We start from the raw sequence: 72089 nt of genomic DNA, 5'->3' as shown, positions 1-72089 counted from the left end.
GGTGGAGAAGGACCTGTGCAGCTTTGAGCAGACTGGGTTCTATCCTGTAAACATGATTTCTACGCAACGTTTTAGAAACGAAATATCTGCAAGTCTGACTGAATTAACACAAATACAGCTATGTGAAGAAAGAGGGACATGTTTTTGAGAGGAATTAGAGGTTAGTTTAAATTTTCAAGAGGCATAACAGTAAATAAACCCCTCCCAAATGAGTGCCTGCTCATGGGCCGATAAGATCGGCCTGAGCACTTTCACTTTTAACACAGGGCCGATTAGATCGGCCCGTGGCACTTCTTAGGTAAAAGGTTACAAAAAATTAGCTTCAACTTTTGCACCTGCTGCTGTAACCCTGTAAGTGCTTGGATGAAAATTCGTCCCCGCTGATTCGCGGATTTTACCGCGATTTCGAGAGATTCGCGGATCGCAAAATGGCGGAAAATCCGCAAATTCCGTGAGCGGAACGAATTTTCAGCCCATGCTTAGTAGTCATTAGATTAGTGCTCCCGCGTAGTCGTAGGTAGTAGCACGCCGCATCCCGTAGAGGGGTGCGAAGACCCCAATGATGAAGCATGACATCAAGGGCCCTTTTGGTGTGTGAGGAGTATTTTAAAAACACTATGTGCTCCCCACCATTGTATGGAACACTTGACTCTTACAGGTGGATTCTTGTTGTTTATACATATCGAGTCAGGGAGAACTAATCTATGCTTTCATTCTCTCTCTCCCCCTTTTTGTTATTTGTATCATAGATGCAACATTCACTCCCCCTGATTCACCCCAAAGGTAGCTGGTAACATTACCATGGGGGCATGTGTACAGGCAGCCAGCACTCCAACTCCCACGAGGCCCCCTTGTGCCACAGCTCAGCAAGATGGAGCACTCCACCCCACCCAGAAGCATGTGGCAGCCATTGTATATCACTAACCATACAGACAGGTAGGTAGCCATCTTAACATTGAGGGGGGTTTGCTCACATTAAACGTACAGGTAGGTAGCCATCTTAACAGGTTGGGTTGTGGAGCATGCAGCATGCAACTACAATCTGACACACCTTTTGGGGAGAGTACATCAGTGCACCTCTGGTTTGTCCAGGCCGCGAAATCGTGACTTAAGTAGACCAAAAGCACGCTCCACTACATGACATGTCCTCCCATGGGCATCATTGTAGCAGACTTTACCCGGGGTCCTGGGATTCCTCAGTGGGCTCAGCAACCCAGGCCAGTTGGGATGTGCAGAGTCACCTAGGTGTGAGATACACAGAACAAATCTGTAACATAACTGTGGCAGAGGACAGCATGTCACACGTACAGCACACAACTTGACTGCATACTCACCCACAATCCACACACGCTCTGGATGCAGATTTGCCATCAGCTGTGGTACGATACTGTTACGCAGGATGCTGGAGTCAAGGGCTGATCCAGGATATTTGGCTCCGACTTGGGAGATTATCATATTCGCTTGGCATACCACTTGCACATTAATGGAATGGAAATGCTTACTGTTCCTGTAAATGTGCACATGTGCCTGTGGTGGAACCAGGCCAACATGTGTGCAATCAATGGCACCAACAACATTAGGGATGTGGGCAAGGTCATAAAAATCACCCTTCTCAGCTGTCAATTCATGTCTCCTGGGGAAATGGATGTAGATGTCCTAGTAGGTCATAATAGCATACAGGACATTACGTAGCACCATGCTGAACATTGGTTGAGACATCCCACCTGCGCTGGAAACCATGGAATGAACCAGTTGCAAAGAAATGCAGGGCCGCCATCACCTTCCACGTTGGTGTCAAAGCAGTTGGATAGGTCCTGTGAGGCCTCAGATGTGGCTCCAGCTGACAACATAGGGCTTGAAGGTTAGGTCGATCCAAACAAAATGTACATATGATGTCCTCATCCTCCATACCCGCAAGCAATGTGAATGGATGATGCACATTTGGTCACCTCCTAGGTGAGATGAAAGGGGACACAAGTCAATTCAACCACCCTATGAGATGTATCCAACATCTTACATTTTGACTGACTCAGCACCACCAATGACTGGCATCAAATTGCAGCTTACAGCACAACTTACATGAAGGGACGCCTTGAGCTTAACTAGTCGTACACTTGTTCAGTTTTCACACAGTGAGTCCCCCCAAAACAGATTCAGACTATATGAATGCCAAAAGGTACATTTCAACATCTTGCGTAACCAGCCCTGAGAGAAGTTGATACAGCACATGTGTGAAACAGCAACACTGCTGGCTTCTACGTAGCTGCTGTACCTGTCACACCTTCTTGCGTAAGTCAAACTGGGCACACATGAACAACACAATGAGCACAGTCTGTGCATAAAGATCAAGTATGCACATGAGCAAAGCTATGTACACAGTGAAATAGGCACATTATGGAGTCAGACCTTTATCACTGTGTGTTGCTCAGTCATATCACACATTGACAAGTGTACATATTTTAGAGTCCATCACACCACAGATCTGTGTACATGCACAACAGTATCATAAGTGACATGTGAGGGAGGACATGCCAATGCACGTAATCCTGTGCACTTACATGGCATATATAGTCATCAGTGAGTCAAATGTAACAATAACTTATTCGTGAAATATTTAGTGGCATGATTCATAGTAAGTGTCCACTGTTCAATGTTGAGAACTGGCCATTGTCATTGCTAAGCATGTGGTGTCCATAGGTGCCGTAAACGTGCTCCGCCACCACAATCACGGCCATAGGCACCAATTTCATGCTGTCAAATCGTGGTAGCGACCGCCTGGCCCCGCAGTGTGTCATCGCTAAAGCCCATGCCCATTCAACCAATGGGAAACGTCATCGCGGTAGTGATATACACTTTTCTAAATGGCAATTGGCATGCTCCGCCACCACAATCACGGCCATAGGCACCAATTTCATGCTGTCAAATCGCAGTAGCGACCGCCTGGCCCATGTGGTGTGTCAGTGCCAATGCCCATGCCATTGCAGCCAAATGGAACCGCAATCGCTGTAGACAAATGTACTTTTGAAAATCGAGGTAGGCGTACTCCCGTACCGCAGGGGCCAGTCATTGGACGCAATTGAAAGATGCATGATCAGGGTAGCAACCGCCTGGCCCCTGCGGTGTGTCACCGCCAATGCCTATGCCCTTGCAGCCAATGGGAACCGCAATCGCGGTAGACAAATTCACTTTTGAAAATCACGGTTGGCGTGCTCCACTACTGCAGGGCCGTTCAATGGTCGCATTTGAAAAAAGCTGACCTGGAACACCAGTTGCAGCAGCTTAGTACCCCTGAAACGACCCCAGGGGGCTATATATGTGTAGGAGAGAGCCACACTTTTTCATTACTTCCAGACACTGCTGACTGACACTCTTCACCACCAACTGCTGCTGTTCCTCGCTCATGGACCAAAGGATTGCGAGGACTGAGAACATCAGGGCTCGTCCCTTCACCACAGAGGAGCTGGGGGTCCTGGTGGACGAGTTGCTCTCACAGTATGGGAGTCTATATGGTGCTCCTGATGTCATGGTAAGTTTTTTAGAGTGAAAGTAGGAGATTGCAGGGAGTGCACACGTGAAGTTGATCTGCTGCAGTATGTGCCTGAGAGTGTGGGTTTGTGTGATGCACTGCCTAGCATGCTGACTTCAGGGAAATGGGGTTTCTTGCCCATTTCACACATTTTCCTTTCATTTCAGGATGGGAGGGACATGCAGTGTTTTTGCAGCCATACAGTGACACTGCTAGTTTGGAAAGTGGAAGTCAGAACAGGAATTGCCTGTTTTAATAGATGTTTGAGTCCATGAGGTTTCCTCATGCTCATTTGTGACATTAAAAAGACTTTTCGTCCAGAGGGTGCCGATGGAAGTTTGTTTGACTTTGTATTGCCTCCATGGATCTGTGAGCAGTATGCACAAAGATGAAATGACTGAGGGTGACACTCTTGGTGGAAATTCACACACAACACAGCAGATTACTGTACCTCAGGACCATATCCCTTCCATTCTTTTCCTTATGTGTTCAGACTGGCATGTGTAGGCACTGTTTGCCCTCTCATTGTGTACATTTATGTGACTGTTCCGATGGCCCACATTTAACATCAGTGTGAGCCCCCCTGGCCTACACAGTTACTTCCCAATTTGACAGGGACCCATCACTGAATGGACAGAGTGAGACATATGTGTTTTCTGCCACCCTATTCCTCAACGAGCTATCTTAGGCCTGTGGATTGCACAAGACAGACCTCATGAGAAGTGTGTGGGAATGTAAGATCTCTTCCTTAAATGTGCCCTCCATGACACAGTGAGCCACTTACAGGCCAAGGACATTGAAGGGTCTGCATTGTTGGACCCAGTGAATCTCCACCGAAACATATTTTTCAATGTAATGTAGGTCTTGCTCACTCACAAACTTTATTGCATATGAGGGCATTCTTCAAATTGGTTTCTGTGCTGACATTCTGCATGTGCATGAGATGGCCAGGTACTGTGTCCATTCTCACACCTGCATGCATTTAGGTCATACTGTCTTATGCTAATGTACTATGTGTCATGCTGTATGGCCTCTGCTGGACACATCTGAATAGCTGTGCTACATTGATGCATTTTCATGTACTGAGCCAAAGTGGGACATAACCCAGTGTTACTGATATTTCCTCCTCTTGTCTCCCATGCCTGCAGCTTAAAGTTCACCAGCGTAAGGCCTTATGGAGAGCCATTGCACGCACGGTGTGGGCTCTGGGTGTCTCCAACTGACGGCACACACAGCCAAAGCCCGTGTAGGGCATGCCACCGGGCGCTGACGTGGGGCGGGGGACCAGCAGGGTGGGGGTTGTAAAATGCGGGAAACGGACGATTTCAGGTAAGTACCAAAAAAATTAAATAAAACAAATTTCATTGCGTGCTCTGCATCGCCAAATGTGATGCAGCACGCACAACAAATTCTTTTTTTTTTCTGTACTTACCTGAAATCATCTGTGTCCCGCATTTTACAACCCCCTCCCCCGCCCCACGCCACCGCCCGGTGGCACGCCCTACAAGGGCCGTGGCTGGGCGCACACACTGTCATAAGAGGTGGAATGACATCTGCCGGCTGAGCAAAAATGTGGCAGAGAGGACGCTGGGCTGATCACTCGGACTGGCAGGTTGGCACGCAGGAGCATGACACTGCTAATGGACCACATCTTGGCTGTGACACAGCCAGAGCTGGAGAAACGTTTGAGGGCCCATCAGCAGCAAGTTGGGGTGAGTATTTGAGAAGGGTGACTTTGGGTTTGAGTGACTGCATGTATCCCAACCCTGAGCCAGTGTGGAGCACTGTGATGTTTTTAGTGTGATGTGATGACTTGTAAGTGGCCTCTGTATTGAGTGCAGCTGTCATGCATTCACACCACATTTGCTTCCTCATGTGTTTTTAATGTAATGGCACTTGACGTTGCATGCTGGGATATGGCCTTATGGCATTTGCTGCATTAGGGGAGTCATGGACATCACTGGGCAGTGAACCTCAGTGTGCCTCATCTTAGGGTGCTGTCATCGATGTGTGCAGTGCCTAACCTCGAAATTGTCTGAACTACACATCTGACAACACTGTGCAACTGTAGTTGTGCTTTAGAGCACAACACAGTGGATAGCTGGAGCTTTTGGCCATTGCAAAAGGACATTTGGGAGTCTGTATCTGTGTTGTCCCCTTAAAGTGACTCCATATGTGACTGTGGTAACATGTTGAGATGCACATCTTTGCTACCTACAGGCACGTAGGTATGCTTACAGGAATCTGTAGCTCAGGTTACATGGAAGCAAGGGCAAGCTATTTGGCTATGCAAACATCCCATGGGTCATTAATGCCAAGTATGCATGTTACCATGCATCTTTTGATTGGTGCATTAAGGTTGCACATGCAGACTGGACAGGGTGGTGTGCAACACGGGGGAATCATCATCTTGTTGTGTCCTTTGTTTGCATAAGATTATTGTGAGTATAGCACTAATCTGTACCTACGTCTCTGTCTATTGCAGCATCTACTGAGGGCAAAGAAGGACAGGGGACGGACACCAGTGGAGAGGCTTCTTGCACAACAGCTGCACATGATCTCACTGACACTGATGTGACTAGTGCCTAGGAGGGAGACAGGAGTGCCCTTGAAGAATCACGCCCAGAAACACCAACCTCAACGGCATCTGATGCCAGTGGTAACTCCTTGATATTGGCGGGTACAGGGAGTGGTATATCTGCCTCCTCTTCCACCACACATCATCCAGTGCCCACCCTCCCAGCTACTTCCACTAGTGCTGCACGTGCCTGGAGCAGTAAGAAGGGAAGAGTGCCCTTCCCTCAGGCACCGCTGTCCCTGTCTCCCCTGCTGCCCTAGGCGTTGAGGCGGTGGACCTTTTATGCCAGCTGTGTGTGGGCCAGGCAACTAATATTATTATTATTATTATTATTATATTTAAATTTATATATGGTGCAACAGCTACCCAGAGGTTTCCCGGTACTTACGGACACAGGTTGGGAGAAAGAGCAGCCATTAGAGCGTATTGATTGAATAACCATGTCTTGATGCCTTTCCGAAATTTGACATAGTTATGCTCAAGACGGAGTGAAAGTGGTAATGGATTCCACAAAATTGGAGCCAGCTGGGAAAAAGATCAACCACCCATCCGAACCAGTTTGAACCTTGGAGTCAAATTTTTGGCTTGCTTGGTCGAGCATAGAAGGCGAGTGGGAATGTATTGTTTAACTAAAGCACTAAGAAAGCGAGGCGCCCTCCCGGTGTTGATTCTGTGCATGTAACAGAGTGCTTTGATATTAGATCGATTTTCAATCTTTTGCCAATGTAAATCGCGAAGGGACCAGGTGATGGGGGCCATTCTAGGAAGCTGGTGTAAGAGTCTGGCTGCAGCGTTTTGAGCCACTTATATCCTTGTTGGCCCCTAGATATAGGACATTCCCATTGTCCAATCTTGACACAATCATGGCTTGGATTACCGTCTTTTGAGCCCCAGGTGGCAGCATCCATAGAATCTTTTTTAACCATTTCAAAATGGCAAAGCATGTTGAGGTGACCCTGACTGCTTGTTGTCGCATGGACAGGTCATCAATAATGATGCCCAGATTGCAAACAGATTGCGACGGCTGGGGAAGAGGACCCAATTGGTGCGGCCAGTGCTGTGGGCCCCAAAGATCTTGCCACCAAGAATAGGGAGCTCCGTTTTTCCTCCATTCAATTTCAATTTATTTGAATGCATCCATTCAGCAATGTTTTGTCGGCCTATTTGGAGAGAAGACGCCTTAGAATTATCATCTGTGGATAGAGAAAATATAAGCTGTGTGTCGTCTGCGTAAGAATATATTGTAAGTCCAGCTTCTTCTGCTATGGCTCTCAGGGAACTTATGTAAATGTTAAAATGCAGTGGGCTCAAAATAGAGCCCTGTGGGGACTGGAGTTAGTCGCCATTGAGAATACATGGAATGTACTTGAATGCCTTCCAAGACCATGACAAGAAGTTGGCACAGGTAATTGTCTTCATGGCGGGCATTCATTCTGATGTGGGTGGACTACACACCACAGCCCTCTGGCTCCAGGTACTCCACACGTAGCACAAAACAGCAGCACCCCAAGCCGCACAGAGCACAGACAACATGCCCCAAACAAACAAAAGACACAAAGGAACGCAAAGGTAAAAGCCCTTCAGTAACACTCAAGCCAAGAAGCAGGCCTCAGGCTCACATGCCTGTAAATCAACTCCATCCAAGGACACTCTTGTCCCTAAAGCGGCTACCAAAGAAAGGCAAACATTTGCTGTGCTTGCTGTGAAGCTGGTGCCTGCTAAAACTCTGCAGACAAATCACCCTATGGCAGATTCACACACAACCTCAATTCCCACCCACACCCCTGTAAAGCTGGGACAGGAGGGCACTGTGGAGGTTCACCTGGTCAACAGGGTATGGAGGGAAAAGGCAAGGCCAGGCCAAGCGTACCACCAGATCCAGCAGATCCTTAGAGGGAGGGCTACCACCTGCACCTGATGCACTTTGGTGGAGAGTGTGCATGATGTGCCAGCCCCACTTCCCACTCCTACGAAGAAGGTTCTGGACTATCGAAACCCCAAGAAGTGGAGTGGCAGCACTCCACATTCACCCTCACACAATTTGTGTCACAGCAGCATGTCTCCTCCTCCCCATGCCATCATGCCACCCGGTCCAAGAAGCCCTCCGGCTCCCAAAGCCACTGATGCCTTTACCTCAGCTGGTCCTCTCTCTAACAGGTCCAGTCCTCCAATTGGCCCCAACAATGAGCCAACTCCAAGTTCTACTGACAGCCAAGTGTGAGGCAAAGTCCCCCTCCCAAACCTGTCTCTCCCACAGCGGTGCCTGGACTGACCATTGTTATTCCCCTAGCTCTGTTGCTTACCATGGCAGTGTAAGGTGTCACAAATTCCCTGCGCAGGTTTTCATGCACACATGTGCCTCCTTTGAACTATGGACTGCCCACTGGCCTTGCTGTTAGTGAGTTTGGCTGCCCATTCCCTGTGCAGGTTCTCATGCACACATGTACCACCTTTGAACTATGGAATGGACACTGACCTTGCTGTTTGTAACTTTGGGTGCCCATTGCCTGTGCAGGTTCTCATGCACACATGTTCCTCCTTTGCACTATGGACTGGCATCTGGCCTTACTGTTTGTAAATTTTGATGCCCATTCCCTGTGCAGGTTCTCATTCAGACATGTACCTCCTGCTATTGCGCTATGGACTGGCCAATGGCCTTACTGTTTGTAATGTTTGATGTCCATTCTCTTGCAGGTTCTCATGCACACATGTACCTCGTTTGCACTATGGACTGACCACGGGCCTTACTGTTTGTAACTTTTGATGCAGATTCCCTGTGCAGGTTCTCATGCACACATGTAACTCATTGAACTATGAACTGGCCACTGCCCTTGTTCTTGTCTACTTTTAACCCCTTGCATGCTCAAGTCACGGTGGGCATGTGCTCACTATGGCCAGGGGCCCCCGGCCACCTGAATCCCCGCCCACTATGTAAATTGCCCACACAGCACAAAAATTTGCAGTGCATGCAGGGGGTTAATGCATATCTTGGTGATATGTTATAAAGACAGTTACACCTGTTGTCTGCTGTGTCAATGTCCTTGCTACATAAAAGTTTTATGTATGTGTATGGTTTCATGTGACACATGCTCTGTATGCCACTTTTATGGATGCGTGTTTCTTGAACACAAGATTCACAACACATTCGCACTCCGTTGGCACTGTTTCCTCAATGTTATCAATAAAGTTCATTAAAATATTGTTCAGTTGAGAAAGAACGCCACACACCAGAATACGAAAAGGAGTTCGAGGAAGAGAGGGGTCCGCACAGAGCGGATACACGTGTGACAATTGGACATGCACATAGGAAGTACGCTTACTCTGGAGGATTACTAAGATTAGAAGTCCCCTGAGGAAGAGCTCAGCTCGAAATGCATCAGGCATAAAAATATGAGATTTAAACCCACAAAAGAATGTTATGATTGAAATAACAAGCAAGAAAAAGAAATAAATGCAACTTTAATTCATGAACAATATTTGAAGGAACTTTATTGATAACATTGAGGAAACGGTGCCAACGGAGTGCGAATGTGTTGTGAATCTTGTGTTCAAGAAACACGCATCCATAATTGTCAAGCAACTCTATGCTCAGAGAGAGTGTACACATTCAGCACCACTGAACTTGCTACAATTTGAGTACCATTTTGAACATCAATACACCTAAGGAGTGCAGGACCACAACACATATGGTTTCTGTATGCCACTTTAACATTGCCAATTGCTTGTTTTACTTTTTCAGAGTTTTCCAGAGGTGATAGGCACTTTAGGTCTTCTGGACTCTGAGGCTTGAGGGTGCAATGGGGTTGTTTGTGATGATCTGCTGTTATCCTAATCATTCTATGGTCAGGTTTGCTAAATTGTACATATGTCATGTTAGGATGCAAAACCAGAACAGAGGGGAACTCTATACACAGGATTACTTGCTGGCTGGCCAGGGTCCATCATATCTGTGTGCTCTTTCTTGATTGGTGAACAGCAGTGCTGATGTGTTGTCATCTTGTCTACCTAGTCACATGAGTACATTTGTATGTGTGCACTTGAATGGTCATGAAGGGTGAAGGGGGTGACTTTGTCAGTAGTGTTGATGTGTGTGTGCCCCTGCAATGCCAACTGCACAAATGTATAATCCAGAAGCTGAGTGCCTGTTTGTTTGAATTGTCTACCATGTGCTTCCGATTATGGGCACATGTAGGAGATGTAGGTTGAGCACTGTCCAGTGTGTTGGCCTGTCCTTGCAATCCTGGGGGACACCTACTTGTTAATCAGCCATGTGTTTTGTTACTGTTTGTTCTCACTGTGCAGACCTGCTCAGCCACACTGACATTATTTGTGAGTTTCCGCATGCATTGCTATCACTTGACCCATTTTTGGATCCATTATGGTATGTGAGATGTGGAGTCATACCATCCCCTATCTGTGCTTCTGAAGCCTACCCATTGCGAGTGACTCCTTTATGTGTTTGTGTACAGTACACTGCTCACCTGTCCACTACTGATGTACACACCACTTCAATCTCATGTCACCTGCCCCTTGGCTTATCTAGGTGTGAGCCTCCTTACCACTTCATTTGTTACACTATGCCTTGTGGTGCTGATCAGTGCACAGCACCACTGTGCTACTCAGGACAGTTTCCAAATTAGTTATGTGTTATTTTCGTGTACTGGTTTGCAGTCATGGTTGCTCATGTGAAGTGTAAATGTTTGTGCTGAACAGTCTTCTGGTCATGTTGTTTGCACCTGGGTGTCCCTAAGTTGTGCATCTGTAGGTTATGGTTAACCTGTATGTGTATTTGCTGAGGTACGGTTACTCTTCCTGAGTGTGATGTTCTCTGTGTGCTGAGATGATTTGTGTTGTGGGAGTTCATGGTGTGGCACTCAGATGTGCGTGCTACTGGTTTTGTTGGTGTGCACACACTGCTTGTTGTGCATGCAGTGCTGTCAGTGTATGTTGCCTTGTACTTGCTTGTTGTGTATCCCCCTGATGTCCAGCTGAGTTTGCAATTAGATGGATTGGTCTGTGCATCTGTTGTGGTTTTTTTGTGGATGTATGCAGTGTTTGGCCTGTGTTGGCTCTTTCTACTGACAGATGCTCTGTGTATCTGTGATGTTCCATTTGAATGACACTGTGTGTGAGTAGTTTGTGCATTGTGATACATTCTGATGAGTGTTGAAAGCGTAGTGTGCAATACTTGTGTGTCTGTCACATGCAGCAAGGTGGATTCTTGTGTCTGATCTTGTTTTGAGTGGACATTGGTGGTTTGTCCTCCTATTTTTGACTGGTCACTTGTCAGGATTGTGCATGTGCATGCTTGTGGTACACTATCACACCACGTTTACTTGATGGGTGGTGTGGTGACTCTGTCTGTCTTAGCTGATTATCCCATTTATCCCAGTTAGTGTTCAGGATTGATTTTTGATTTTGCCATTTTTGTTTATGTTAGGGTATGGTGTCTGTGCATTGGTCTGAGTGACAATGTTGTGTACTGCTGTTCTGTCTGGGATCCGATTGCCTTTCCATTGTTTGGCCTGCCATATGTGGGATTGTTGGACTTCTGTGTATGTTGTTTGCAAGCTTTGTGTTTGGCTATTTGTTTGTGTCAGCAATGATTCAGGCATCCCTGAGTGTGGGTGTAATGTTTGTGGATGCACCCCAGGGAGTGTTATTGGTTGTCAGTGAACTCACAGGACATCATTTGCACCATTCTGTGTGTTTAACACTGGTGTTGGGTGTTTCAGGTGAGAGGTGGGTGGCGGAGGGTTATGTGTGATGGTCCTACTTGTGGAGTGTGACATTGAGCCATGTGCGTTGTGCACATGACATACACTTGTCAAGTAAATTGGCATAGATGTGTGGCTGGTCACTGTTTGACTTCAGACTCTTCCTATCATCCCTGTGCCTATGCGTGGCTTGCCTTGCTGTCTCCCTGAGTTGCTACACAGAGGTCAATTTGGTTTAATTTCACTCACTGTGCAACCCATGTCTGATTTGATGGCCTAAGGGTTGTGTGATATTTTCCTTCTCTTGCATGTGATGTACATATGCTATGTGGCTTTCTCCATGGTTTCCCAGCACTGTTCAATATATTTTCGGCTGGCCCATTCATTATCCTCCTTTGCTGCTGACCTGTGGTATGAGTATGTGGCAGAGTGTCAGTGTGGGGTGTTTGTGGATGACTTGACAGGCAGTGTGAACAGTTCATTGGATGTTCATGTGTAGTGATTATACTCAGTTTTCTTCACATGAATGGGAGGTAGGTGTGTGGTGGAGGGTTATCCCACCCCTGAGCTTCTGTGCAGGGTGTTCCTCTTCACCCCACCTTCCAAAACAGGCTCCCTTGTCCTTTGGTGTGTGATATGCAGGGTCTATGTACACCTGGTGGATGAATTATGCAACATGCTCCCAAATGGATTTGGGAAGCGTAGTGTGTACAGGGTACACAGGGTACATTGTGTGCAGGTATTTCCATGTCTTCACCGCTGCGGTGATGTGACTGGGACATTGCAGTAACTTCGCCATTGATGTGTGACCCGGGTGCGGACAGGTGAGACATGTGTGGGTACACTAGAGTTGTATGTTGTGGTTGTGTGCTGAGTTGTGTGATTGCATACCTGCGGCGTTGTCCATGACGGTGCATTATTTGCTGGTACTGGATGTGGTACACCAGCGGAAAGACTTGAAGAGCTGGATCCATTGTGTTCTGGACCGGGTGGAGGGGATCGGATTTCTGGTTTCGTGCTCTGCTGTTGTGCTTCCGCCATATCAGGGTGGGTGGTTTCTCCCCTGCGGTGTGATGGGCTGTTTGGAGCATCGTGATATGTACGACAGATGGGACGCCATTCCGCACAGCGGTGGGTCTCTATTGGCTCCCTCCGCTGCCTTGGCAGATGCAAATATCTGGCGGTTCATGCTGCTCCGCGACGGAGGGAAAATGGGCTATGTTTGTCCATTGTAATATGGCGGGTGTGAGGACTGCTGCTGGAGTGCGGAAAGCATAATTTTCCACCAGCAACGCGGTTTTGCCTCCACAAGCCATCATAATGAGCCCCTTAATTCCCTAACTTCCTTTAGCTCACTGTTCTGTATACAAAGGAAGTGAATCTAATTATGCGTGTAACTGAGAATACAAACCTTCTATTCCCTTCTCCCCTAGTCTACTTGTCACTGTTAGAAAATCTTACTTACTTTCTTCTGATTTGATATCTTATTTTGACTTCATGCGCCCACAATCGGGGTTCAGTTTCTCACACTTAAAAGTCTCTTGCACACAGGACAGATGGCAATACCCTTGATCCGTTTTTCACTAATCTTACGGAAGCCTGTGTCACCAGCTACACACCTCTGGCATGGACTGATCATTATTTGATACAGATCCATTGCCCTACTGTGGCTATTCAATCTAAGCCAGTGGTGTGCTCGGTTCCTAGACGACGCTGGAACAAGCTTAAGCTGGACGAGTTTTTCCACCTCTTATCGGCTGACCCATTTGACATCTTGGGTTCGCCTGATCAGGTCTATGATAGGTTTTGCAACTGGGTCTCCAGGACCTTGGACACCCTTATTCCTTTGGTAACCTGTAAGACTGGAGCTGGCAAGGCCAGCCCCTGGTATGACGACTCTCTGCGGGCTCTGAAGGTCTCTTGCAGGCGTGCAGAGCGGGCGTGGCGTAAAGCCTATAACAGCACGAAGAAAGTTCTATACCTGTCGACGGTGAAAGGGTACCATCGGGCGGTATGTAGAACTCGTGCCGCATTTTATGCTGCACAATTCAGGAATAGCTCGAACCCGTCTAAGGCTATTTTCAAGGTATTGAAAGACCTCACTGCCAAAAAAGTCACAACGTCACATCAGAGCTCGGTTGAGCATTGTGAAAAATTGGCAGAGTTTTTCTTGGAAAAGGTGAATGCCATCTATCGGGCCTTTCCTTTGGTCACTCCCTCGGCTAATCCATCCTCTAAGCCGTTACCATCTGAGGGACTACATTCCTTACCTTTGTTAACTTCTGATAGCCTAGACACTTTGGCTCGCAGAGTGAAGTCTGGGTCCCCAGAGGATCCACTTTGCCCTGATGTGTTCAAGGACCTAGCGGCTCACGACATCTCACCGCTCTGTTCCTTGATCAATTTGTCACTAACATCTGGCAAAGTTCCACTGAAGTGGAAGCGAGCCATGGTTCGGCCTATTCTTAAGAAACCCAGCCTGGACGGAAGCAAGCCGGAGAGCTATCGGCCGATCTCACTCCTACCGTGGCCGGCTAAGGTTATGGAGGCGCACGTAAATGCTGTCCTCTCGGAACATCTCTGCCGGGCAGATATCCTCGACGCCACGCAGAATGGGTTTAGGGCCGGTCATAGCACGGAGACGGCTCTGCTCTACATGGTGGAGCATCTTCGCTCCGTGCTTGACGCAGGACAAACGGCAGCGCTTGTGTTATTAGATCTAAGCGCTGCCTTTGACACCGTCTCGCATCCTATCCTTCTGCTGCGTCTAGAGGAGGCTGGTGTCACCGGCACCGCTCTCGAGTGGTTCCGGTCGTTCTTAACCAACCGGGCCTTTAGCGTGACCGTCCCACCTTATCAGTCCAAATTCCATCCGTTAAACCTGGGGGTCCCCCAAGGCTCCTCGCTGAGCCCTACGTTGTTTAATCTATACGTAAGGCCGCTAGCTGAGGTTGTCAAATCATGGGGTATGACCATGGTGTCATATGCCGATGACACCCAGCTAGCGGTCACGATCAGCGGGGATGCCGAAGTCGATGCCCCCAGGTTTCAACAAGGACTGCGGGCGGTCGCCAGCTGGATGACGTCCAACTGTCTTCAGCTGAACGCTAGTAAGACCGAGGTCATGGTCTTTGGCAGACAGCCGGAACTGTGGGGTGAGAGATGGTGGCCGGGGGATTTGGGTCCTGCTCCCATCCCAGTCGCCGAGCTTAAGAACCTCGGGGTCTGGCTGGACCCCTCCCTCACGTTTGTGTGTCACACCAAATGCACGGCTGCATGCTGTTTTGGCATCCTGCGCGGGCTCCGTCCTGTGCTCAAGTTCTTCGATGCCCCTACCAGGCAACTCATGATCCAAGCCACTGTCATCTCCAGGCTAATTATGCGAGTTCCCTGCTGGCCGGTCTGAATGTGGCAGAGATCGGGCGCTTACAGAGGATTCAGAACGCCGCAGCTAGAGCGGTGGTAGGCCTGCCAAGATTCTGTCCTACTTCCAGCACCCTGCGGTCACTGCACTGGCTCCCGGTGGCCCAGCGGATCCAGTTTAAGGTCCTCTGCGTCGCCTATAAAATTCTGAAGGGGTCCCCAGCAACGATCCTCACGGCCCTCCTGGCCAACTACATTCCAGCGCGACCCTTAAGATCTGCAGACCTTGAACTGGCCGTCGTGCCGCGCTTCAAGCGGAGTAGGGCTGGTGGACGCTCATTCCGAGTGCGTGCAGCTGCTCTGTGGAATTCCTTACCCCCGGCAATTCGCGCTATGAGCGATCTGCTATCTTTTCGCCGCGCGGTGAAAACTTTTTTATTTCCTTAGTTGTTACATATGTTGTTCTTATTGTTTAGTTGTGTTGTGCAGCTGCCTTGTCGGGCGCCAGGACGCTCCTTAGCTGGAGCATCTGTGCGCCAAAAATAAAAAAAAACGCATAACATAACAATGAACACTGAGGATGTAGGATGCCTGCAAATAACCCTGATTCATTTGGAGCAGATTTCACAGTGTCATTGGATGAGGGCTTGCAGCACCAATGGGGAGACATAACCCTTGCTCTGGAATGTGCTGCACAACCTACTTACTTTATGTCTCCATTCCCAATTACATTTTGAGAAGACACTGCAATGATGAACTCAATAATATTTTCTGTGTTTACTTATGGTGATTCTTTCAAAGGAAGAAAACAATGTATACTGGTATGTTTGCACTGGCTACTGTAATTTAAACATCATTTTCAAACTCTTTTACCTCCTATCATTGGCCATAACTATCATCACTTCCAGAGAATGGCATCTTACGTGCAGCTGCTCATTAACACTGAGTATGTGCTCCTCTTTCTAAAGGATCAGTCTTTCTGGTAAGAAGAAACAACACACTTTATGCCACCATCTTCCCAAAAAATAAACCAGGGATGAGGGTGTTGAAGGCTCTTGGCTGGAATGGATGACATCATTCCTCACTAACTGAAGCCAGTCAGTTCATCTTGGTGGCTTTATGACCCCCATGATTAAGACTTCTTGTGGAGTCCCTCAGGGTTCTTCACTTTCACCCCACTTATTCAATATCTATCTTCTCCCCTTGGTCCACACATTAACAGTAAGGAACATTCAAACTTTCAAATATGCGGACGACTTCCAGTTAGTATTACAGATAAGTAACTCTTTGACCTCCACTCATGAATTTAAATCGACAATGCTGTTCATCCGAGATTGGATGAACAGTAATCAATTGAAACTGAACCCGGATAGAACAAAACTTATCCTCACCGGAGGTCTAATCAACCCCTGGAGCTCCCATTTCTGGCCCAAATAACCAGGACAACCCCCAACCCAATCCAAACACGCCAAAACCCTGGGAGTGGTGGTCAATTGTGATCTCACCATGAAATCCCAAATTGGATCTGTCACATCCACCTGCTTCTTCCAATTAAGGAAAATAAAGAACATCAGCAGGTACCTTACTCAAGAAGCTAAACTTCAGGAAGTCCTCGCCATGGCGATTTCACACATAGACTACGCCAACTCCCTATACAACGGCATCCCGGCATATCTCACTCACCGCCTTCAACTGGTACAGAATCAGGCGGCCAGACTGATTCTACAGGAAAACAAATGCCAACATGTCACCCCCCTTCTGAAAAAACGTCACTGGCTTCCTATATCACAGAGATGCGCCTTTAAACTGGGATGCATCATTTTTAAATCCTTGAATGGCAGAAATCCAAAATTCATTAACAGCATGATCAAAAGATACAATCCAACCAGTAACCTGAGATCCGCCTACTTGCATCTTCTGACAACATCGTCCTTCAAACAGAAACGATTTGGAGGATCCAGATTCTCTACACTGGCCCCAAGATACTGGAATTCCATGCCGCTAGAGATTAGATCCTGCACTTACATCATGACATTCCGTAAACTTAAAAAACATGGCTTTTCAAACAGGCATAGAAGTAATTTTCGAATAACCCCACCACCCTCACCTTCCCAGTAGCACCAAGAAGCCAACCAGGTGTACGAGCGCTTTACAAATCAACTATAACATAACATAACATACAGGATCACTATTAGTTGCAGTTAGGATAATCACCTCACTCCAGTTCACTATGGATACTGTATCCAGTCCTGAATTTGTCACATATAAATGACTGATTTCAGGTATTTTACTTACTTAGTGCAAGACAACCAATCCAAGACTACATCACTCAGAATTCACTATACTATCACACAAGAGTACAAAACTGAAAACAGTGCCCTTAATAACCTGGAAAGTGGAATTCATGCTAGTCACAATTGAATTATGTTTAAAAATGACAACTGATTTTTTATCCTTACCATACAAATTCCACAGGATGCATAATATATATTGTAAATTGGGTTTCTCTTAATTCTTGCGCTCAGATCTGTTTGCTTTTTGGATCACCAGGTTTTGGATTTTTTTACTGTGGGTGAGTCTCATTACATGTGTCAAAGTCAGTAGCGTCCCGTGGAGGGAGTTCATAGCAAAACATGATGCAGCGCGCAACAAAATTCGTTTTTATTTATTTAAATGTTTAATTACCTCGTATCATTTATATTCCGGTGTTTACTACCCCCCACCCTGCCCCTCCGCAGCCTGCCTCACCGCCCCACAGAACTCCCTCCACGGGCCGCTACTGGTCACAGTAATCATTTGACAATGTGACTCCACATATATACCGCATATGTCTGCCTTTTAAGATAAGGCCACTGCGAAGCAGCTAGGGTAAGGAGCACTTGCCTGATTACGCATGGACACATGCACACAAATACAGTTAGTCTGATGCAAAGGGGTTTCTACAGGGTTAGATATTGACCTGGGATAGGCCTTATGAAAGAAATGGGGTTAATGTTTGAGGGGGTATAACCCTACTTAAGCAGCAACCATAATCCTTGTCAAGGTGAAGCAAACTCTACAATATACAGAGCAGAGTTTAACAAATAAAACAAGACCAACATCACAAAAATGTCATTAGTAGAACCAGAGACATGTAGATTTACAGATTTAGGTGAATGTATAGTCAAAAATCACAAAGCACCATCTGGTTGCAGTAGACTGGGACGAAGGCACAAGTTTGGGCCAGCCACAATGGAATACGGGCCAGCTACAGCGACCCAGATAGGCTATTTGAACAAGAGTATCTTAAATCCTAGTTGCAGAGCCTTATGAGGTCCCACATAGAGGATGTGTAATGCAGTCAAAGTAATGCATTGCTTCCCAGGAGCTGTGAAGATGCAATACGAGATCCTGTGACGTAGTTGAGGATCCCGTCGATGAGGGCTTGCAATGTGTAGTCTATAATCGAGGGTGCATCAAGCAGCCAAGCCGAAGCATTGGTGCGAAGAAGCTGCGAGGCTGCAATGTCAGAACCTGAGTAATCTACAAGACTGCCATCGGTCAGAGATGTGCGATGCAAGGGCTGGTGTCTGGGAGGAGTTAGGTAGTGGCAGTTCAGATCTAGACTGCAAGGCCGATATGGAGTGCATGCGCTGGGACAATACTTATAGTAGAGGTGATGGGGTTGCACCGTGCAGAAGAGGAGATGCGTCGGTTTTGCTGGATCCACAGATGGGCTGAGAGCGCACCTTCAGGCCCACTTTCAAGGGTCCTGGACTGGGGTAGCACAACCTGGTAGGTTGGGACTCACAAATGGCAGAGTACAGGTGCTGGATTCAAGGTTGTTTGGGCTTTTCTCTCTGAGGCTCGAGTCTGGATGCCAGCCAACTACCCCTTAGAGTCACTAGGGCTAGGCAACGTGGATGATGGATAGTACATTTAAAGTTTGCCCCAAACCATTCTATCAGCTGTATGCCATCCACAGAGAATATGAAGAGACAAATATCCCCTTTATTTATGCATTACTGCCTACTAAACAAAACACCACTTATGTAGAACTACTAACTATAGTCAAGTGATTCACAGAAAATTACTGTTCCCAAAGAATCCTATTAGACTTTGAGCATGCAATGATTCAATCCATCCTCAAACTAAACTATACCCACACAGTGCAATACAAGGTTGCTATTACCACTTTAATCAGAGCACATGGAGGCACTTACAGAAATCTACTTTCAGCATAAATTATTCAACAAATAGCAACTCTGCTTATCAAATTAAAAAAATAGTAGGCCTGGCTCATGTCCCACCTACTGAAGTAGCCAATCACTACAACTTACTTATAGAAAGTTCTTTCTATCAAGCTAATGAATCAAAATTAAGTCCCTTCCTAGATTACTTCGAAGACACCCGGGTGGGAAGGTTACATAGGTCAGGGCACCGTAAACAACCTACGTTTCAGATCCCCTGGTGGAACGTATACGCCAGTACTGTGGCTCAAAAAGCCAAAATAAATAACATGGCGTAAGGATGGCATAATGCCATCCAAGCCACAATAGGAGGGGGACAACCAACACTACACAAACTAATTGAAGCAATTAAAAAAGAACAGAGCTACCGAGAACTCAGACTAGAGCAACTGTTAAGTAAAATAGGCCCTAAACTAAGAAAGTAGTAAAGTTGTGTGTCATCAGCATATAGGTGATATTTGATCCCTGCCTGCTTCAAGATAACCGGAAGGGGTTCCATAAATAGATTGAAAAGGGAGAGGATAGAATTGAGCCCTGAGGCACAAAATTGACATGGGTGGGATTAGATAGACATGAGTTGGTTTTGATTTGTTGCAAACTGTGTTGTAGGTACGATGTGAACTATTTTAAGACTGTGCCATTGATGCCGAAGCGAAGTTTTAGAGATTCAAGCAGGGCTGGGTTATTAGCAGTATCAAACGCCGCCTAAAGGTCAAAGAAGGATAAGTAGGCAAGTATCCCCTCATTTAGGGAACTGTGAATATTATCAGATATATTGAGCATGGGCATTTCAGGACTACAGACTTTTCTGAACCCAGATTGGAAATTGTCCAGAAGGGTGAATTTTCATATATGATGATTAGTTGCTGCAATACATATTTCTCCAATGTCCTGGCTAGGAACAGGAGGTTTGAGATAGGTCTAAGGTTGTTAAGATCGCTAGGGTCATCCCTGGGGTTTTTGGGAATGGGTGTGATTTGTCATCGTTGGAGAGAGATCGGAACACATCCCGTGGTGAGTGATGTGTTGATGATTAGGGTCCAAAATGGGGCGATAATGTGGTTGAGGTTTTTTACCATCGTGGATGGGAGGGGGTCATTGGTATGGCCAGATGGCTTTAGATTCCTGATGATATTGGAGACTTCCTTTTCAGTCAAATGTTTGAAGTCGGACCATTTGGCGTTGTTTTTCAGTTTGGAGTGATTAGGGTAGCTATTAGTACTTTTGGGGGTTGTTTGGTCAGCACTGGAAACTGGAAGAGGAGCTGCCATGAGGGGCGATGGGACGGAGAGGGAGGTGAGGATGGAGGGCAGAGAGTAGACTTGAAAGAAGGATTGCTCAATTTTGGCGACTTTATCAGAGAAAAAGTTATCAATTTCTTCACATCGTTCATTACAGGCGATTAAAGCAAGAGGGGGGTCAGATGTGGTTTGACTTTTCACAATGTTGAAGAGTTAAATGGGTCTATTTTTTGCACAATCCATTTGGTTGCGGAACAAGGAGGCTTTTTCTCAAAGATATGTTTTTTGTAAGAAAGCCTTGTAGTTCTAAGTTGAGCTAGGTGAGTAGTCAAGAGGTTTTGTCTCCAAGTCCTTTCTGCTTGTCTGAGTTTTCTTCTTTCATTTTTAAGAACTGAATTAAATCATGATTTGGAATTAGCAGCTCTCATTTGTTTTAGTTTAGGCGGGGCCACTTGACTGAGCACAACCAAGATCAATGCATCGTAGTGCAAAGTGAGCGCTTCAGCTGTGTACGAGAGGGGGGATGTTGTACTTGTTCAAAGATCTTGGATTCAAGTTCAAGAATTGGGACTCATTTGATATTTCTGCTTAATTGCTTAGGCTTCTTAATATCATCGGGGATGAGTCTGATTGTGGTATTGTTATTGAAAAGAATTAGATGGTGGTCGGCGATCTAGTATGTTTTTGTAGTCTAGGGGTTCGTGCTAGGAGTAGTGTTAGGGTGCAGGGTAGTGTTGTGTTTTTGTAGTCCAGGGGGTTGTGCTGGGAGTAGTGTTAGGGTTCAGGGTAGTGTTGTGTTTTTGTAGTGTAGGGGTTGTGCTGGTGTAGTGTTTTAGGGTTTAGGGTGGTGTTGTAGTGTAGGGAAGGGTTTTAGGTTTTAGGGTAAAGTTGTAGTGTATGTATAGTGTAGGGTAGTGTTTTAGGGTAGTGTTGTAGTGTATGTGTAGTGTAGGGGGTAGTGTTTTAGGGTTTAGGGTAGTGCAGTGTTTAGGGTTTAGGGTTTAGGGTGGTGTTGTAATGTAGGGAAGTGTTTTAGGTTTTACGGTAACGTTGTAGTGTGTGTGTAGTGTAGGGTAGTGTTTTAGGGTTTAGAGTAGTGTTGTAGTGTATGCGTAGTGTAGGGGGTAGTGTTTTGGTGTTTAGGGTAGTGTTGTAGTGTATGTGTAGTATAGGGGGTAGTGTTTTAGGGTTTAGGGTAGTGCAGTAGTGTATGAGTAGTGTAGGGGTAGTGTTTTAGGCTTTAGGGTAGTGTGAGGGGGACGCATAGGAAAGTGTTTGTGTGTAGGGGCAGGAATGTGGCACAGGGTAGTGTAATGCTATGTAGTGTTGAAGGGATTAGAGTAGTGTTGAGAAGTTAGCGGTGTGTAGGGTATAGTATTTGCTTTGAGTATTTTGCGTAGTGTTAAGTTATTTATAAAATGTCTTTTTTTTTAAATGATAAGTGTTTTGGTGATTAGTTATAAAATTATTCCCCCACCCAAAACCCCTATTTCCCTTAAATCCCGTCTCATGGTTTAGGTAACTTTAATAAAAAAAATATTTAGAATGGTACATATTTGTGTAGTAGTGGTATGCGAAGTAATTAAGCGTGAAGTAAAGGCACATTCCTATATTCTAAATGCTTTTGTGTAGTAATGGTATGCTAATTAAAATAATGCGGAGTAAAGGTAGTTGCGAAGTAAAAACATTGCAGTAAAAGCATGCGTAGGAATGGCATGCTAAAAAGCGTCATACATTCATTTTAAAGTTGTACCAGTCTATATGTACCTCATAGGCTTTATATGGTATTGATATCTGGGGGTATACTTCTGCACATATGCCACAGGTGTCCCAAAACATGTTTTGATGACAGATTCCGAAGTTTCCTCAAAGCACTCCCTCCTATGCCCCACACAAAGAAGCGTTAACTATTTAGAGGACCAGGTGGCAATTAAGTCTTTGCTGTGTTGGGTAAAGATATGGTCTAAGGAGGATAAGGAACTAAACCGCCTGATCATATCAGACTGTCTATTATTAGAGCATGCTCTTAAAATCCCCTGGTAACGGTATGTTTAGGAGTCTCTTTTTGCTCTAGGGAGGGCAGATATGTTTCCCATCCGTGACTCAGCAATGCCTCAGACTACAACAAGGTAAAATCGTTTTTTCCACTACCCTCTGTGAAAACACCAAACTTCTGAAACCAGTAGTGTGGGGGGCATGCCTTGTTTTAGTCAGCTCAGGGCAGGGAAAACTAACTCTCTATCCCTACTAGTGCAACCAATAGGTTTTTATGAACACGTTTTAGGTTCAACCTGCTTCACCATCTCCTGGCATCTCCATCTGGTTTAGTTCCCCCAAATGTGAGAGGATGCTCTGGCTGCGACCAGCGGCGGCTGGTATTAATGGGCGAAAGGGGCGTTGCCCCACTAGCATCCGGGAGAAGACAAGAGAGTATGTACACCATGTGGAGCAGCTTAAGTGCTCACTGCTTCGTGCTATGTCTAATTCCAATACCAATTCTAGTTTTTTTTATTTTTTCTTTAAGGAAGGGGTACTGTCAGAGACAGTCCTCCTGCACATGTGCTGGCGGGGGGATATAGGGGGGGCGAGGGCTGTTGCTCACCCTCGAGGCACACACAAGCAGATTGATGTCAGCACGATGGGAGTGGCAGGAGGAGGCAGCAATTATTTACTTTTAACTTGGGCGCTTATGCTGTGGCCCAGGCGTTTTCAGCAGAGGGCCATTGAACTAAATGGTAAGGGGCAGGGCTGGTCCACGTGAATGAAGTGAAGTGGGTGGCAACAACTGAAGCACTCCTTTCATGTTTGCGCCACTGTTTAAGCCTCCTGATTGGACAATGGAAGCTGGGGGAGTGGGCTGTAGAAGAGTTCTTCTAGGCAGCTCCAATTTGATTTCTGTGATAATCTGCTCGCAGCAGGTTTCGTGTTGGCTGTTAATTGTTCAGACCGGAAACCGGCACTGGCACGCAAAGGATACTGCAAGTCACTGAGGAAGACTTCTGTTGCATTATATAACTACGTCTGTGCACCTGTGCTATCTTTGCAGGATGCCTGTGGTCCCTGCAGGGGACCGCTTAGGAGGGTAGACCCTGTAGTATGTCTGTGGGCAGCCGGGCAGCCCATCCTCAGGGGGTGGGGTGGTGGTGCGGCGCGAGCTAAGGGGCGGGATATATGGGTGGGAGGGTTTATATGGGTGGCCCCTTCTACCACGCGCCCTCTTTGCTGCTGACCCCCTCACTAGATAGGTTACTTCTCTGGCTGCTCCCCGCCAGCAGTCCAGCCGTAGGCTGCCCCCCTCCTTCCCCGCCCGGACTCTAGACCCGCGTTTTTCATCTCCGAGCGTCGTGAATAAGGTAAGCGGATGCTCCTTTGCTTCCCCCCTGGCCCTGTCCTTAGGTAAAAACCCAAGTTGTACAGGGCTCCATTGCTATGACCACGGGGAGGCACGAGGTCCGTGTAAGAGTCGTGTGCGTTTTGTTGTGCGAGCTTGGGGGCAGCAAGAGCCGGAGGTTGGGTAGTGTGGGGCCCAGCGTGATTGATCGGGTGCGGGGCAAGCAGGCTGGCTCGCCATGCGGTTCGGCACAAGATGGTGCACAGCGCCCTCTTCTTAAGTACGGGCAGAGTGGGGTGTCGGTTTAACGTCAGACACCCCAGCCTATCTTTGCGCTCGCAGGTTGGTGGGTCGCAATAAAATGTTTAATGTGTACCGAGCCGGTTGAAGACGTGTGGTGGAATTAATAGTAGGGAGCACACGGGATTAGGAGCCCGGCAGTATACTCTGAAGGCAAACAGACCAGGGTTCGATTCACGGACTGGCAACAAGTATAATTAAATGACATCAATCATTGTCCTTTCCGCCACGGGGACCCCGCCTTTAGCAATTTTACGCCGGGGTCGAGGTCCGTAATACTGTTGAATACTCACGGAGATCTTGCCCGGAACTACTTTAGCATGTCGGGTGGCCTGTATTTACTTTATACAATAAATTTATCGGATAGGATGTGTGCTGTGTGGTGGCCGGACGGCTAGCGTGGTCGCCCTTGGTGCTGTGTAACCTGGCTCGAGCCTCCTGTCTAGCCACACAGATTTATACAGGACCTTGGAGTTAAATAAATAGACGTTTTAGGCTAACGGCAAAGCATCCCGGAATGGCATCGGTTGCAGTAAACAAAGCAACCGGGGTAGGGACCGCGTGACTGCGAGGGCAGCGCCATTACGGCAATCGGTTGACTGCTTGTCTCAGGTTGCCCCACCCCCCGGCCGTTTGGATCAGGCGTAGCGCACGCATTCATTCGCGCGGGCAATCATGCCACCGCCTCAACCATGGTCAATGACCGCCCCGCCCGCTCCCCCGCTCCCATCTCCGACACTTCAGAAGTCTGCTACATAGCAAAGAAATGCAAGTTGCCGGCAAGGGAGCAGAATGATAGGTCCGTTCGCCTCGGTGTTATGTGTTTGATTAAGCAAGCTGGGGCCAGTACATACAGGTTTTTCAGGACTGGGCCAAAAGAAATAAATGTTTTTAACTGGTTTCTCCACAGTGATGACAAATGTAAGCATGCTGCAGCTCCGGGTAAAGAGGGTGTTGTCGGCATGCGCCCGAACTGGCAGCCCCGAATAGCTTGATAAGTCCACTATCGTAGGCATGCCACCCTGGCATAATTTATTTATAACAATGTCTTTATGTTCCCCAATTAGTATTTCCAAACAAGTTGTGGCGGTCTCAGTTTATGTGTAATGCGTGTTCCTTATTACAGGAAGGGGTAGGCAAGCTTCAACAGGACTGCGGGAGCACGGTGCCAAGGCACAGTAGGAAGGTAAGCATGAGAGAGGAGGCTGGGGGGATGCCCGCCGCTTTGTAGGGGGGTACATGGGCGCTGCTCTCGGGGGGATCGGTGTTAATGGTCCGGTCTCCCTGGGTCCATCAGGGAAGGTCATAATTTAAATTATGTTTTATTGCAATAGATACAGGAGCAGGTCTCACAGTCGATTAGCGGTCGCATTGCAATCAGAAGGCCAGCTTGACGCTCGTTAGGCCTCGGCAGCGCGCGAGTGCACGAAGTAAGTACATGAGGAGCAGGGGAGCTGCGTCAACAAGAAGTGGGGGGGGGTCGCCGGACCTAAAACATAATGCTAGCTTGGATGGTCACCGTTCCTTTTTCTTGCAGGGGTAAAAGACCGTGCAGGATGTCTGGACAGAGAGCGCCAGCGGGATCAGGGTCGGCTTCGGACGCGCAGGCGGTGACTTTCTTGCAACTCGTTAGGATCAATGGCCTGGCGTGGGCCACCGATTTGCTCAATGCCAGCAATACTGAACCTTGTTGTCACAATGACATTACAGCTCTGGATGAGGAGGACTCACGTGGGGCAGGACACTCTAGGGTGTCAAAGAGGTTGCGGGTTGCCACGAACAAAGAATTCCCACCCCCGCCAAAAAAGAAGGGCGGCGCCAAAACGGCAATCGCGATGGTACATGATGCGCCCGGTCCTTCGGGCATGCACGATCCCGCACAATCCCCGGCGGAATACGCCACAAAGAGAGATCTTGGTAAGATCATGTCCACCTTACAATTGTTTATGACAGAAATGAAAGAAAGTGTAGCGAACATTGGAGGGGGAGGGGCAAGCCCTACGAATGTATCGGGCAAGGGGGGCTCAGCTCTTCCCCCATCTGCACCGGCCTGTCCAGTTACAGGGACCCGCCCTCCGGGTCCCCCACCAGAACAAGTTGTCGCCCCGGAGCCAGTGGGAACTGCCCCAGCCACACTGTTCCCCCGCGCCAGCACCCCTGGCATCAGATGCACCTGTACCCGCAGTATCACCCATATCTCCTGAGTTACCGGCTCACCCACCGCCATCTATGCCAACCACACCGAGCACGGTGCCCTCCCTCCCGACGGCACCGATTCCCCCTGTGACGCCACTGTCAGCACCCTTCTCGGCGATGCCACCTAGCGAGGAGGTGGTGCTGGACGCCCCCTTGTTGTCAGGCCGCTCTTCCTTGTCCTGGGAGGTTCCATTGGCGGCAAAATAACTCATTTGGAAGAGGGAGTTCATCGATAGTTTTTTCACTACTCATGTTAGGGCAGAAAGGTACAGAAGTGTGCAGGGCAGGCCTAAAAGATGACGAGAAAAAAGTGAAGTTTCAGTCATGGCCGGAAAAATCAGTTGACGCATGGTTGGAAGCTTTCGCTATATTGTCTTCTATTATTATGGAAAAATGTGCAGAACAAGGACCAGCCCTGGTACAGTACGGCAGGCTATTCCATAACGAAGCAAAGACATGGGGGGGCGTAGGTTGGTTGAAATATGACAGGGAGTTCAGAAAAAAGATGTCCAGATCCCCTAACATGCGCTGGGATCATAAGGAAGTGCAACTTTGGATAGACTACATGGGGTCCAGAGCATTGCAAGGGGTTGCGACAGACAGCAAAGGGCAGGATACGCAAATAGCAACAACTGAGAAACGCCACATGCAACAACATACTGACCAAAGCAACCCGCCCTTTCGGGGTGGCAAACGGGGGAGGGGTCAGAGAAGGGGAGGTGGGAAGTCCCAGGCCGGGTCTTGCAGATTGTTCAACAGCGGGCATTGCCACTGGGGAAAATCCTGTAAGTTCTCGCACACATGCAGCAATTGCGGATGGCAACACCAGGCAGGAGCATGTAGGGCACACAAAGGGCAGAAGCAGGGAGGACATTACGGAGGGAGGGGGGCTCTTGGCAGAATAAGTAGCACAGATGCAAGTTGCGCCCCCCCCCTGGAAATCACTCCCCAGCGCTAGGCGACCCCAGCAAGGCCCCTGGTCCACCTGCCCCTCCCATACAGCCAGCCACACAGGTTAGAGCAGTGAAAGGGCCCTCACCAGTCAGCTTGGCACGATTGATCCCCCTGTTGAATAAATACCCTATCAGAGTAGACGGGAGACTGCTCCTGGGAGGTTTTGCTGAAGGCTTTGTCATACCTTACATAGCGACTCCACGAGCGCGAGATGCTGAGAACCTGAAATCAGCTAAGGACAACTCTGAGGTGGTAAGAGCAAACGTTTCTAAGGAAATGGAGTTGGGGGGAGTAGCTGGGCTCGCTAATTTCATAGTCTCCCCCCTGGGTATAGTCCCGAAAAAAGAACCTGGGGCTTTCAGACAGATCCACCACCTGTCCTATCCCGAAGGCAAGTCGGTCAACCACAACTTGGAAGAAGGGGTGTGCTCAGTGTCTTACTGCTCATTTGATGTGGCCATGGACCTGGTAAGAAGGGCTGGCAGGGGTGCCTGGCTAGCTAAAGCAGATATAGAGTCGGCCTTCCGCCTCTTGCCAGTGCACCCCAGCAGCCAGCATCTACTGGGTTCAGGTTAGGTCAGGAATACTATTATGACAGGTGCATGCCCATGGGGTGCTCCATCTCATGCGCGTTTTCTGAGGCATTAAGCACCTTCCTCCAGTGGGTGCTGCAAGCAACGGAAGGGGTTGAAAGCGTGACCCATTACTTAGATGATTTCCTGTTTGTGGGTAGAGCGGACATGCCAGATTGCGCAGAGGCATTAGCAAAATTCCAAAAAGTGGCCAGCGCAAGTATTAGTCTTCCTGGGAGTAGAGATCGACACCAAGGCAGGGGAAGCCAGGCTTCCGGCAGATAAAGTCAGTGAACTGGCAGCTCAGATCTGGACAGTATTGGGTCAAGAAAAGGTATCTTTGGATGACATACAGAGCTTGCATGGCAGATTAAGCTTCGCCACCAAAGTGATCCCCGCGGGTAGGTCTTTTGCGCGCAGGTTAGCCAGGACAGCTGCCAAGATAAAACGCAGACACCATGAGGTGAGGCTGAGCATGGGGTAAAAGAGGACTTGAGGATGTGGGGGGAGTTTCTGGAACAGTTCAATGGTTCTGTAATTTGGAGAGCCCCCTGGACTAGCAGCCAGGAACTGACGCTGTTTACTGACGCGTCGGGCAGGGATGGCTTTGGCGCGATCCTAGACAGAGAGTGGTGCACAGGGAAATGGCCTAACGCATGGAGGAAGAGAAGGATAACAGATAACATAACTGTCTTAGAACTGTTCCCGGTTGTGGTCGCTTTCCACCTCTGGCCAGCCATGTTAACGGCAAAGAGGGTGGTCCTGTGGTCCGACAACCTGGCCGTGGTCCAAGCGATCAACACTCAGTCTGCCAGCTGCGCGCTTGTACTATGTTTGCTCAGGGAATTAGTGAAGGTATGCCTGTACAACAACGTACAATGTAGAACTAGACATATCCCAGGGGTGCAAAACACAGCCGCTGATGCACTCTCACGTTTTCATTGGCAGCGTTTCCGGGAGGCATGGCCGAGAGAGAGGGAGGAGATTACGCCTTTCCCGGCTCGGCTCTGGCACCTGCTGCGGTGGCGCAGTGCATTAGAGAGCTAGGCGAGCTGTCCCTGGCACCCCGGACGATGAGGAGATACCAGGCATGCGTGGAGAAATTCTGTGAAATCATGGGCCCATGGGAGCAGGAGGCTTACGCACAGGTGGACAGGGTTCAAGCATTTATGATATGGGCCAAAGATGGGGGGAAGAGCCATTCTTGGATGGCTGGGCACCTGTCGGCCATCAGACACCATGCCAGGCTGCTTGGACAGAATGACCCCACCGCATTGTTCACGACCAGGGTGGCGCTCAAGGGTTGGGCAAGAGTGGTGCCTAAGTCACTAGACCAAAGGGCCCCCATTGACTATGAAACACTACAAAGTATGCTGGATGCCCTCCCTTCGGTTACCCATTCCACATACGAAGCAACGCTCTTCGCTTCGACATTCAGCTTAGCATTCTTTGGGGCCTTTAGAATAGGAGAGTTGGTAGCACGGTCCAAGAAAGAAAAAAAAACTCTAGGGCCCTGCAGATGAGGGATGTGCGCCTGGCAGCTGAATCAGTTGAAATATTCTTACAATACTCAAAAACGGACCAGTCTGACAGGGGAAGGGGCATCTCCCTGCACCGCTTGGGCAACAACAGCTATTGCCCGGTGGCCCTGCTGGCCGCCTTCCTGTCCTGCCGCCCACGCACAGAGGGGTTATTACTGATACACTTAGACGGCTCCCAGGTCACGAAATACCAAGTGGAGCAAGTGATGCAGGGGTGCCTGTTCCTGGCGGGTTACTCAAAAGTGGGGGCCAAATACAGCTGTCACTCTTTCCGGATAGGGGCAGCTACCACTGCTTTCAAGGAAGGTCTGTCGGCAGAGGCAATAAAAAGGGTGGGGTGGTGGGACTCCAATTGCTACAAAACCTATGTGAGGCCAGTGAGTGCAATACGTCCTTCTATCCGGAATGAGGTAGGGAACAGTTAGGCAGGAAGGGAATGAGAAATGTTTATATGCCACGGTTTTAGTGGCGTTTTCTGACTATACAGTGTTTGAAGTGTAGAAGTACAGGTGCCACGGTTTGTGGCTGTTTTGACTGTACAGGGTTTGAAGTGTGTAATAAACTAAGACTTGCAAACCATTGTGTTTTATTGCAGGAATAGAGGTGTGGGTGTTGGGGCACTCTTATGTCGCAAGAATGGCAAGATGGGTGGATGCAGTCACTTGCAAGCAGCACTATTATATCTTGGTTCGGTTTTGCCGGAATGCATTGGGCTGAACTCCTAGGAACGCTGCGTAGGACACGGAAGGAGAATAGACGTCAGCCAAACATCATAGTGGTGCACCTGGGGGGGAATGACCTGGTAGCGGAAGGCAAGAGGCGTCTGCTGGACGCAATGAGGGGGGACCTGAGCATTCTGAGCAGTGAGCTGGGATCGTGTAGCTTCTGGTGGTCACCCCAAGACCAATATGGCATGGGGCCAAATCTCAGGTGGCGCTGGAAATTACCCGCAGGCGCGTAAACGCAGCCATGCGCAAATTCACAGAGATGCTGGGGTTGAGTTTCATAAGTCACGGGTTGCTGCATGCAAAATCCACTGGCTGCGGGGAATCTGATGGGGTGCACTGGTCCAAGGTAGGCATGGCGATATTCCTACTAGACTTGGGGGAAGCTCTGGAAACAGCGGCGTGCAAATAGAGGAGACCTAGGGAACTAAGTGGTGAGGGCTCTGGGTGCAGCGGGTGCCACTCCCAGGGCTGTGGAGGATTTACAGGGCGATCCCTAGACAAGACAGGCGCAGGAACAGGACCTGAAGCCTCCAGTGCAAAGCGCACCATGCAGAGTCATACATACTCCAAGGGGTCCTTCTTGGGAACTTGGGGTACGACAGTGCCCTGTTAGTCCTTAGGGCGGTTGTAAGCCTGAGTGTCAAGGCCGCCCTGGTGTCGCAGCTTGCTTCTTTACCTGGCTCTAGGCTAAAGAGGTTTCCTTGGTTCTTCCGATCTCATTCCAAGAGATCCGCTGCACAATAGAATTGGGTGAAGAACAAGGAAGTTCCATCAAAGGTGCCGTTCAAGCTTGACGTTTGACGTTCTAGTCTTCCGATTGATCGGCCATTTCGTGCGCCCTCTGTAATTGCGCTGCGCACTTCAACTGCCTTCTGAGTGGGAGCGGACGTTCCAGTGAGAGTCTCCGTCGAGGCTTTTCAACCCTTGAGCCGCTTCCCTTCTGGTTGTTGTTTCCGAAGTTAGAAGATTTCCTCTGAACATTCCAGTACCCTAGAAGCCTTCGGACAACTTTCTGAGTAGTAGTGAGTCTCCTCCGGTCTATCCTGTTATCTTGCCGGAGTCGAGGTAAGACGTTTTCTGAGAGGTCAAAAGAGTAACAACTCTCTTTCCCGTGAGAGTTTTGGTATTTTTCGACTGTCATCAGTTCCAGTGACCTCCTGTTGAACTCTAGCCTTAGGAAGCGCTTCTGGAACAGAATTTACGAGCGCTTTCAAACTGTTAATTTGTAACTCTTCAATATACTGTTTCCTGAAGAGCCTTGGTCATAGAGAGCTATTTCTGAAGCATAGCGTCTCAGTTGGGGCTCTGCTGTTTCATTTTCTGGACAATTCGAGCTTGGCTACAATTCCATGAATGTAATATGAATTTGCCTCATCGAGTTCCTTTTTGAGTTCAACTAACAATCAGCACGAAGAACATTTTATTTAGAAAACGTCAGTTCAATACACCAAGACATTTGAAGCTAGAGGTTCCAGCAAGTTCCTTCCAAACTGCAGGCAATTCCACTTGTTAGTGTTTAGGGGTATAATACATGCGCATGTAGGTTATATCCTTATTCCCACAGGTGGTAGTTTAGCCTATTCGTAGACAGCAGCTGAACCGTCATTCCATCAGCCCTGCAAGTTATGTCTTCAATGTCTTAAGAGAGAAGCACATTCCACACCCTACACAGGTATACATAGTGCTAATCGGAACAGCCTTGTGTAGGAATGCCAAGACGTATGAGAATGTACTAATGTTATGCTCCTCTTACAGGTATCCAAAAGCAAATACAAAGCTAGAAGACACCAGGGTGTGGCAGTCTCTCTTGTTTGTCATCCACTTCCCCTTTCCCTTTCATTCCTGGGCTCAGAGTCCTCTGGGACCAGGGGTGTGGGGGCATTGGGAGTTATTCGTCTAAAGACCCTCTCCAGATCGTTCCCACAGAATACTAGAGTCCAGGTATGGTCCTCTTGACACTGAGCAACCGGGGGCTTGCCATATAGCGCTCCGCCCGGCTGTGGAAGGTGTGAGTTAACTCTCCCTTGTTCAGAGGGCGGAGTGGGTGGACGATAGGTCTACCGGTGGGAGGAGTTTATCCTCCCATGTACTACACCGGGCTATGGCCACTGGTGTTTCTTTGGCTCAACTTCAGGTACCCTGCAACGAGGGGTTGCGGGGCGGACGGGGTCGCCTGTAAGATAACCCACCTTTTATTTGTACAACAAATAAACCTGCAGCTTCCTCATTCCAATTCTGGTGTCTGTGTGTTATTTGGTTTGGGGCTGTGGGCAGCTGCGTACCAATGGAGATACTATGCAGGATGCCCGTGGTCCCTGCAGGGGACCCCATAGGAGGGTAGACCCTGTAGTATGTCTGTGGGCAGCCGAGCAACCCATCCTGGGCAGGGGGTGGGGTGGTGGTGCGGCGCGAGCTATGGGGCGGGATAAGGGGTGGGGCCTAGGGAGGGTTTATATGGGTGGCCCCTCAAACCACTCGCTCTCTTTGCTGCTGACCCCCTCACTAGATAGGTCACGTCTCTGGCTGCTCCCCGCAAGCAGTCCGGCCGTAGACTGTCCCCCTCCTTCCCCGCCCGGACTCTAGACCTGCGTTTTTCATCTCCCCTCCCTACCGCTCACCCTCTGAAAAGGGGGGAAGTGGGGAGGGGGACAGTGTTGGTGTATTAATGTTTGTCTCTTGTTGCAGGAGGAGTTACAGGGCGATCCCTAGACAAGACATGCGCAGGAACAGGACCTGAAGCCTCCAGTGCAAAGCGCATCGTGCAGAGTCATACATGCTCCAAGGGGTCCTTCTTGGGAACTTGGGGTACGACGGTGCCCGTTAGTCCTTAGGGCGGTTGTAAGCCTGAGCAACCGGGGGCTTGTCATATAGCGCTCCGCCCGGCTGGAGAAGGTGTGAGTTAACTCTCCCTTGTTCAGAGGACGGAGTGAGTGGACGATAGGTCTACCAGTGGGAGAAGTTTATCCTCCCAGGTACTACACCGGGCTATGGCCACTGGTGTTTCTTTGGCTCAACTTCAGGTACCCTGCAACGAGGGGTTGCGGGCGGACGGGGTCGCCTGTAAGATAACCCACCTTTTATTTGTACAACAAATAAACCTGCAGCTTCCTCATTCCAATTCTGGTATCTGTGTGTTATTTGGTTTGGGGCTGTGGGCAGCGGCGTACCGATGGAGATACTACGTCAACTCCACACAAGTACATTAATTTTGTATTTGAATCTGGTTTCGCTATTCCTGTGCAGACCAATGTTGCTATTATTTATTATTTGGACGGGGAGCCGAGACATTTATTTTTAGATTTGTGTCCAAGTTGTCAAGTGGAATTTCATTGACAACAGCCACACACAATATTTAAGTGCCATCTAAACCAGATTCGAACTCTTGAGTGTGTAGGGGAAGAGTTGAGGGGGCGGACTGACAAGATGCATGACAAAGAATGCTTATTGTTCGGAAATCCAAGGCTATCTGTTGTAGTTACAGGGATGTGTAAAAACTCGAGTCTCAGTAATTCATAATCATCTCTAAGGTGAACAAGCAGACAGGGTGTAAAACTGTGCACAAGCAGCTGGCACTTCTGTAATGTGACCCCAGGTGGTCTCTGACGTGTGCATGCCCGACACTCGGACTCTGGAGCACAGCCTGGCAAAGGGTCAGCCAGGAGCAGAGAATGAAGAAGCGTTGACGACAAGTACATATTTAATGTATTTTTATTATTTCAGGTCGGCACTTTAACTAGAAATGTAATATATAAACTCCCCTTAATCCGCTGGGTCGACCTGGCAGGTGTTTCCTTCACCTCATGTTTTCTTGTTTTTCATACCGATGGGCCAGTGTGAACCCGGGGAGGTAGCTAGGGACATCTTAGAACAGCCCACCCTCCCCAGACACAAAGGCCGGAGTCACAGACCTACCCTGCTTGCCAAACTGCTAAACTGCCAAAACTCTAATTTGCTAAATTGTAAACGTCATTTAGTGTGTGGGCGCAGCAGTTTTTACAAAGGGCAGCGCTTGCTGCACAAAGTGGTGCTTTGAATTTATGAAACGTTTGAGTTTGAAGAGGCCTTTTGTCGGTGGTGGAAGCGCTTGGCAAATCATACCCGATTGTACCTTTCTTTTTTATACCTGTATGAAGGTTTTACATTTTGCACATGCAACATAGCATCCAAAGTGGGCTTACGTGGCCTGGCATGTGTCCTCCGACTATCTACATTCCATGCATGTCTATGTTGTGCGCACTTTAACCGGGCAGATGGTTTCTCAGTCAAATGGGCTTACTTTAAAAGAAATTACATTTGATTTTATTGCAATGCTATCTGTGTGACTCTTGAACCAATATCATGATGTCCGCCTAAATGTATTACACATACCTACTAACAGTGACCAATAATGCGCCAACAATTGGGTAAGTCAGGGTCACCAGACTGCTAAAGCCGACTTTTATAAATGGTTCATATAGGTGATAGAGTTCCATAAATTTCAATGCTCCCTGAGCTCGTCAACCCCCATCAAAAGTTATAATTTATTGGAAATCATTAGAACATGCACTGGGGTGAAGGGATGCACTTAGTAGCCCACCAGATCTATAAGTGAACTAATTTTGTAAGGTATGTCTGCTTCCTGTTTTCTGTTCGAAATGTGTATGCCTCTCTGTAAAGAAGGACTGTGAGGGAGGTTATAAACACAGCCCGATTTAAAATGTGCCATGAATTTGGTTTTGCTTGAGGCAGTATTTGGTTGTGACTCCATGCTGTTTTACAGTGCCTTATAGGAATATTTAACAAGCACCACTTAAGAACTGCTTCCTAAAGAATATAACTTCTGGGCCAATTGATTGTGTATACTGTGGCAAAAAATGCACCAATTTGCTCCTTCCCCCAACACCCACCTAGGAATAGTCAGGCTCACTCACTTCAGTTGGGGTATTTACGCCCCACCATTTTAAAAATTCACTAGCCGCCCCTGGCTGCGTCTCTAGGTCTCCATGTTTAGCTATCTGAGGGGGCAGTTTTTTTGGCCCCCATGGCCAGGAGTTGCGTTTTATCTTAACTTTTAACTGGATAGGTAATGTTTTTTTTTAAAAATCTTTTATGGCTGCGACTGCACCCAAATAAAGATTTCTTTATTATTACTTTTTCATTAACAGTGCTCTAGGAATACAGTCATTAGTTGACCATTTTAAAGAGGGATTTCTAACATAACTCTTGTCAAACAACAGCTATAGATAATTTGTATTTTAATCTTTTGGTCAGGAAAGTCAATATATTTCCATTTAGAAAAAAATGTTCTCTGCTTCTCCCCACTGGTGTGTTTGTTCTATTTAAACTGCCCACTCCATAGGAGAAGACATGATTCCAACTGTTTCTGTGAATGTGAAAGAAAGAAACAGCAGCTGGCACAGCAATCCCGGCAGGGAAGCGTAGATGCACAGTGACTCAGTTCACCTCTTCACGGAGTTGTTTGCTTCCTTGTGCACAATACAATTTTCAAAACAGTAGGCTATTGTTTCCGATCGTAAAATACAGCCTGGGGTATATTGCATTGACACTCAATTTGTTACGTGACGTTACCCATGAAATAACCAAACTCCAGATTATACAGAAACTTTGTGAAATAAATACTCAAATCAGTCAGGTCTAGTGACTGAGCTAATTGAGGGCGTGACAACCTGTTGTAATCGATTTGATATTTCTGGATAAAAGTGTGTGATTTTATAGAAACTATATAACTTTACAATATATGGGATTAAAAAACCGCAGCTCCAATTTCTTTATAATTAGCTACTTGTGACGTACCCAGTCCCTTAGAATGAAGAAATAACTCTTTTTAAAAAAAATGTTTTTATTGAACAAAGAAAATATAATTCAACAATCTGTGCATGCAGGGTGAGTCACATAGCATGGGGGTTTTCGTCGCATCACAGGATACATTACAGTTATAATCACATTTAGGATAAAGGGAAGTCAGACATTTCCATTGCAGATACAGGAGCAGGCGGTTCACAAAGGTCACCCCTGTATGTATTCCTGAGTCCCCAGACCTTCCCCCACTTGCCCGGACAACCCCTAGCTACATATACATTCTTTTCACGCATCATGCACCAATCTAGGTCCTTGGATCATTTGGAGAGGTCTGGGGCTCGGGTGGCTCCCCACAGTTGTGCAATGTTCCGCTTTGCCACCATACATGCCAGGGTCACCCACTGTTTCTGTGAGGCATTCAGATCAGTCAGCTCCCACACATTCAACAAGCACCGACGGGCCTCTAACGGAACCTCTATCCCCGTCACCTCTTTCATTACCTCATGGATCTTGCGCCAATACACACTAACATATTCACAATGCCACAGTACATGGAGGAAGGTTCCCAGCTCACCGCAACCTCTCTTACAATCACCACTCACTCCCTGTCCCATCATAACCAGACAAGGCCCAGTAATGTAGATCCAATGTAGGATTTTTAACTGAACCAGTCTGAGTCTCACCTGGATAGCAACTACCTTAGGGGAGGAAACTGCTTCGACCCAATCTTCGTCATCAAATATCAGACCATCCTCATTCCACTTTTCACACAGCCTCTTTAAGGGATCATCCATATGGTTAACAAGCTTCCTATATATTAGGGAGATAGTCTTTTCAGGGAGGTGGCCATCGAGCACTCGGTCTTCGGGAGGCGATGCCTCTGGGAGCACCTCACCCCTCGGGATGCGAACCATCAAGGCATGTCTAACCTGGCGGTAGCGGAAGTGCTCAGTATCATTCAGTTCATATTTTGCTTTCAGTGACTCAAACGTGTGCATCTCCGTCCCGTTCCAGACATCCTTCACCTGGGAGATACCAATCAATTCCCATTTATCAAATCCTTTTGATTTCCACAAGCTCCCCAATTGTTCTGAATTGATCAATGGCGTTGCTAGTGTCAGTTTACCCTCCCAACCCAAAGACTTGTTCGCAATGTGCCAGATTGTTACCGCATGGGCGGTTGGACCCGTCAAATGAAATCTTCCCATCCTAGCACATAACGCTCTACCAATATCTACCCCTGGTGCCTGTTCCCTATCCATAGCATATCCCGGGTCCCCTGGGAGTCCGTATATAATTTGATTGATGGCTGCCAATTGGGAAGCCCAATAGTATTTCCTCAGATCAGGGAGTCCGATGCCTCCATCGTACCAGGGTAGAGTCAACTTCAAAAAGGCAATCCTTGGTCTACCTTCCCATAGAATCAATCAATCAATCAAGATATTTGTATAGCGCGCTACTCACCCGGAGGGTCTCAAGGCGCTTGGGGGAGGGGGGTCCGCTACTGCTCGAACAGCCAGGTCTTGAGTTGCTTCCTGAAGGAGAGGTCGTCTTGGGTCAGATGGAGGTGGATGGGGAGGGAGTTCCAAGTCTTGGCTGCCAGGTAGGGGAAGGATCTTTCTCCCGTGGTGGCTTTTCGGATGCGTGAAACGGCAGCGAGGGCGTGGCTGGTCGATCGTAGCTGGCGGGTGCGAGTGTAGAAGGTCAGGCGGTCGTTGAGGTACCTCGGTCCCAGGTCGTGGAGGGCCTTGTGTGCGTGGATGAGGAGTCGGAACGTGATTCTCTTGCTGACGGGTAGCCAGTGCAGGTCTCTCAGGGTTCCGGAGATGTGGCTGTGTCGGGGGATGTCTAGGATGAGTCGTGCGGAGGCTTTCTGGATGCGTTAGAGTCTTTTCTGTAGTTTGGCTGTGGTTCCGGTGTAGAGGGTGTTTCCGTAGTCCAGTCGGCTGGTGACGAGTGCCCGGGTAACCGTTTTCCTGGTTTCGGTGGGGATCCATTGTAAGATCTTTCGGAGCATGCGTAGGATGTTGAAACATGACGATGAGACGGTGTTGACTTGTCTGGTCATCGAGAGGGAGGAGTCCAGGATGAAGCCCAGGTTGCATGCGTGGTCCGTTGGTTTGGGTGAGCTGCCCAGGGCAGGGGACCACCAGGAGTCGTCCCAGGCAGAGGGTGATGATCCAAGGATGAGGACTTCCGTCTTGTCTGAATTCAGTTTCAGGCGGCTGTTCATCATCCACTCGGCTACATCTTTCATCCCTTCGTGTAGGTTGGTTCTGGCGGTGGCGGGGTCGTTGGTGAGGGAGAGGATCAGCTGGGTGTCATCGGGTGTCGTCGGCGTAGGAGATGATGTTTAGGTTGTGTTGGCGTGCGATGGCCGCGAGGGGGCTCATGTAGACGTTGAAGAGGGTGGGGCTGAGTGATGATCGTTGTGGTATGCCACAGATGACTTCGGTGGCCTCGGATCTGAACGGGGGGTGGCGGACTCTCAGGGTTCTTCCGGTGAGGAACGAGATGATCCACTCCAGTGCCTTCTCTTGGATTCCGATGTTGCTGAGGCGCTGCACTAGGGTGCGGTGGCAGACAGTATCGAACGCTGCGGAGAGGTCCAGGAGGATGAGGGCCGCTGTTTCCCCGATGTTGAGCAGGGATCGGATGTCGTCAGTTGCTGCGATGAGGGCGGTCTCGGTGCTGTGGTTGGCTTGGAAACCGGACTGTGAGTGGTCGAGGGATCCATTTGTCTCGAGGAAGGCGGCAAGCTGTCTGTTGACGGTCTTCTCGATGACTTTGGCAGGAAAAGGGAGGAGCCAGATGGGGCAGTAGTTCTTGAGGTTGGTGGGGTCCGCTGATGGTTTCTTCAGGAGGGCGCTGAGTTCAGCATGCTTCCAGCTCTCCGGGAAGGTGGCGGTGTTGAAGGAGCAGTTGATGATGTCCCGGAGTTGGGGTGCGATGACGGAGTCGGCCTTGTTGAAGACGTGGTGGGGGCATGGGTTGGTTGGTGATCCGGAGTGGATGGTGTTCATCGTGTGGATGGTGTCTTCGGTGCTGACCGGGGTCCAGGCGCGGAGGGTGGTAGTGGGGGGCATCGGTTCGGTGGTTGGGTGCGTGGTCTGTGCGCCAAAGCTGTTGTGTATGTCGGCGAATTTGCTGTGGAAGAACGAGGCGAGTGAGTCGCAGAGGTCTTGCGAGGGAGTGATGTTGTTGTTTCCGGCGCTGGGGTTGGAGAGCTCTTTGACGATGCTGAAGAGTTCCTTGCTGTTGTGGGCGTTGTTGTCTAGTCGTTCCTTGAATGCTGTCTTCTTGGTGGTGTGGATCAGCTGGTGGTGTTTGCGGGTGGCGTGCTTGAGGGTGGTCATGTTGTCTGTAGTCGGGTCTTTGCGCCAGGCTTTCTCGAGGGTACGGCAGTTCTTCTTGGAGTTCTTGAGATCGTCATTGAACCAAGAGGCTTTCTTGCTGCCAGGCCTGCTGGGATGGTTTTTCAGTGGTGCGAGGTCGTCCGCGCAGTAGGCGATCCACTGTGTGAGGTTGTTGGCTGCTTGGTTGGGGTCCATTGGGCTGGCGGGAGGGTACTGGCTCAGGGATGTGGTGAGCTGGTCGGTGGTGATCTTGCTCCAACTCCTGCGGGGAACCTGTTGCGGGTGGTGGTGGGTCGTGGTCCTTCTGAAGCTGAAGTGGACCCAGCTGTGGTCTGTCCAGTGGAGTCCGGTGGAGTGGCTGAAGGAGATGTACTTGCTGGAGAAGACTGGGTTAAGCGTGTGTCCGGCGTACTGGGTGGGGGTGTTCACCAGTTGCTTGAGTCCGAGGTTGGCGAGGTTGTCCAGCAGTACGGCGGTGTTGCTGTCATTGTTGTTCTCCAGGTGGAAGTTGAGGTCCCCTAGGAGGATGTAGTCAGTGGAGGAGAGGGCGTGCGGGCTGATGAAGTCTGTGATGTCTTCACTGAATTGTGTGCGAGGTCCTGGGGGTCTATAGATGAGGGTGCCTCTGAGTGTGGTCTTGGGGTAGATGTGTATCTGGAAGTGCAGATGTTCGGCGGCTGTGAGGGTGTCGTCGGAGTTGGTCGTGATGCTGATAGTGTTCTTGTGGACGATGGCGATGCCTCCTCCAGTCTGGTTGACGCGGTCCCTCCGGGTGATCTTGTATCCGTCCGGGATGGCAACGGCGATGTTGGGAGCTGAGGACGCGTTCATCCATGTTTCCGTGAGGAAGGCGACGTCTGGACATGTGGTGTCGAGCAGGTTCCAGAGTTCCACGGCGTGTCTGTTGACGGAGCGGGTGTTGAGCAGGATGCACTTCAGGTGTTTGCTGCTGGTGCTCGGCTTTGCGGGTGCGGTGCAGGTCCGGATGCAGGTGAATTTGCAGGTTTGGCAGGTGAAGGGTCCGTGGGTGCGTCTCGGGTGGCTCGGTAGCAACCAGGGATCCGGCCGGTGTTGAGTGCGTTGAGGGTGGCGGCGTCGTAAGTCTGGCGGGTGGGCTGGCATCTGCGGGGACCAGGGGTTCTGGCGCTGGACGCGTTCCAGGCGCGGACGGGCGTAGACGGGCTTGCCTTTGGCGCTCCTTCGGCGCACAATCGGCGCGCCCGCTGCCCGTGAACGCTGGGCTCACTCACGGGGAGTGTGCGTGGTGCGTGGGGTGACCGGCCCAGAGAGTCAAGGGTCACTGCTCCCCACCGCGTGCACTCCGCCATAAATGGCTAAGTGAGAGGGAGGAGCAGCTGGGAGGCGGGAGCGGGGCGGCGATTGGGAAGGGACACAGTGAAAGAAGGGGACGGGCCACAGGGGAGCAGCGGCGGGGAGCGGGGAGAGGGCGGGAAACGCGGTAGGGGCTGGGCACAACAAGTGGGGCAAAACACACAATAACGCTGGAAAAAAGAGGCAATCGACGAAAAAACAGATGCAAAATATAAAATACAAACACAACAGAGGCAAAACACAAAATACAAATGGTCAAGGACCAGGAGCACAGCTGTGGGCAGCGCCGGCACTCAGCGGGATCGGGGGCAGCCTGGGCTCACTCACGGGGAGTTAGCGCAGTGCGTGGGGTGACCGGCCCAGAGGGTCAAGGGTCACTGCTCAACCCCGCGTGCACTCCGCCATAAATGGCCAAGTGGGAGGGAGGAGCAGCTGGGAGGCGGGAGCGGGGCGGGAATGGGAAGGGACACAGAGAAAGAAGGGGGCGGGCCATAGGGGAGCAGCGGCATGGAGCGGGGAGAGGGCGGGAAACGCGGCAGGGGCTGGGCGCAACAAGTGGGGCAAAACACACAATAACGCTGGAAAACAGAGGCAATGGACAAAAAAACAGAGGCAAAATACAAAATACAAATGCAACAGAGGCAAAATACAAAATACAAACGGTCAAGGACCAGGAGCACAGCTGCGGGCAGCGGCGGCACTCGGCGGGATCGGGGGCAGCCTGGGCTCACTCACGGGGAGTGTGCGCGGTGCATGGGGTGACCGGCCCAGAGGGTCAAGCTCCCTCTGCAATCCTTCTTCTTCTTTAAAGTAAGATACGGGGACCGGGTCCATCGCGTTTTGCAGTGCATACAGAAATCTAGGTAGGGACATCATTTTGAACAGCGTCGCTCTTCCGAGCAATGAGAGTGGAAGAGCCCTCCAGCACACCACATCGTTTTTCAGTCGGCTCAGAGGGGAACCCAAATTACGTTCAAATCTAAGCTTTGCATCAAACGTTATGTATATGCCTAAGTAAGTAAACCCCACCTTTTCTATCGGAAGAGGACACGACTGCGGGATTCCTGGTGGCTCCCCGAACAAGAAAAAGATGACAGATTTTGAACAGTTGATCATAAATCCGGAATACCGACTAAAGATTGCCAGAATGTCTAAAAATCACTTCAGGAATGCTCTGGGCCTGGTGAGGTAGAGCATAATATCATCTGCGTAAAGTGAGATCTTGTCTTCCCACTCCCGCGTCCACCTCAGACCTCGTATTGTTAAGTCCCAGCGGACTCAAGCCGCCAAAGGCTCCAGCGCAAGTGCAAAGAGTAAGGGGGATAGGGAACACCCCTGTCTCGTGCCTCTCTGCAATAAAAAGTCAGCCGATTCACGGTTGTTGACCATCACTCTTGCCAAGGGCTTAGCATAAAGGAGTCTCACCCACCCTACGAATTCCTCCCTGAAACCCAACTTTGCCAGCACCGCAAACAAATAAGACCACTCAACTCGGTCAAACGCCATGGTGGCATCAAGTGACACCAGAGCCGCGGGCTCCTGCAAGGTCGACGAACGACCGAGGATCCCATGCAGTCGATGCAGGTTGAGCACTGTGTTACCGCGTGGCATAAATCCCGACTGATCCGGATGTATCAGGATGGAGACCACCCTAACCAACCTTACAGCCAGCAATTTAGCGAGGACTTTCGGCTCCGCATTAAGGAGGGAGATGGGCCTGTATGAGGAGCAGAGTGTCTTAGGCTTCCCAGGCTTATGAATGACGACTATGTTAGCTACTCGTTGGTAATAAGGTAGTTCACCCTTTTCCCTACTCTCCAGAAACATTGTGTGCATGTAGGGCGCGAGTCTCTGGGCATGTAGTTTGTTCAGCTCAATCGGTATCCTGTTAGGGCCGGTGGCTTTTCCGGACTTCGTGCCTCTTATGGCCTGTGCAACTTCGTCGTCAGTAAAAGGGGAGTCCAAATACTTTCTATCTTCATCAGACAAAGTCGGCATAGCAATATCCTTAATCATAGCACTATCGTCCTCAGTGTAAGAGGCCGACGAGGTGTACACCCCTTTGTAATGCGTGGCAAACTCCTCCGCCACCTCCTGCGGGTCAGTAACACTGCACGCTTCACTAAAAGACAACTCAGGCACCAATCTGGAGGCTCTCTCCCCCCTCTCGAGCCAAGCTATCAATTTCCCCGCTTTATCACCATGTTCATAGATCCTGCTCTGTATATCGTTGTATTGGGCAACTGCCTTCTCCCGTGCCATACTCATATACTCATCCTGACGGAGTTTCAAGCGGTGGAGAGCGTTCTGTGTCGGTGACTCTGACATTTCTTTCTCTAAGGACATCACCTCCGTCTCTAGTCTAACAATATCTGCCTGATGTTTCCTCTTATTTCTCGCAACCAGGGACAGAACCTCACCTCTAATAACAGTTTTGTAGGCCTCCCAAATTGCCTCTGCAGAGCTTACACTACCGACATTTTCACTAAAATATTGATCTGTGAGGTGTATAGTCTCCTTTTTCACACAGGGTCCTTGAGATACCATGCGGTAATGGGGGCAACTTTACCCGCCGACGGACCACCGTGGTCTAGCCGCAACCACATGGGGGAATGATCAGATATACCTCTGCTCATGTTCCCGGTTTCTGTGATGTTCACCGCTTCCGAGGCTGGTATAGGAATATAATCTAACCTTGACATGCTACTATGCGCGGCAGAGACGTGGGTGAATTGTTTCTGTGTGGGGTGCCGCATCCTCCAACTATCCACCAGTCCCAATGTTTCTAGAAATTCGGGGAGCCACCGCTCGGACTGACGGAGAACCCTCCCTGAGTGTCTATCAAGCTCTCCATCTAACACTGCATTGAAGTCCCCTCCTACTACGAGGGGGCCCAGGGGGAGCGTGCGAAAGACCACACCCAGGTCTCGCAAGGTATCAGATTGCAGGCCAGGCGTTACATATGCTGACAAGAATGTAACTGTCCTACCCTCCAATTGTCCGGATACACCCACATATCCGCCCCTCTGGTCCACCCATGTCGATCAAATCTCGAAGGGGAAGGAGTTTTTGACCAGTATTCCGACACCCCTTGAACCTGTGGTAAACCCCGCATGTGCCACCAACTTATATCGTCCCTTATGCAGTGCCATACATCTATTGCCAATCAGGTGCGTTTCTTGCAACAACACCACATCTGGGGAGTGTCTTCATATGAACTGATTCACCATCCCCCGCTTGATCCTGTCACCCAGCCCATTAACATTCCAGCTCAGTATCTTCATCCCCATTCCTTTCGATTCTTGCGACACATAACCAATTCCCATGACCGTAAACACTCGACATGCTATATTCAAAGGAGTCAGAAAAATGGAACAAAAACCAAAAACAATAACCGCCAACCCCCAACCCCACCCCTCCACCCTGCACCCCTGCATCAGGCCGGAGCCCCACCCCAACTCGCAGTGTGCCTGTTGCCCCCCACTACTCTAAGGAACTAAAGGTCGTAACGGGGAGGAACCAGATGCCCAGCCCCTCCCTCCCCCTCCTCATTCTAATTCCCGAAATATACACATCTGCCGTGTCCCCTTAAGCGCTACATAGTCCGCTACCCAAGTCCATAAATAAAACGCAATTAACGGCGACACCTTCCTCATCCCTGTCCATCTTCCTCTGCTGCGTGCCGGTGCTCTCCGGGATGTTCCAAGGCAATACTGTCCGCCCAATCCGCTGCCACCTCCGGATTATCAAAGAACCAGCCTTGCCATTCACTTCCACTCGCAGTTTCGCCGGAAAGAGCATCGAGTACCTCAGTCCCTTGTCCCTCAGTGTCCTCTTTACCGGAAGAAAACTCTGTCTCATTTTCTGCACGGCCTGCGTAAAGTCTGGAAAGAAGGATAGCGTAGTGTTTTCATAATGCAACGGGTCCGTGGAGCGGGACGATTGCAGAATCGCATCCCTGTCTCTAAAGTTCAGTACCCAGGCGATCATCGGGCGGGGCGGTGCTCCCAGTTTTGGCCGACCTCCTGGCACCCTGTGTGCCCGCTCAACTGTGAAAAAGTTGCTGAGGCCCCTTGGCTTCAGATGGTTGAGCACAATATCTTCAGCAAAAAGTTCAGGTGTTTGGCCTTCTGCTTTCTCCGGGACATCTTAGGATGCGTACGTTATTTCGCCGATTACACCCTTCGTAGTCATCCAGTTTTCGGCGGGTATCTTCCCTGGAAGATACCCGCTGGAAGTTTTAATATCCAGGGCTTTTATCTTTTCGCTGGTTTTAGCGTGGTCAGTCCTCAGCAGGTTGACTTCCAACTTCACAGAATCCAATTTGGCTTCAAGTGCATCCATTTTACCGACCATGGATGCCTGGATGTTATTTATCGCCGCCAAGAGGTCGGTCCTTGTCGGCTCGATCGGTTCGCTTAGCGGGTCCCCTCCGTGCGGCGGGGTCCTCCTTGGCTCCAACGGCGATCCCTTGGGCTGAACATATCGCTCTATCTTGTGGGTCTGCACATTTTTCAGCCTACGTCCTGATCTCGATGCAGGTTTTTTGGCTTCCGGCTTCTACGCCATTATAGTATTCACACCTCGCCAAGTGAATCACTTTAGTACCCCAGGGCACCACAGTATCTCCACTACCAACTCTCAAGCCCAGCACGGAGGGCAGCTTTAAATTATCTTCGCCAGACTTCTAGCCAAAGTCATCGCATCTTCAGCAAATGAGTTTCGGTTTCGGTTGTGGCCGCAACTTCCAGTTGGACTATCCGCTGTTGTTCAACTAGAGTCCGGGTGCAAGAATCACGGTGGTCCCCGGATGAGGTGGGGTGTAGGCCTCAAAACTCACAACAGTGTTTCAATGGGTAGGGATGCTCGATTCAGTCCCAAATTTCACCAGGGGGATCAGCGTCTTGTCCTTTACCGATTGTAGGGTTCGGGCGTCAGGATTGATTCAGGATAGGCTCGACGGAGGGACGGAGGCTCCGGAGCTAAGCCCTCACACGGCCATCTTGGTGACGCGCTTGGCTCCTCAAGAAATAACTTTTAACTCAATTGTAATGACTTATTACAGTTGAGTTCTGACCTCACAGTGCCTGCTGCCAGATGCATTAGCCAAGAGGAAAGACAGGTCAGGTCATGGAGCATAATTAAAGCAACTGTTACCAAACATTGCTTTTCTTTCTACTGTTATGTTTTTATTCCAAGCTATTTCTCCTTTTAAAAAAAAGGGTTGTAGTTAGCCAATTCTGATATAGGCTTTTTTGCTATATGTAATTCTTTAAATAGAGACTCTATTTATATTTTTCATTTTTGCAAACATGTTTTCTATTTAATTTGAAAGAGCTATGGACCACTGATTTAATTGGTGTATGGGAAATGTGATGGTGTGACCATGTAGTATAAGGAATAAAGTACCCCTTGCTGTACTTGATAAGGATATTGCAAGTCACTTCAATGTTCCATAACCTTATAAAAGAACTCCATCTTCTGCCTCGTTCCTGTGCATAGTCATGGATCTCTTCAGTGACTTGAAATATCATTATAATGTACTCAGCTCATATAGTTTTTTCAATAATTGATTATTTCTCTCAATCTGCACAGGCATCTTTAAATCCTATTCTTTGGTTTGCACTCTTACACAGGAACAGATTCTCCCAGAAGACCAAGAAGTGGTCCAGACAAAGACAGAAAGCTAAATAGTTTATCAAGTTGAACTCTATGGCCTGGAGAAATGCTTATGCACAATCAGACCATATGAAATGAATTTCTGGTAAAGTTTACTTCAGCTTCATGTTGGCCTTTAAACATTGCCCTGGAATCCGATGTTGGGTGCAGTTCCATCTTAGACAGATACCACCAGTCAGCAATAAAGTATATACTAAAACAGTGGATGCCTGTGTAAACGAAGCCTGGAAAGAATACTCCAGCAAGATCCAAGCATCCAAATACACCTTGGCCTGGAAATGGGAAGTGTTGTCTCTTGGTTTTGACCTGGACACCTCTGAAAAATGTCAGAAACCAGTAACAGTGATAAGTACCTCGACTTCAGGAGGAATAAATAACACAATTCCATGTAGATTTGTTGCAGGGATTCTGTGCACACACAGAACTATGCGTGGGATTATGGGACCTTAGTGTATAGGGACGGAGTCAACCTACCACCTTAGTACCCATGAACCCAGGTCCAACTAGTTATAGTGTCTCACTTGCTCTCCTACTAACTCACAGAGAAACAAGTGGTTAGACACCCCAGAACACAGCACTGGGGACTCTCTCAGGAATTGCATTTGCAAGACACACCCATTCGTACGCCTTCTTGAACTTGACCACAATAAGATATGACAGAGACACTAATGCGTTTAAAATATTTATTTTAACTAACGTGATCTAATGTGCAGTATACGTGCCACAATAAGCTAGAAAATGCTGAACACAAATATGGTAAGCATAGCAATTAGTCCACAAATCATGAAAGGAGCTGTCATTATGAAACAACAGTATAGCCTAACCTTGCTCCCCTTGTATAGAAGCAGGATGATTAGATGTTAGAAGATCTCTGGGTGTTATTCTGTAGACCCCATACCTCAGACTTCAGCTCGTAGATCTACATCATAGGTGCTGTCTTGCTGTTCTCTCTCCAGGAACGGTACCTCAGCAAGTGCCTGCTACCTATTCGTGTATTCCAATAAGACCAAAGTACATATTCCCAAACAACAGCTGTATCTGGATGTTTTGTCTAGGTGCTAGGGCCTAATGAGAACAGAATAGCAAGGGGTATTGTTGATTGACCCTGCTCACAATGTTCAGACTAAATCCCAGGAACCTGCAGAGTGTGAACACAGCAATAGGTTCTCGTGTGAAAACGGCAAGAGACATTTGCAAAATAAACTTGTGTAGGAATATGTGCAAAGCAGCAGACAATCTGCAGCGTGCTCATGCTAACTTAGAGAAGATGACAATGCCTCATGGCCATGTGACAGATTGTAAACTAAAAACCCTAGACTACTTCCAAATCACTTGTCTAACAGGGATTTATGAAGCTTCACAGTGCGCCAAGCCATAGTTAATGAGTCTAACAAACCCAAGGAGGTAAGGCTGTTTGTGTTGGCAAGAAGCGGAATCTTCCTGCTTGGAACTTCAATGAAAAAATTGCATTTTGCTACTACAGACAGATGTCCTCGTGGAAAAAAGGGATGTTTGCCACATTTCCTCCTAAACTGGTATGTGTACTCGAAAATCTGCAGCACAATCACACAATGCTAACGGAAGAACAACTGGAAACAATGGATGAAAATATATTTTACCTGTTGGATGGGACATCAAGACTGAGGGGACAATATCTAACAAGATGCTGGGATGCAAAAGAAAAAGAACCTGCCAGTATGGAGATTAACGCCAAACATGAGTGGCCAAACAGCAGGCAAAGACAGTGTAAAATTCCCTAAAGCCATTAAGCTTGGCTGTGGTCAATCCAACGGTTTGCCAGTATCTAAGTAATATTATTATATTTGCTACGTATCATTAAAGCTAATTTATAGATATGTATGTTTGATTCTTTTGTGTCAAACACACTTATATACATTTCTCTATTTGTTTCTCTCTCTACACTAACTAAACACGTTTTTAGTAGTTGAAGGTGACGGCTCATTTTATTTGCTTTAGTTTTTTTTATTAGCTTCTTTTTTATTTGCTTTGCATACAAAGCTGTGGACAAACAGTGTGAAAGCTAATCTATTTTTTCAGCGGTCATGTTTTCGTTTCCATATGAAATATTTAATCCTTTCTATTTCAGTTTTTTTATAGATAAAATCTAATTGCACATTTTTCACAGAATTCTCGTGGCACGATTCCTTTAGCAAGCTCAAGGCAGTATGTTTTATGATGGTAAGTAACTCCCACATCCCAACGCACTACAATAGGCTCGTTAAGGCGTATTAGATGGTGGAAGGAATAACCATCGAACAGTCATACTTGGTGAAAAATGCCGAAGTATTCCAGATACAATAACTGCAATCGCTTTAATGATTTTATGCAGGCTCTTATTTTCTTGTCTTCAGTGTCTACCACATGGTAGGGGTATGTTCAACTAGAATATTATGATTTAGATGTCTGAAGCTGAACTCAGACAAAATCGAGGTCCTCATCCTCGGACCCACCCCCTCAGCCTGGGACGACTCCTGGTGGCCGCCCTCACTGGGAGCAGCACCGACACCCACCGACCACGCACGAAACCTAGGATTCGTCCTCGACTCTTCCCTCTCCATGTTGAAGCAGGTCAGCGCCGTCTCCTCCTCCTGCTACAACACCCTCCGCAAGCTTCGCAGGATCTACAAGTGGATCCCAACCGAAACAAGAAGAACCGTGACACATGCCCTCGTCAGCAGCAGACTGGACTACGGCAACGCACTCTACGCAGGAATCCCAGCCAAGCACCTGTGCCGACTACAATGCATTCAAAATGCGTCCGCCCGACTGATCCTCAACATCCCCTGCCACAGGCACATCTCCCCCTACCTGAGAGACCTACACTGGCTCCCCGTCGAGAAGAGGATCACCTTTAAGCTCCTCACCCACGCACACAAAGCACTCCAAAAAGCTAGACCAGCCTACCTGAACAACAGGCTCAACTTCGACACACCAACCCGCCAGCTCCGTTCCGCCACCCTCTCCCTCGCCACCATACCTCGCATCCAACAAACAACCTCCGGTGGCAGATCCTTCTCTTACCTCACCGCCAAGACCTGGAACGCCCTTCCTATCCACCTTCGGCAAATCCTGGACCTACTCGCCTTCAGAAGACTACTCAAGACCTGGCTATTCGAGCAGTAGCGCCCCCTCCCTCCCCCCAGCACCTTGAGACCCTTGTGGGTGAGTAGTGCGCTCTATAAATTTTCTGATTGATTGATTGATACCTTCCCAATTGTGTCCAGTAAGCTTTCAGGCAGTTTACGACTTTACCAAGAACCGCTAATCTTTTCAGACAACAATGATCTTTTGTATCTAAAAAGCAAACACCCTTACATGCACAAAGTCTATTTGCTGAATCAGTGTTTTTTATCTTGTATTTCCAAAGGGCTACTGAGTCCATTCAAAAATCTCTTGGTTTGCCTGCCTCCTGTCCTTAGGTATATATTACATGGCACACTAGAGACACATGTTAACATACCATCATCAAGGGTGTGTCATTCACGCACTGACAGAGGCACTCCTGCAAATTTTGTCTTTTCAAGATGTTGTATTCGTTCCTGTAATCTATGACTTTTATAGTGGACAGTACAAGATAGACAACATGGGGCTTATTGACAAATCCCTTGCACCACCGCTGCATCACTTTTTACATGATGTGAGAGAGAGGGCAGTATGGTGAATGGGAGATGACGCAAGGAAGTACAAGTAGAAGAGCAGAGTGAAATTACTTTGATACAGAGGAAGGAGGTAGCGTGAGATATGCAAATGGAGGATTTCACAAAGATGAGGAAAGGAAAAAGGAGTAGTGTCTAAAAGAGTGAGAAACTATGGAGGGTAGTAGTGTGAAGGGAAAAACAGGCATTACTGAGACACTATGAAGCCCACTATACCTTCCACACACCAAGGTAATAATTATTTGATTTAATCATATATTCAGAATAGGATAGAAAAATTTTCATTTCAAATTTTTCACAGCAATATGATTTTTGTTACTTATTTATGAATCATTGGCAATGCTTATAGGTCTTGCTTGTTTTAGACACATGTTCATTGTTTTGTAATATGTCTGGATGTATAACAGAAAACTCACAAAGAGGCACCCAAATGCTGGCCAGGTAGCATTTTTGTAGAGCACACGATTCTAGTTCACATGTTTTTAGTCACGTCATGAATTCAATAGGCCACGTCTCTTGGATCCTAGTTACTGTTCTTTGGCCATGTTTCTTTTTTAGATCCACACATTCTCCTTCCTACTGATAGCAGAAAAGTAAGGTTGAAGGCTTTTATGTGTTGAACCACCAAGGCAATCCGTCTCTCGTGTGGTCACAAGCATTTCAAATATCAGACCATGCACATGATATGAAACACAATCTGGACTGGCCTAGGGACAACTGATTGACCACTACTGGCCTTGGTAGTGCTAAAACTCGGTTGAAGGGTGGAAGAGAGTGCTGGACTAACCATTATAAAACTACTGTTTTAACAAGCAGACTTTGGCAGTACAGACACTCTCTGGAAAAGCTATGACTTACTGAAAGAGATAGGAGTGGCCTGTGAAGAATGGCAGGCATGAGTTACAAGAGAAGTAAGAAAGGCTTTGGCAGAATTGATAGAATCTCTACCAAAGCCGGACTGGACTTGGCAGCACTGTCAACCTCTTTGGATAAAAGGGCAAGCAATGAATGAGAACAGCATTATAATGTAAGCATTACTAGCCTCCTATTACTACTAATAAATCAAAAATTCAAAACTAATACTTAGGCGGGCAAATTCGCTACGCCCACGAAGTGGGCGTAGTGTTGCCTGCTGCGCCCTTTGCAAAGTAGGCGAAGCAGGCAACACTAGGCCCACTTCGTGGGCGTAGCGAAGTTGCCCGCCACCCGCCTCCCTCCCGCCCTCCCTAAATGCTTACATTATTATATAACAAGTTCAAGTTCAGAGATTTGTATAGCGCACTACTCACCCAGAGGGTCTCAAGGCGCTTGAGGGAGGGTGGGTGCATTACTTATCGAATAGCCAGGTTTTTAGCTGCTTTCTGAAGGAGAGGTGGTTCTGTGTAAGGTGGAGGTGAGTGGGGAGAGAGTTCCAGGTTTTGGCCACTAAGTAGGAGAAGGATCTTCCTCCCATGGTGGATCTATGGATGCGCGGAATTGCGGCGAGGGCTTGATTGGATGATCGTAGTTTGCGGGTGGGTTTGTAGAAGGACAGTCGTGTGTTGAGGCATTCGGGTCCTAGGCCGTCGAGGGTCTTATTTGCGTGGGTGAGGAGACGGAACGTTATTCTTTTGTTGACGGGGAGCCAGTGGAGGTCTTTCAGGTGGCCGGAAATGTGAGCTTGACGGGGGATGTCCAGTATGAGTCTGGCTGAGGCGTTTTGGATGCGTTGGAGTTTTTTCTGTAGTTTGGCTGTGGTTCAGGCGTAAAGGGTATTTCCGTAATCCAGTCGGCTGGTGACCAGTGCGTGGGTGACTGTATTTCTTGTTTTGGTGGGGATCCAATGGAAGATTTTTTTGAGCATGCGTAGGATGTTGAAGCATGAAGATGAGAGGCGTTGACTTGTCTGGTCATCGAGAGGGAGGAGTTTAGGATGAAACCCAGGTTACGTGCGTGATCTGTAGGTATGGGCTCTGTACCCAGGGCCAGTTACCACCATGAGTCGTCCCAGGCAGAGGGGGTTGATCCTAAGATGAGGACTTCAGTTTTGTCCGAGTTTAGTTTTAAACGGCTGTTCTTCATCCATTCGGCTACTTCTTTCATTCCTTCGTGTAGATTGGTTTTGGCGGTGTTTGGGTCTTTGGTGAGGGAGAGGATCAGCTGGGTGTCGTCTGGGTAGGAGATGATGTTGAGGTTGTGTTGTCGCGCGATGGATGCGAGGGGACTCATGTAAATGTTGAAGAGGGTGGGACTGAGTGATGATCCTTGTGGTACGCCGCAGATGACTTCGGTGGCCTCTGATCTAAAAGGAAGGAAGTCGCGGACTCTCTGGGTCCTTCCGGCGAGGAACGAGATGATCCAGTCCGAAGCTTTTCCTTGTATTCCGACGTTGCTGAGGCGTTGTATGAGGGTGCTATGGCAGACTGTGTCGAAGGCGGCGGAGAGGTCAAGTAGGATGAGGGCAGCTGTTTCTCCGTTGTCCAGCAGCGTTCGGATGTCGTCTGTAGCTGCAATGAGGGCGGTTTCGGTGCTGTGTTTGGTTCGGAAGCCGGACTGTGAGGGGTCGAGGGATTTGTTGGATTCAAGGAAGGCAGCGAGCTGACTATTGACGGCTTTCTCAATGACTTTGGCTGGGAATGGGAGGAGTGAGATGGGGTGGTAGTTCTTAAGTTCAGTGGGGTCAGCTGTGGGTTTCTTCAGGAGGGCGCTGAGTTCGGCATGTTTCTAGCTTTCCGGGAAGGGAGCGGAGTTGAAGGAGCAGTTGATGACATCGCGGAGATGGGGTGCGATGATGGAGTCTGCTTTGTTGAAAATGTGGTGGGGACATGGGTCCGTTGGTGAACCTGAGTGGATGGAGTTTCTCAGGCGGATGGTGTCTTCAGTAGTGATTGGGTTAAAGGCGCAAAGGTTGTTAGAGTGCTGTTTCGGTTCGGAGGTGGGTGGAGTGGACTGTTGCTCGGATTAGTTTACAAAGCTGTTATGCATGTCGGCGATTTTGTTGTGGAAGAAAGAGGATAAAGAGTCGCAGAGGTCTTGGGAGAGAGTGATGTCGTTGGTGTCGGCGGTGGGGTTGGTAAATTCTTTGACGATGTTGAATAGTTCCTTGCTGTTGTGGGCGTTGTTGTCGAGTCGATCCTTGAATGCTGATTTCTTGGTGGATCGGATCAATTGGTGGTGTTTGCGGGTGGCGTTCTTGAAGATGGTCAGGTTGTCAGTGGTTGGGTTTTTTCTCCAGGTTTTCTCGAGAGTACGGCATAACTTCTTGGATTTCTTAAGGTCATCGTTGAACCAGGGGGCCTTTTTGCTACCTTATTTGATTTGATGGTTTTTCAAGGGTGCTAATTCGTCAGCGCTGTGGGTGATCCATTGTGTGAGTTTGGTGGCAGCTTGGTGTGGGTCCGATGATATGGCAGGAGGGTTTTGGTTAAGCGATGTCAAGAGTTGGTCGGTGGTGATTTTGTTCCAATTTCTTCGAGGAATAGGTTGTGGGGGGTTATGGGTCGTGGTCTTTTTGTAGCTGAAGTGAACGCAGCTGTGGTCGTCCAATGGAGAGCTGTGGTGTGATCTAAGGAGATGTGTTTGCTGGAGATGAAGATTGGGTCGAGCGTGTGTCGGCAAGGTGGGTGGGGGTGTCAACAAGTTGTTTGAGTCCGAGATTGTTCAGGTTGTCCAGAAGGGTGGAGGTGTTGCTGTTGTTTTTCTTTTCCAGGTGGAAGTTGAGGTCTCCCAGTAGGATGTAGTTCTCGGAGGGGAGGGCATGTGGGCTGATGAAGTCAGTGATGTCTTCGCTGAATTGTGTGCGGGGTCCTGGTGGTCTGTAGATGAGGGTGCCTCTAAGTGTGGTCCTGGGGTCGGTGTGGATCTGGAAGTGAAGGTGTTCGGCGGTAGCGAGGTTATCGTCGGAGCTGGTCGTGATTCGGATGGTGTTCTTATGGACGATGGCGATGCCTCCTCCTCTTTGGTTGATACGGACTTTTCGGATGATCTTGTTAGCGTCCGGGATGGCTATGGCGATGTCGGGCGCTGATGAGGCGTTCATCCAGGTTTCTGTAAGGAAGGCGACGTCCGGCGATGCAGTTTCGAGTAGGTCCCAGAGTTCAGTGGCATGTCTGTGAACTGAGCGGGTGTTCAGCAGGATGCACTTCAGGTGGTTAGAGTTGGAGCTGTGTTTGGAGTAAGTGGATTTGGTGTGGGTCCTGATGCAGGCGAACTTGCATGAGTGGCAGGCGAAGGGTCCATGGGTGTGTCCTGGGGCAGCTTCGCAGCGTTGTGGTGTGCCGCCGGGGTTAAGGGCAAAGAGGGTGGCGGCTTCGTAAGTTATGCGGGCGGAAGGGGTATTGCGGGGACCAGGGGGTTTGGCGCTGGGCGCGGTCCAGGCGCAGACGGGCTTACCTTTGGCGCACCTTCGGCATGCATAGGGCGCAACCGCTGCGCCTGAACGCTGCGCGCAAATGCATCTGACATAAGTGGATAGTGGAAGGGGAGGGGCGAGGGAGAAGCAGCTGGGAGGCGGGGGCGGGGTGGAGAGGACGGGCTCTGAGGCACAACAACAACAAAATGGCAGCGGAATCAAAACTGGAACCGGTTGGGGCAACAACAGTTACAACGTTGTGGACAGAGGCACTATCACGAATAGGCACAATTAAATTTAATTTTAATCTAGCTGATAATGCGAGCGCTATGCGAGGCGAAGCATGTAATATATGCAAAGGCAGGAATACTCAATGAGGCAAGGCGACCAATGCAGGCGCCAGGCAACAGAATTAAACAATTAATGCCAGGCAGCAGAAATAAACAATTAATGCAGAGCGAGCAGCACAGCGATATCGATATAGGCAACAGAAATAAACAATTAATGCAGAGCGAGCAGCACAGCGATATCGATATAGGCAACAGAAATAAACAATTAATGCAGAGCGAGCAGCACAGCGATATCGATATAGGCAACAGAAACAAACAATTAATTCCGAGCGAGCAGCATAACGATACCAATGCAGGCAATGGTGCAGACGTAATGTGTTGAGCAATGCGAACAGCACAGAGATAGCAAACCACTTACCTTGTCCTGCCGCGTCCCCGGGGCTCCCGCTCATCATTGCGCCGCCGGAGCGCGCGTCTTGGATGCTAATGCACATGCGCGGCCGCCCGTGCCTGCACATTTCTCACGAGAAATGAGTATGCCCGGGCGGCCGCGCATGCGCATTAGCATCCAAGACGCGCGCGCCGGCGGCGCAATGACGAGCGGGAGCCCCGGGGACACGGCAGGACAAGGTAAGTGGGTTTATAATTCTTTTATATATTAATGTAAGCATTTGGGGAGGGCGGGAGGGAGGGGGTGGCGCGTAGTGGGGCTACGCGAAGTGCGTGGGTGGGCCTACTTCGCGTAGCTTCGTGAAGCCCCACTACGCCCACTACCCCCAGGGTTATTCAAAACCCCATAAGCTGATTTTAATGGCAAATTCAGAAAGTGCTAGATGTGTTGTCTTGAAAATGTTATGGATACTATTATTTCAAAGACAATTTGAGAGTTGCATTTTTTTGATTCATCTGATTGGTTTAAGATGGAATTGGTGTGATGGTAAATTAGGTGTATTGCTTTATCTGTGACCCAATCACGTTGGGCATTTGTGTTGGTTTAGGATGTGATTGTCATAGGCTGCCCTCTATTTCATGTTCCTTTAAGTGACTTTTGACTCTCTTCCTCTGTTATCTGCTTACCCAGGCACAGGGTCAAGGCTGATTTGCATATAGCCATTGTCTGACCTAGGGTGGTGTGGAGTGCAAAAAACCGATGGATTCAGGCCCAGATCTTTGTACTGGGGCGAATGTAAGACATTGTTCTGCATTCTGTCCATCACTGTGTTTTTTGCAATTTTCACCCCGAGTAGGCTGAGTATGCTCAGACGTGAGTCCCAGGCTCTCCACATCACTGGAGTCAAGCTATTCAGGCTGAAGAAGGCTGATAGCCAGAAACCGGTCCTTGGATGCTTGATTCCGGTCTAGGAAAGACATGGCTCGGTAGTTCGGGCTGGACTGTTCCCATGAGGCACAGGGTCAAGGCTGATTTGCATATAGCCATTGCCTGACCTAGGGTGGTGTGGAGTGCAAAAAAAAGATGGATTTAGGCCCAGATCTTTGTACTGCGGTGAATGTAAGACATTGTTCTGCATTCTGTCCATCAACTGTGTTTTTTGCAATACCCATATCCCTAGGCATACGTTTTTCTGTTTTCATGAAATTTCAGAGCCTCCCTCTTTTACTTGACTGCTAAGCCCGGCACCCAAGAGAGTTTGCCATTGATTGTGTGCATGATATGGATGAGTGTCTTCTCCACAAGTCCAATGCTGGACCTGTCATCGAGTCAGTGGGTTAACCAGTATTGTTTTTTGGACTGTAAATTAACATGCGATGGAGGAGATACAGGAAGACAGGTTTATGTGGGCAGAAAAGGCACCACTTTGTTGAGTAGCCTTGGAGCGATTGACGGTTGAGTAGCTGAGGTAAGGGCTCATTAACACCTTGGCTGCTATGACTTTTCCCCTCCTGTGCTGTTACTCCAGATATCCCATTGTTCATGACGAGCTCAGCTCGTCATAAGCCCAGCTCCACTGTGACTCATGACGAGCTGAGCTCGTCATGAGCAGCGAAGGGGTTAAGACAGATTAATTAATTAATTAATTGTGGGTTTGTAATGCGCTCGAATCGACTCCCGAAGGAGTATCTCTGTGCAGTAGGCCGCTGGGGAACCCGTCCTGGCTTTCCCTGTGAGATGGTCCCTACTAGGTATCTCCAAGGTGAAACCAGGCATCCCGGCGTATGTGGGGGGCCGTTGTGGAGATGAGGCAAGCTAATGCCCAAAGTTGCCGAGTGTGATCCCTGGTTAGAGTAGGCACCGAGATGAGAATTATCGAGTCCGCTGACCCTGGTCCACGACCCTGACGCGTCGGGAATTGAACCCTGGTCCCGGGACGTCCTCTGCTCTCGGGTCTGCTGCCTCTAAACAGTGAGCCACACCACCAGATGACTTGTCTATTAAGTTCTGGAATGCCTCTTCGTTCAAAGTGCTGCCCAACAATCACCCACCTTCTCACTTCACTGACCTTGCCATATATTTGTAAAGTAACATCTACCTAACCTGCTTCTAAAATGAACTAGTTCTGATCAGAGTAATGTGAAGGGTATGTATTAATGCTAAAAAGCACCCAGCAGGAGAAAGGGGCCAGGCTGGTGAAGACTCTATCAATTATATCAGCAGCACCATGGAGAGGGCCTGTCTTTACAAGTACTGGCAGCCACCTAGATGAGCCTTTGTGAGCAGACACTCTTGGCTGTGCAGTGTAATGGCACGCAGAGCGCACATACTGGTCAGCCCAGGTCTACATTTCAGACCGTCATTCCCAATCAATGACTGCAAAACTGAGGACAAGCCATCTGGGGGTGCCAGCGGGCATCTGTACTGACTCAGCACTTTTCACAGAGCCAGTCATGGGGAGGAGGCCAAGCTGAGAGCCAGGGGCTCGGCTGTGACTGAAAATTGGACTAAACACCCTCTCCATTTGCTGTCTGTGGCACAAAGGGAAGAGGACAAGGGAAACCCTGTGAGGTTGTAATCCCGTTGTAACCACAGTGTTTGAAACATACTGTCAACTAAGTCAACTGATGTGTCAGAACGTTCTTGGAGCTCTCAGTAATGCAGGGACATTCTCACAATGTGCTACTCTAACCCCAGATGTGTGACACTTAGCAGGGCTGGTAAGTACAAAAAATGTGTCTAGAATGATTTCTATTTTCACATGGGTAGCTGTATACTAAGCTTATGACAGCAGGCAAAAAAGTAATTTTTGCTCACTTGAGAGTTTTAGATTCAAACACCAATGTGACTTACAATTATACCTTTGTTTCTATCTCCTTTAACTGCTTGGTGATTAATGATATTTTGATTATTTTCTCACATTTGGCAGCTCTTGCCTTCCTCCAAACCTCACTATGAAAGTACTGAAATGGTCCATGAGTGCCCTTTCAGAATTCGCTTTGGAAATCTAAGGTCGTTTACCACATTAACGTAAACATTTGGGTGTAATATTCATTCCCTGAAGAACGTCCACTCCTCTGAGAAAGACAGGCTCAATCACTTTGCTTGCTCATTGCACCTTCACATGGGGCTCAGTAGATGCTGGCAGCAGGTGGAGGCTGTGCTGAACGTGAGTGGAGCAAGTGAAGGAAGTGGACAATGCCCTTGGGGAAAGTGGGTGGCACCAGAGGGGAAGTGGGCAGCAGCCTCCTAAGATACATTTGTGGCATCTGCATTTTCTTCCTCCAAAATTAAGACCTTTCTTAGATTCATTTATTGAGGTTCTGCATCAGTACATTACAGTTGCCACTGTCAGACATTGTGCAATATCTTTTCTTGAAGCTATAGTCCTCCGCCCTTAACCCACCACCCTGCAGCGCCCTCCTCATCTTAATAAATGAATTCTCCCATTGATCCCTTAACTGAGAGGCTGATACCACAATTATTTTTGAAAATGTGGATCACTTTGACTTGTGAAGGAGTTTGCTCAATTTTCAGTGGCTGCAAATTGTTTCAAAAATTATTCAGCAAGTATATATATTTGCATAAGAAAACAACCAGAGAGACTAACTACTTTTTATAGGGAAATACAATCCAACACACCAAGTCAGCTCGACCTAAGGCTTTTTAATGTACATTGTCCCTGCTTTTCTGCCACAACGCGCGTGTTCCTCCCCTTGCTTCTATGAATGGTAACTAAAGGTCTAATGCCAATGAACGCTTCGGCCTGCTGGCTGTTAATTACTCCGCTCAGTTTGGGCCTTCACCAGCAGCATGGGACCTTTTTTACGGGGTTTTGTAATTAGCAGCCATTATTGTCCACAGATGAGGACAATAATACTTAATTGGGCACAGTCACTCAAAGCACCATAAGAGTTGTCCTCTATCCTTATCATGCCCTTCAAATTCTGTGCTTCTGTATTTTCACAAGTTGTTTAAAAAACTGAGCGATCTAGCTCTCTTTTGTAATTCAGAGGCAATCAGAGAAAGAGATAGGGAATTCTAGTGAGCAGGAATCTTGTGAATTACAGCAAACATCAATCAAGGCATATCTATCTACTTTTAGAGTGCTCAGACAGGTTTGCACTGTATCTTTCTTTATTAAATATACCATGCACAGGGAGTTTTCAATCCAGTTTATTTTAGGTCTGTTTACCCTTCATGTCAGTCGTTCACAAACATTTTTTGTGAGGAACTTGTGGGTTTTTTATTGCGAGGACTCACTTGCTTTGAATAGAGCAATGAAATGTTACAAGATTAAATTAGCAAATGTTGGTCCTTATTATTTTCATACCATTGATGAATGTAATTTTCTTTTGAAAGAAATATTTGTCTTGTCAGAGCACTGAATTTCTTTCTCATGTTGCCTTTAATTGTTTAATACGTTGCATAATTTACCTAGTTTATAATTTAGATTTCTTGCCACATAATTTATTTATACCTGTTGCACAGTTTTGTCTTCTACTGTACCATATTTCAAGTGGAAATGTGTAGTGACCATTTTGGCGCAGTGGAGAAATTTGAAGACCTTGACTTCGTTGCAGAGCGAATCAGTCCATCGTCTTTCTCACTGTTATGGAACTTTAAACCAAAGTTGAAGAACCAAATACAAAACTCCTATATTTTTGTTTCTCTGATTATGCCCTCTCTAATATCCAAACTTCTTTAACCCACATGCAAAGCAAGCCTCCCAATTGTGTTCTCATCTGGAACATTCTCCGCTCTACGTCAAGATTCATTCCTTCTCCATCTGATCATGGCCTTATTCATCAAGGGAGAATGTATGACCTTACAGCGCATACATTTACAACGCATGTCTTTACAACACAGTTTTTACTTTGTAATATCCTTTACAACGCACTCCATTACATCGCATGACACTACATCGCATTTTTAGAAACTACCTTTACAACGCATTCCATTACATCGCATTATACCTTTACAACGCATACCATTACAATGCAAACCATTACATTGCATGTTAGGTAAGTATTGGATAGTATAGGGGTATAAAATACTTTTCTAACTCCAGGGGGTGAAACAGTAGGATAAGTGTTGGATAGTGTGGGGGTAAACATTAGTATTCTAACTCCAGGAGGTGCAATAGTAGGGTAAGTGTTGGATAGTGTAGGGGTAAAATTACTATTCTAACTCCAGGGGGTGCAACAGTAGGGTAAGTTTTGGATAGTGTACGGGTACTATGCGGTGTAATGGTATGCATAGTAATGGTATGCGTTGTCATGCCTGCATTGTAGGGACATGCGATGTAGTGTCATGCGATGTAGTGACATGCATTGTAAATTATGTAGCAATGTAATAATTGCGTAGTAAGTGTAGTGCAATGTAATGGTTGCATTGTAAAGGATGTTTCCCATCAAGGAAGTTAGATTTTCCTTACCTCCCCGAATGCAAAAACAGTCTCATTTCTACACAATATCTCTGCATGCTCTTCCTTCATATCCCAATCCAGTCAACACGGAGATCTCTAGCTTCCTAACTAACTCTACTTTTAATATTTTGCATGTACACCATACGCTACATTTGAAAAAAATTATCTCTTACACCACTGTATCCTCCTCATTTATAATGCTAAACCACGCATCACCTGCCAAATCTTTGGTCTAAATCCAAAAAGCAAAATCAATTTTTCCTATGGCAGTAACAATGCTCAAATTATCATACAAAAGAAAAGAAAATTGCCACAAATAGCTAGCCTCTGTTCTTCATAAGGTGAAATCAAATGGCACTTGATTTGATTTAGTCACTGTAGCCACACCCTTTACAATACTCTCTTGTTAGTCATCCAATTCTTCCTCCTTGCCTTCCAGCACCTTCCAGCACCACCATAGGTATTTGTGAGCCACATCAACCTACTCAACCATTGAGTTTGTTCTATACTTTCACTATAACATTATCAACATCAAAGGTACACTCACCATCTCTTACCACCACCTTTTGCACAGTCTACATGTGCTTCTCTGATCCAGTATGCTCTCCAACTATTAAGCCCCTTGCACCATTCTAATGTATTGTTTCCTCACTCAGTCATTTATTCATCACTACTGACTGGTGCCTACCCTAGTTAGCAGCCTTTTACCACTATTTAATAAGCTATAGTCATTCTTTCCTGTCAGCTATCAAACTGTAGTGCAGCTATGATATTCCTCTAAGAGTTTTGATGACTGGTATTTAATAGACTCGTCAAATGTGCTTCTAGTAACCACTTTCTTACTCACTTTGATCCCTTTAACTCAGGTTTTAGTGTTCTCCACTTAATAAAGACTGCCCACTATACACCTATAAATACGTCATCACAGCTCAAAACAGTCAACAATATTTCATACTTCTTATACGTGATCTATCAGCTTTATTTGATACTGTTTTACCATTCAATACCCCTTACTTATAATTGTATTGCTAGCACAGCTCTTTAGTGGCTCTTGTTATAGTGCCTTATTATGAGTTTGGGGGTCTACCGCCGTAGGACCGCATTTGCCCCTCCAGCAGCCACCGGCACTGCCAGTCCAAAGACTGCTGTATTATGAGTTGACCACGGGCCTGACGGTGTGGATGTGAGGGTCTTGCAGCAGTTGTGAGAACTATTACCAAATATATTGATTCCTGTGTGTGCATTTCAGCTACACATGTATTAGATTCACACATATGCATGATATATGTTGTAAAAAACATATATCCATTGCCTGGGTTCAGCGCATGAGTGGGCAGTCCTGGTACTGTGGTATATGGTTTGAAATGGACTCACCTGACGATCGCCACAAACAAGGTCACAAACCTTGGAGTGAAGATCCTGCTGTGAAGAACGGACCTGGAGAAATAGATCCACGTCGGATCTGCATGGAAGAACAAGAAAGTGGTGAGTAAGCACCCCAAATCCTTCATCACCGCCACCTTAAAGTAGGCCGTCGGACTGCCGCTGTCCGATTTAGCAACAGGCAACTCCTAATATGGATGGTGGTGCATTTCCCCAGTACCGCCCTACGACGGGTGCATTTATCTGACCGAAAACCCAGTGGTCGGCGTTCTGCTGATGGTTCAGCGTCAGTCTTCCGAAAGCCTATCTGCCCAGCTTGTAATACGGCAGTCAAACTGCCTAGACTACTGCGCTTGCCCAAAACAGTTATCCACGGGATTGCCAAACATGTAATAAGGCTCATTGTAATTTCACATCACTTTCATTGGCCTCCTTTCAGTCTGCACACAACTCCCTTCACATTGGAGTCCACCAATACTTGTTCATGGATCAGATGTTTATCTCACTTGAAATCTTTTTAGTTGTCAACATTCTTTCTTTCTTTTGTTTCACATGCCATATATGTGCCAATGATATCCAAATCTTTTTTAACACACACCATTCACCAGTTAGGTATCCACCTTAAGTATAAGTTATTGGATGTCATTGCCTTTTCTCAAACTCAATGGCATTACAACTGAAATCATCTACATCAAAGCATCATATAAATCCATATAACTCTGCCAGCCTCTCCATATCTACTCCTCCAATTTCCTTTCCAATGATACTCTCCCTGTTCATGGCTCTTAACAAGGCTCTGAACCTATTGTCAATTCCTGCAATAGACCAGAGGGCTATCTGCAAGAAGTAGGGCACAGACAAAATATACTCATTATAGAGTTTATGTCCACCCGTGGTATATTTCTTTCCTGCATGAGTTTCTTTTGGATTTAATAATTGTATATTCATTGAATGAATTCACATCTTATATAAAGACCCATCTTCTTCACACACATATCCTTCTCTCTTAAAGGTAATCCTGACCTTTGGACATGATATGCCTTTGTCTAATTGAGGCTTTCACTTGCTTGTTCACCAATTGGTCACTACTTTCTATAACATGGGTTTATGACATCCTCTCCATACTCTCAACATTGAGTTTTGTACTCTATTGATGTTAAGTATCTAAAGACAAATCTTATCGAAAAGCTCATGTGCAACTCCAATGCAAATAAATAAAGAAGTAAATCGTAAATAAATGAATCCATGGGGCGTTGCTTGGACTGCGATCATGGCGTCCGCATAGCTGTGGGGCTCCGTCATGGTCCCGTATTAATCCTGTCTCAACCTGAGTGAGACATCTCTGCTGACCTGTATTCGATAGCTGGAAGGGGAGGCTAGTCTCTGATGCCGGCATTAGCTGAAGCTGGAGTCTGGAAGACATGCAAACCCAGAGCTGCGACAAGGCCAGGGGAGACCAGAGATATCGAATCCGGAGAGGCCTTAAGACTGAGGCCTGATCGGGAGCCCTGGGAGAATGGTAGAACGGCGACCAGGTGGGAGGGAGTAAGGGCGGTGCAGACAGCAGACACAACACAAAGACAACAGCAGTGAGGAGCGCTGTATTGCCAAAAGCGCAGTGCTGAGGAGCATAGAGAACTAGCCCGGGTTGGTTGGCTGGGAGCGGCCTACAGTGGAGATCCGCGGTGGCCAGCCGCTGAAGTAGGCCAGAGTGTAGCGGTAACGCAGGATGGGTAAGCCGGAAGCTGGAGGCCGCACTTGGCTGCCCGGCGGGGGAGCAGATGAAAGGGCCTGTAGGCCACAGAGCACACTACTAACCAAGCGGTAGGTGAAGGCCGCTGCGGGATGGCACTGGGGCCCAGGGAATGCGAAGAGACCATTACAAGAAATCCATAGCCCAGTATACAGTGACTCGTTACCCCTGGGATGCAGGTAAGCGAGATTGCCTCATAGGCTCTCGGTGGCCGGACTGGATGACACAGGTGTGCAGGTGGAGGAGCGAAAGCCTGGAACAGTCCACTTTGGAGCAGGAGATCTGTGGACGTAGATAGCACAGAGGACTTTCAGGCCCAAGTATCGCTCAAGGTTGCAACATAGAACATCGCAAAAGAGGTGCTCCGGGGCAAGGTGTGATGCCCCTGGTTGTGCTGGCCACACAGCCTGCTTTACTTGTGTGACCTACAAGGCACCAGAGCGGGTAACTCGCCCAGATAACGACGGTAAAGAGGGGTAACAAAAAAAACCCCTGTCAAACTCCATTTTGCCACGAAGTTCCGAAGTATTTGGAAAGGCACTAGAGCTTGGGGAAGCAGCAGGCGACAAACACCAAGGCCCTTGTTGAACCTCGGGCCCCGCACTAGCCCCAACAGGCGGAAGGACAATATGCTATCTGGAATTATGCCAGGGCGGGGGTTAGGAGACACAAAGCGCAAGATAACAAAGCAGAGAAACACTGTGCCCAACACTCGTAAACCATCCCACCTGAACAGTGGCCAAGAAGCCGGGGAATCAGCCGATAAGGACCTCTCCCTACATCTCCACTTGGACAAGATTTTAGAGGCGATCTCTGACACCAAGGCGGAATTGCAGCAAAACATTGGGGCCGTGCCAGTGGGATTGGGTCTTTTGCAGGCGGAGCCCCACAAACTGGCAGACAGAGTTACAGAGGTTGAGAACTCTCTAACGGAAGTAATGCCAGAACAAAAGCGGGGGACAGCCAGGCTGAATGACCTTACATTGAGGGTGATGGAGCTCAAAAGAAGGGCCGAAGATGCCGAAGGAAGGGACAGGTGTAACAATGTCCAAATTGTGGGGATCTCGGAGTCAGCAGAAGGGACTGACATGTTGTCATTCCTCAAAACATGGCTTAAAGAAGTGATGCCAGCGGGTGCACTATCCACATTCTTTGCTCTGGAGAGGGCACATAGAGTATCGGGGAGATCGCTGGTGCCAGTAAGACTCCCCTGACCAGTGGTTGCCAGGCTACTCCATTACAAGGACAGGGATGCCATCTTGCAACAATCCAGATCTCACGGCCCTATACAATGGACAACAGAAAAGTGTCCATGTATCCGGACTTCACTGCTAAGATGCCATTGCAGGGAGCCTCCTTTATAGCGGTAAAATAAGCACTACAGGTGGCACGACTGCAATATTCATTAAATGTTTCTGGGGAGGCGCTGAATCATACTGGACGGTACCACAGCCTTTTGCAATACTCCGGAACATACCTGGGCTTGGCTGGAGGCATATGGGAAAAGTGCTCCCCTGCCCAGGTCCCAGCGGGGCTCAAAGGGGGAGAAACGTAGTGCTAGGGTCCGGTTACGTCGCCCCAAGAAGCCAAGATCACTGCAGAGACCAACTACTTCCCAGACCCAGCAAGAGCAAGAGGCTGCACTGAAGGCAGTGGCACAGCTGATGTCGCCCAGAAGCAAAGACCAGAGCGGGGACTCCTCTTCCGAATCAGTGAACCACTCGCCTAAATTGAATGATGTTAGAACTGGGATTTCTGGTTGGCTAAGGCTTACGCCAAAGCCAGGTAGAAACCACCATTCTAGTCAGAGCAAGGGAGTCACACGCCAAGGTAACTCCTGCTCACCCCTTGGTAGCTTGGCACGAGCAGACAGGCTTATCCCGGAGGCAATGTGTAAAGCATTTACGCATGCACACAACAGCAACAACATCTTAGGCACACCACAAAAGGAACTCCACACAAGGGTATATAAAAATAACTTTTGTATTGTCAAAACTTATCAGATAGTAATCACACAATATACATTGTGCCAACTGGCACGGGCAATATTCACAAGGGATTATTTACACCAGGACAGGGCCACGTGGGCCACTGTCAGAATCAGCACTTAGTAGAACTAGCTATTAGAATAACTGTCACACCAAATAACAATTATAGATCACAACCAGTAACCACTGGTAACAGGTAGGTACACACTACGCAATACTAATAACCATAGGCATAGATCACGCATGGACACATAATCTCTCTATTACAAACTATACTAGGCAAAACAACCTCCTAAACATGAAAACACAGTTAGAGGTATCACAGGCATAAAAAGCACATTACGCCGCAATCACATTTAGGCGTAAACAGTATAACTACAGTAGGCAATCTCTCACTAGTCTAAACACCTTAGACCCTACCCCCTGAGCATAACTCACATTTAGGGGCGTAAATCAAACAGTGAAACATAATCTCACTAACATAAACCTCTATAGGTAAAACCATCTCTGGAGGTATCCACACAGGGTGCGTAAAATATACTAAATGCATTACATTTCCTAGCACCACATCACTCTAGCCCATAAATTACATTAGGCAATTATAATCACAAACATAACAGGTAATCACATTGCGCAAAAATCACATTAGGGCTTTGCACCCTATACCTCTACCAGTCCCCTAGGCCAACTGCCATCAAGAAGGGGCTCAAATGCCCTGTGTCCAGAATGTCAGGGCGCGCTGCCACGCAGCGCTAGTCAGGGGTGTGCCAACGGCGCAAGCCTAAACGTTGCAGCTGCCCACTACTTGCTGGGCAGCTGAGGACAACAACAGGGCCTAAACGTTGCAGCCGGCACTAAGTGCTGCGCAACTGTAGAAGGCCTGGCACCTCTGTGCCACTTCTGTCCTTCTCAGGGACTCTCTCTCCTATGCGCCTAAACGGTGCAGCTGCCCACTACTTGCTGGGCAGCTGAGGACAAAACTGTGGCTGGGGCTCTCGCTAGCCCTCAGGGACAAAAACTGCGCAAAGGGTTGGAGCCCCTCTAGTCTCTAAAACAATAGATGTGCCCTCTGGCTCCTTAAATAACAAAGACTGCGCAAAGCTGAGTCATCATGCTCTAACAGTAAGGTGTCCCCAGGCACTGGGGTCTTAAAAGGAAATGTGCCCTCTAAGAGCCATCTAGGCTCTGGATCAAATAATGCCCTCATGGGTACTCTAAAATAAAAATGAACACAATAGGGCCCAACAACCACGTGGGGCCTCGTGGGCTCTATGCACCTAATGCCCGGTGGAGCCTCGTGGGCTCGAAATCAACTGGGCCCTGACGTTGGAGTCCCCCCTCTGGGGACTCGGAATACACAATGCCCCCTGAGCCTCTCGTGGGCTCTGAAGAATAATGGGGCCAAAGACGAGGTGGGAGCCTTGCAGGCTCTAAAGCAAACTGTGCCCCAAATCACGCTGGAGCAGCCCACTGACAACAGGGGCTGCTCGATCTCGGGGCCCCTCACGAGAACACCGAGAAGAGGCACAGCTGTGGCTTTGGAACCCACTACGGGACTCCAGTGGGGCAGCGGGAAGGAGCACCAGGTCACGGGGGGTGAGCACCGAAAGTGGGCCCGACACACCCCCAACCACCTCACCCAAAGCCCCATTCACCGGTCTCTGCTGGCGGGGCTACACAAGAGCTCCTGCTCCTGGGGACTCTGTCTCTGTGGCGCTCCTCTGTGTGGAGGTGGGGGCAGGCACGGAAACGTCCGCTTCTGGCGTGGGGCTCTCTCTCCTGGGCCGTGCTGTGATTGGGCGGCCCACGCAGCTTCCGGGTCGCCCTTAAGCCCCGCCCACGTCACCAGAGGCTGCCTGACTTCCTTGTGAGCCGGACTGCGGCGGTGATCTTCAGGCTGCAGAAACGAGGGGTAGGCTCCCTCGATAGCCAAAAGGAGCAGCGGGGTGAGCACCCGCTTAAATAAATAATAAAACGGGATGGGCACCCGTATTTAATTATAAAAGTGAAACAAAGGCAAAAAAATGGGCGAAATCGGCGGCAGGCAGTTTGGGGTGGGCACCCGTGCAGCAAGTTAGCAGAAAGGGGGATCCCCACGCAGCCTCTCTGCACTGCAGGCCCCCAGCAGTCCCAGAATAAAGCGCTCCCCAGCAACAAGGTCCTCCTAGGGGCAGAGGACAGGGGATCCAAAAGAAGACCTCCAGCACCCCGGCAAGGCAGAGGGGTCCGCTGCCAAAGTCCATCAGCAATCCAGGGGCTGGCCAGGGCCCAGGGAGCAAGCCTTCCCCTGGGCCCCAGCAGCAACACGCCCCTGGTAGATTCTAGTCAGGAAAACAAGAACATCTTGAGGGTGTCACAGAACCCTTTTTATACAGCAAAGTCCTTTGTCTACAAGGTGTAGGCAATGTGAGAACCAGCTACAACTGGTTATGGGGAACTACCTTTCACTGGCCAGGCTAGGGACATCAGACCCACCACAAGGGGTGGAGCCAGCTTTGTGGAGGGAAAACCCAGCCCTATTCAGGTCCCAGGTGTACCCCTCCCTCACATCAGCATGCTAATCTCTCCATTCACCACCGGGGCAGACCCATCCTGACTCCTGGAGCCAGGCTCACCAGCCAGCTCCAGCCAATCACACGCCAGACACAAATTCCACTGACGTGCCAACTTCTAGAAGTGGCACTTCCACACTAGACACAATCATGCCGCATACATCATTGCGCAGCATTTAATCTAACGAGTTTGCACATACCAAACTCGACCCTGCACTCCCCACACATCAGGAACTACCATGGTCACACATATTCCCCATGCATTCCTATGGGAGGGCAGGTCACTCTCACCACACACAGAGAGCGCACACACTTTACACTGAACCACAGTGAAAAAGTGCGCAGAGACCTAAAATCACCAACACCAGGTTACAGAAACAGGCTAGACAAAAGCAAAAAGTTTCAGGGTGAACCTGCCAAAAGGGCCGGGTCCAACAGATGATAACTCTGGGAATGATGCGGAGCGGCAGAAAATTTACCCACGTACTGCAGATGACATTGCTGAATGGCAAGGATCTACAGACATCTAAAATAACACAGTATTGAGACGCCTGGTGTGAAAGGGTAATGTTGATGTCTGAAGGGGAAAAGGGGTTGCCTCTGTACCACAGACAGGACCAGACAGCCGTCATGCCATCTTTGAGAGTACTTGATTTTTCCTATCACCCCCCCCCCCCCCCACTAGAGTGCACCGCCACTGGAACTGAGGGGGCACACTGACTGGAATGAGGTTTCATCACAGGTTTGGTCAGCTGTCCATTGTCAGTCCGCTCACGGGTTGGGGAGTTTTATTGTTGGGTTTATTGTTCTATCATGTGGGGTCTGCTGAAGATGTGGAGGTCTGAGCTCTGAGGGGGAGCTGGGGGGCGGGGGGGGGGGGTGATTGCATTGGGTTATGACCAGTAGCTCTAATCTTGCTGAGGAGTTTAAGCTCCTGACTTGGAGTATTCGAGGGATGGGCTCTCCCTCCAAGCGCTACAGTATCCTTAACTATATAAAGCGCAGGGGAGTCCATATAGTGATCTACAGGAGACCCATCTTACGCAGGTGGAGGTTGCTAGGCTCAGGCATAGGTGGCGGGGGCAATTATTTGCAACTACATATTCAGCATATGCAAGAGGGATGCTTGTGTGGGTTAGGCCTGGGGTTCCGTTTTAGGTTTTCCAGAAACGTATTTTACACAGATGGGACATTTGTCTATGTCAAGGGCAAGTTGAAAGGCAAGGAGGTGGCTTTGGGGGTGTTTATGCATCAAATCGGGATCATTTCTGTTTCCTTGCACAACTTTTTGGACCATTATCAGAGGTGGTGGCGGATGACTTGATTTTAGGGAGGGATTTTGACTGTGTATGTGATCTAGGATGGGACAGATCTACCCCTCCTTTGAGGGGTATAACAGCGGCTGTGACGGCAAAGGGACTGAGGGGTTGGATTACTGGGTGGGAGTCGATAGATGTTTGGAGACTACATAACACACAGAAGAGAGATTATTCCTACTACTCCTCCCCGTACGACCTGCACACCAGATTAGACATGTTTCTTTGCTCGGGCAGACTGGCCTGATGCTAGCAAACACAGAATACCTAGGGAGATCTATCTACGACCACAGCCCCTTGCTGTTGCAGTCGCCCCTACCCCTAAGAGGGCCCCTATCCCACTGTGGTGATTAGATCCCCATCTGCTAGATGATGATAGCTTTAGACAACGGCTCTCTGGAGCTATAACCACTTATTTTGAAAAAAAACAGGGGACTGCTAGTTCCCTTTTGGTAGAATAGAATGCATTTATGGTGGTAATCAGGTGGCAATGCATGGGGCATGTGGTGGGGACCAGGAGGGAGGTCACCCGGGAGCTGGAGTCCCTGGAGGCCCAAACATTATCGCTGGACAGAGAGATTGAGGGAGGGGCCAAGGCCCAAAGACGGTTAGCAGAGGTGAAGAGTCTCTGCAACTCCACATAGGATAGGTTGAGGGGGATGGATTACGGAGCATACCAGGAACGACATGTGGAGGGGGGCAGAGGAGGGAGGTTATTGGCCTGGCTGATCGCACCGGAAGGCAGAGGAGCCCTAATATCAGGCATCCACGGTGCTGCCAGACAAGTAATCTGCTCGCCAAGGGGTATTAATGACACATTCAGGGAATACTTTGTGAAGTTATATGGGAAGCCAGGGGACATACACGGAGACACGCCAATTGCATATCTGGAAGAGTTGGAACTGCGGAACTGGAACAGGACACTCGGGAGACCTTGACACAGCCGGTAAAAGCGGCACAGCCATCAGAGTAATGGCAGGGGGAAAAGACCAGGGTCTGATGGCCTCCCGGCTGAATTTTAATACACCTTTGCGAATGTATGAGGTGGTGTTTGGGGGAAAACAACTACCACTATCGGTCAGTGAGGCGTTGGTGATTTCCTCCCGAAAACAAAGAAAGAGGTAGCGGACGTAACAGAATTTAGACCATTGTCAATGTTAAACCTTGACTTCAAAATATTAGGCAATGTGCTGGCAACCAGGCTCATGTCCCAGATGCAGAGATTGGTCCATATGGACCAAAACAGATTCATACCCTCACGTTCAACATCCAACAATCTAACTTTACAATGTCCTAATTCACAGAGACCTGGGGGGGTACCCTGATGCAGTGGTGGTGGCTGTCAATTTGGAAAGGGCCTTCTACTCCCTGCGATGGGACTTCCAACTGGTGGAAATGGAAAGGATGGGATTAGGAGATGGCTGGTCAAAAGGTCCACCTTTTATTTTTTTTTAAACACATTTTTATTAATTTTACAAGACATATAAAAACATCTCACAAACTTATTGTAATTACGTGTGAGTTCCATCTTACATCATAATGTAGTTAAACATAGTAAGCTCAGGAAGTCCATCCGCTATCAGTCGTCAGTCCCGCCTATGAGCAAGAAAATGAATGTTCATCCTAGCCCTGTGACAACTCGCAGCCCTTTCTCCATGTCTCCACCTTTTATATGAGAATCCTAGAACTAGAGTGCATAGAGGTTGCAGAGTGTTGGACCCATACTCCATCTACAGAGGAACTCAGCGAGGGTGCCCCTTGTCACCACTGCTCTTTGCCCTGGCCATGGAGCCATTGGCAGAGAGGCTTAGGAAGGAGGGTGGGAATCTTGGAATAGCGCTTGACGGGATTGAACACATAGTCTCGCTGTACGCAGATGACATACAGATCTACCTCCTAAACGGATCCTGCGGGATCCCGGCAGTGATATGCGTACTGGAGGAGTTTGCGGAGCTCTCGAGACTGGGCGTAAACAATCATTTACAAAAGAATGGAGTTTTGCAACTTATATGTGTGCTGCATTAAACAGCACACATAGAAGTTACAAAAGAGCATTTTGAGATTGTTTGTTTGCAGGAAGGGGGACCTTCCTGCACATAAACAATCTTCCCCTCAACACAGGCACCCTTGCACTATGGTGCAAGGGTGTGTGTGTTGGCGCTAGGCAGCTTAATTTAGTGCCTGCGCAGGGGGAAATGCAGGGCTGCACCATATTCTAGTAAATATGGAGCAGCCCTGCGATTCTCGTTTCTAAAGTGATGAAGCGTGTTGTTAGCCTTCTTGGCTTAACCTCTTAAGTGCTGCGTCGAGGCGTTGGCCGACGGCAGCACTACCTCCCCAGTGCTGCGCACGTCCATTGGACGTCCATTCAGCACTAGTTCCAATGGACAGCGCAGCACTGGGGAGGGATATTTGCGCCGCATCTAAGGTGTTAACGACATGCTTCACCACTTTCTTGTAAATATGCCTTATAGAGTGAAAATATTTCAGTGTATTCAATTAGATTACTTTGAATGAAAGCACCTTCTTACTTTTATAA

Source organism: Lissotriton vulgaris, chromosome 9, assembly GCF_964263255.1.
Source record: "Lissotriton vulgaris chromosome 9, aLisVul1.2, whole genome shotgun sequence".
NCBI lineage: Eukaryota > Metazoa > Chordata > Amphibia > Caudata > Salamandridae > Lissotriton > Lissotriton vulgaris.
This window is presented reverse-complemented; position numbering follows the sequence as displayed.